General features: G+C 37.7%; 3 protein-coding genes across 6 annotated transcripts; all 3 read right to left on the bottom strand.

The window, feature by feature from the left end:
* Positions 1–45,491: 45,491 nt before the first annotated feature.
* LOC122023494 lies at positions 45,492–46,394 on the bottom strand. The gene has a single exon (XM_042581618.1). The coding sequence runs from the start codon at positions 46,021–46,023 to the stop codon at positions 45,715–45,717; it is 309 nt and encodes a 102-aa protein (XP_042437552.1). The 5' UTR covers positions 46,024–46,394; the 3' UTR covers positions 45,492–45,714.
* A 738-nt stretch (positions 46,395–47,132) lies between these two features.
* On the bottom strand, positions 47,133–52,302 carry LOC122023493 (casein kinase II subunit beta-1-like). 3 transcript variants are annotated; one of them, XM_042581616.1, is made up of 6 exons: positions 51,720–52,302; positions 49,050–49,124; positions 48,921–48,950; positions 48,676–48,782; positions 48,390–48,555; positions 47,133–47,504 (listed from the first exon to the last, which is right to left on the bottom strand). In XM_042581616.1, exons 1-6 carry the CDS (start codon positions 51,925–51,927, stop codon positions 47,368–47,370), a joined length of 723 nt encoding a protein of 240 aa, XP_042437550.1. In that variant the 5' UTR covers positions 51,928–52,302; the 3' UTR covers positions 47,133–47,367. The 3 variants fall into 3 exon arrangements, with proteins under 3 accessions (XP_042437550.1, XP_042437549.1, XP_042437551.1); XM_042581615.1 differs by having other exon boundaries at positions 48,921–49,124; positions 51,720–52,298; XM_042581617.1 differs by lacking the exon at positions 51,720–52,302 and adding an exon at positions 51,252–51,606 and having other exon boundaries at positions 48,921–49,124.
* A 447-nt stretch (positions 52,303–52,749) lies between these two features.
* Positions 52,750–63,902, bottom strand: LOC122025548 (FHA domain-containing protein FHA2-like). 2 transcript variants are annotated; one of them, XM_042584365.1, is made up of 3 exons: positions 63,140–63,902; positions 53,949–54,106; positions 52,750–53,307 (listed from the first exon to the last, which is right to left on the bottom strand). In XM_042584365.1, the coding sequence occupies exons 1-3, from the start codon at positions 63,858–63,860 to the stop codon at positions 53,299–53,301; spliced, it is 888 nt and encodes a 295-aa protein (XP_042440299.1). In that variant the 5' UTR covers positions 63,861–63,902; the 3' UTR covers positions 52,750–53,298. The 2 variants fall into 2 exon arrangements, with proteins under 2 accessions (XP_042440299.1, XP_042440298.1); XM_042584364.1 differs by having other exon boundaries at positions 52,752–53,256.
* Between the last annotated feature and the right edge of the window lie 8,187 nt (positions 63,903–72,089).

Below are 72,089 nucleotides of genomic sequence, written 5' to 3'. Positions count from 1 at the left end.
TACGAAGTGTACAGGAGAAGCCCAGACGGGTCGACGGACTAACCTGACGTCTGACACAAAGTTCAGCTAGGCCGATGGGCTGACTTGATAGCTGCCACGAAGCCAAGACGGGTCGATGGGCTGACCTGACATCTGGCACGAAGTCCAGCTAGGTCGATGGGGTGACCTGATAGCTGGCACGAAGTCCAGACGGGTCGAAGGGTTGACCGGACGTCTGGCAGGTAAGTTGAGGTAAGTCACTGGAGGGGAGTGACTGTGAGGATGCATTCCTGGGAAGGGAACATTAGGCGTCGATTCAACTTAGATCCATTTCAAAAATCTAAGTTGAGATCGTGACTAGATTCCGATCTCGAGGAGACGGAATCTAATTAATACTCTGCTTGTTAATTATAACTATGCTAACACTTTATTTTACAGGGTCATATAAATTGCACTTTGTCTCGGACTAACTATTTCTTGCAAGAGAAGGACTTCCTTGAGAAAAAGTAGTCCGGGCGCCCGGAAGGGATCCGGGCGCTCGGAGTGCAAAAATTATCCCTAAGCGACATCGCAACGTGGAGCGCTCTGATGGACGGGCTACGTCACACTCCAGGCGCATGGAAGGGATCCGGGCGCCCAGAGCCTCCTATATAAGGAGGATGAAGCCTGGAGCAAGACATAACGAACAACAAGATCTTCCAATGTTTACTATGTCGTGCTGTGCTCCTGCGACGCTGCAAAAACTCCTCCGACAACGCACCTTGTTTTATTTCCTTTTGTTGTCGGTATTCTTTCTTTAAAGCAACTGTACTTTTGTAACGACTACTCTTCTTACTATACTACTCTCTAAGAGTGACCGTTACTTAACTACTAACTCTACTTAACCAGTATGATCGAAACCACGAGGAGTCTCTACCGAAAAATTTCGGCAGCATCTCCTCTGTACCGGTGACCATAAACAGAGATACATATATAGTATACATTAGCCACAGGTGGATGAACATATATCAAACACCCACGCAGTTAAATAAGTGTCAAACACCAAAATATCTACTTATTAGACATACTCATCACAGCATGCAATCTAAAACACGAATGAACTCAAATGACATGGAGAATAAAATACAATCTCAAATGACATGAACTATAAAGTACAACTCAATTGTTTCTTATCCACTAAACACGAAAACTCAATAACTTCCCAAGTCTCTCCCATAGTCCTAGCATCACACACCATCCGCGCCACCTTGTCGCCTTCCTTTACTATATCTTTTCCTTTCCTTTATCTGTAGTAAGAGGAAATGCAAACTATAAGCAAAATGCTTAGTAAGCGCTATCTAACTCACAAAAATCTCGATATGCATGTACATATATCTATAACATGAACTAACTGAATGGTTACTGAAGACTACTCATGTTCATCCAATAGTAAAGGAATCAAACAGGCTGAAATGCTAAACATGTAAAGCTACTCATGCTCTTCTAATAGCAAAGAACAGTAAACTAATCTAAATAACATGCTAGCATAAAAGAAAACTAAACTTGCTGATTTAAAACAAAATGAAACATATTTCATTTGTTCTAAACTTATTCTTTTATTCCACTCGTTTAAAACTTATACTTTAATACTTTTGTACTTATGTGAAACTTATTTTACTTGTTCATAAGCTTATACTTATAATACTTCAAAATAACAATCAACTTTCTTCTTGGGTCCAGGCATAGTACCATCTTATGCGCGTTCCCTAATAGGTTGGGGTAGCGAGCCACCAATCCTAAAAGAGCAGACCTCGGTCTACCAGGGCCAAGACCTCGGAATTGGACACCTGGATTTATTTAACGACAACCTCGGAAATCGGGTACTAGCCTCTTCAAAGTAAAATATCTTAATTACTTCTTCTTTAAATGTCTTGACATTTTAATAAGCACCTTGTGTGCCAAAATCCCTAAAGTCTTGACTTTGATATCTACTTAAGGCCTTGGCCTTTTTCTTTCTTTTCTTTATCTTACTTATCCTTGTTAATACTTCTAATAAAAAGATGCCTCATACAAAACTGCACTAAAATGCTTATTAACATTGCACTGAAATGCTTAACAGAATTGCATGGAAATACTTAATAAAACTATACTGAAATGCTTAATAAAATCTACTCTAAGCTTGGAGTTCTGCATATAATACAGAATAAATCAAAGGAAAACAAACCTAACTTCTTTAAGCATGCTACAACAGAAATAAATCAAAGGAAAACTGAATCTGACTTCTTTAAGTATGCTACAACAGAATTAAATAAAGGAAACTACATCTGAATTCCTTAAGCATGCTATGTCAGAATTAAAACAAAGGGAAGCAAATCTAAATTCTTTAAGCATGCTTCAAAATAAGAAACAAAGAATCTACACTGCTAAAGGAGATAAACTGTAATGCTACAAAATGCAAAAATCTGCACTACTATAAAAGGTAAAAAACTGCACTGCTTCAAAATGCAAAAATCTGCACTTAATGGGTCTACACTTCTAAGCTGTTTCCAACAAGGCAAAGCATGAGGAAAAGATAATTACTGCTGCTATCAAAAGTTAACCCATGATATACTAAAGCATGCATTCAGTAGATCTACAGATTCTGAATCGTTTCCAGTAAAGCAAGGCATAAGGAAAGAATGCTAATACTATAAAAGGAATTGATACATAAAGATGATGGAATGCTTGAATCTGCTGGAATTTAAAACTTAGGTAAAGCTTATTTCATTTCTGCAGCTCCTACATTGGACCTGAAACTTCATGTATATAAATTTATCACACAACCGAATTGCTAAGCCATATGCTAATCTCATTAATTCTTTCATTTTACCAGTCTAACAAATTGAATTGTGATACACTGCAGCAAGGAAACTAATTACTGCTATTAAAACGTGTAAACCATTTCTGCCCTTAGCCCTAATCCATGAAACCTGTTGGGTTCTTCGAGCCGCGAAAACCGCTTTTTCGCGTCGCGGAAACCCCGAAGGACCCAAAGCCGTAGATCCGTGCAAAGATTCGTATACAAAATTCGAAAAACTATTTCTTGTACGAGTTCAAAAACTGATCTACTACTTAGATCTACGAGAAAAAAATGTTTACCCTTGTAGCGATGCCCTTCACGTTCCCGCTCGTCCAAATGATGCCGGATCTCAAGACCGTCAAGCGCCGGTCCTCTAGAAGTATCCACACGGACACACTAGATGGAGATGACCAAAAACCAAGGTGTGCTAGCACCTATGTGATTCGGCCAAGGGAGGAGGAGAGGGAGAGGGAGAGCTTGAGAGGAAGAACACAAGGAAGAAGAAGAAGTTACACCACTTGAATGGAAAAAAATGAAATTCACACACAAAAACCAAGTGGCCGGCCACTTTCAAAAATTCACATTAATTGCATTAATTGCAATTAATATGAAACCATTAAGAGAGTGACTTTGTAACTTCCATGAGGTGGCACCCATGATGATGTGGAACATCATTATTGGTCCACCTAATGCCAACTCACCAATGAGGTGGCAAAAGGTCAAGTCAAAATTGACCTTTGGTCTTCCTTCTCAAGTCAAGTCAAACTTGACTCAATCTCTACCATGGTGGATCTAATCCAACCATTTGATTCGAGCCAACTTAATATAATGAATCTAATTCATTAAATTAAATTGATTCAATGAGTCAAAATCTAAATTAGACTCATTTAACACATGAATCAACTTGAGTCGAACTCAAGTTAGCCCAATTAGGATTACTCTTAATCCAATTTGATTCAACAAATGAATCTAATCCTCTTGGTTCATCATTTGAACCTAATCTCCACCTAATTGTCCTAAGTGTGTGACCCTATAGGTTCTTGTAACGTTGGCAATGCCCTAAACTCATTTAGGAGCATAAGTAATGAGCGGTATCTAGCAACACATCATTACTACCCAAGTTACAAGAATGTCGAGATCCGACATCACCTTGTGACTACCAATTGTGACTACTCACAAAATAATGACAAGTGTCCTTCTATCCTAGACATCTAGATTGATCAATGTGAGGCATAGACCGTGTCATCCTCTAATCAATCTAAATCTTGAACTCCAAGTAGACTCACTCGATCAAATGAGCTCAACATCTAATGTTGACTCATTTGGGCATGGCCATGCACTTAGTGGTCTCACTCTATCAAGAATACCGATGTCGCTCCCGTCATATGGGAGGGATAGATCCCATCTACATCACTCACATCCCTCTACATAATTCGTTATATACCCAGTAATCGCCTTTATAGTCCACCCAGTTACGGGTGACGTTTGACGAAACTAAAGTACATAACTCCTTATGTAGGGATCCATGGTAACTTCAGGTCTAAGGACTAATAGTCATACTAATAGCCACATGAGAAAGTATATGACACTCATATAACGATCCATGATACTTTCTCATGGCGGGTCATTCAGTATACATTCTCTAATGCATACCCATGTGTCACGATATCTCTATATCCATGACTTGTGAGATCAAGTCATCGAGCTGACCTACATGCTAGTCTTATTGTATTAACATTGTCCCCGAATGTTATACTAGGAATGATTTAGAGTAGTGTTCCCTATATCATCTCACTATCGATTCAACTAATCGATTGATATAGGTATGAACCTTCTACTCAAGGACGCTATTATACTTAGTCTATTTGGCACTAATATAAATAAGTATAATAACCAAACAAAAGCCTTTATTAATATACAAGAATATGATATACATGAGTCCATACAATCATCAAATGATTGGCTCTAGGGCTCTAACTAACAATCTCCCACTAGCACTAGTGCCAATCAATATAGGCTCTAAGGCCTAAAGACCTAGTGTGACCATCATGCTTCCTCTGTGCCAAAGCCTTGGTCAAGGGATCTGCGATGTTAGCCTCAGAAATCTTCACATCTCCTCTATCGATAATCTCTCGAATGAGATGGAAGCGCCGTAGTATGTGCTGCGAGGTTCCTTCGCCTGGCTATAGCTCCATTGTTGTCACAATAGAGCTCAACTGGGTCACGATGTTAGGAACCACCCCAAGTTCGATGATGAACTTGCGGATCCAACGCCTCCTTCGCCTCGATGCGACAATGTACTCGGCTTGTAGAATCACCATCAGTATCCGCTTTGAACTCTTCGGTGGCACGCCACCATTAATGCAAAATACGAATCCCGATTGCGATCTATAGTCATCCTGGTGGAAGCTAGCATCACGTAACCCTTTACGGTTAGCTCATCATTGCCTCCATATATCAAGAAATATTCTTTAGTCCTTCTTAAGTACTTAAGAATATTCTTGACCGCTATCCAAAGACTTTCACCTGGATCTGACTGGTATCTGCTCGTCATGTTCAAAACATACGAGACATCAGGTCGAGTACATAGCATGGCGTACATGATCGATCCTATGGCTGAGGCATAAGGGATCTGATCCATGCGGTCTCTCTCCTCTCTAGAAGAGGGACCTTGAGTCTTCGAAAGACTCACGCCATGTGACATCGGCAGAAATCCCTTCTTGGAGTTCTGCATGGCAAACCGAAAGAGTACCTTGTCAATGTATGTACTCTGACTTAGGCCAAGCAATCTCTTAGATCTATCTCTATAGATCTGTATCCCTAGAATGCGGGATGCCTCACCTAAGTCCTTCATTGAGAAGCAACTCCCTAGCCAGGTCTTGACAGACTGAAGCATAGGGATGTCCTTCCCAATGAGTAGTATGTCATCCACATATAATATGAGGAAGACAACTATGTCCCCTACCACCTTCTTGTAGACACAAGGCTCATCTTCGTTCTTGATGAAACCAAACTGTTTGATCGCATCATCGAATCGAAGATTCCAGCTCCGAGAAGCTTGCTTTAGTCCATAAATGGACCTATGCAGCTTGCATACTCTGCTAGTATGCTGTGGATCTACAAAACCCTCAGGTTGTGTCATGTACACATCCTCGAGTAGGTTTCCATTCAGAAACGCGGTTTTGACATCCATCTGCCATATCTCATAGTCATGGTAGGCTGCAATAGCAAGCATGATCCGAATGGACTTAAACATCGCCACTGGAGAAAAGGTTTCATCATAGTCAATACCATGAATCTGCTTGAAACCTTTAGCTACCAAGCGACCCTTATAGATAAGTCCATCCATGTCAGTCTTTCTCTTAAAGACTCATTTGCACCCAATGGGTTTTACCCCTTCAGGTGGATCAACCAAAGTCCATACTTGGTTGGTGTACATGGATTCTATCTCGGATCTCATGGCTTCTAGCCATTTCTCAGAATCTGGTCTCATCACAGCTTCTTGATAGGTGGGGGCTCATCCTCTATGAGCACATTGTCATCATGGTCAGACAAGAGAAATGAGTATCTCTTAGGCTGACGACGTACCCTATCAGACCTGCGAAGAGGTATGTCTACTTGAACTGGTTGTTGTTCCTCAACTCTTTGTGGAACAACATCATCCACAACACTTTGTGGTTCCAGTTCAACTTCCATCGAGGCATCATATTGTTCGCATCTTGAACTTCTTCAAGATCGAACGCTCCCACTAGTCTTTCTAGAAACAAAGTCCCTTTCTAGAAAGACCCGAGTCTTTGCCACTGACTGCGAATGTAGAAGTAATATCCCTTAGTTTCCTTGGGATATCCGGTAAATAGCACTTGTCGGATTTAGGTCCTAATTTGTCCAGACTTGACGTCGACGTAAGCCTCACAACCCCAAATCCTCATAAAGACACCTGGTCATCTCCCACACCATATCCTATATGGTGTCTTTATCACGGCCTTTGATGGAACTCGGTTGAGTATGAAAGCTGCCGTGTCTAGAGCATATCCCCATAGATATGTCGGAAGATCTGTGTGACTCATCATAGATCGTACCATATCTAATAAGGTACGATTCCTCCTTTCGGATGCACCATTCCACTGTGGTGTTCCAGGAGGAGTGAGTTGAGATAAAATCCCACACTCAACTAAGTAGTCACGAAACTCATGTCTTAAGTATTCACCACCTCGATCTGATCGAAGTACCTTAATACTATTGCCAAGCTGGTTCTGTACTTCATTCTTGAATTCTTTGAACTTTTCAAAGGATTCAGATTTATGTGTCATCAGGTACACATAACCGTATCTACTGAAGTCATCTGATGAAGTACCTATAACCGCCTCTAGCAGCGACATTGAAAGGGCCACATACATCACTATGTATGAGTCCTAACAAATCAGTCGCTCTCTCGCCGTGCCCACTAAAGGGAGTCTTGGTCATCTTGCCTCGTAGGCATGACTCGCATATCTCATATGATTCAAAATCAAATGAGTCCAGCAAACCATCCTTATGGAGCTGGGATAAGCGCTTGTCATTTATATGACCTAAGCGACAGTGCTAGAGGTAAGTTTGGTTCAAGTCATCCGACTTGATCCTCTTGGTATTTATGTTATAGACAGGGCTCTCTAGGTCTAGAATGTAGAGTCCGTTTATCAGAGGTGCACTACAATAGAACATATCGTTTAAAAAGACGGAACAACATTTGTTCTTTATTATAAACGAGTATCCTCTCTTGTCCAAACAAGAAACTGATATTATGTTCTTTGTCAAGGCAGGCACATAACAACAATCGTCTAATTCTAGTACTAGCCCAGAGGGCAGAGATAGATGATAAGTTCCTACAGCAATAGCAGCAACTCGTGCTCCATTGCCTACTCGTAGGTCTATCTCACCCTTCGTCAATGCTCTGCTATTCCTCAGCGCTTGTACATTAGTACAAATGTGCGAAGCACATCCGATATCTAATACCCACGATGAAGAAATAGAGAGGTTGACTTCTATAACATTTATACCTGAAGTAGAAATCTTATTTCTCTTCTTCTTAAGATCTTCCGGGTATTCTTTGGAGTTCCTCTTCCAGTGCCTTGCTTGTCCTTGATATAGGTGACAAAGATGTTCAACCATATCGTAAGCGCTCATAAACTCATGTTGCTTCTGAAGCTCAAAGTTTATGGTTGCGAGCATAAGACAAGACACATCTAATGCGTCATCTCGATGCTTCTTGTAAGCATCTCGGTCTGCTCACGTGGCAGTGGAAGGAGGGGCCTCCGGAATGGGCTGCTCCAGAACGTACAGTTTACATTCTTGGGTGAGAACTATTCTCAGATTCCTGTACCAGTCCAGGAAATTTGCTCCGTTGAGCTTGTCCTTCTTAAGGACAGATCGTAGAGAGAAAATGTTCGTATTTGACGTCATGGTTATCTACAACAGAAAATTTGCAGAAATAAATATCATATTCTTTTAAAAATCATTTAATTAGGCCTTTAATTAAACGATGCTCCCATTGAATTCTATAATTCTTGTGGGACAAGATCCACATCATACTAACCCTTGAGTTAGCTTTGGCTAATACGCCCAAGGCTTAGTATGATCGGTAGGTAACGATTACCAATTACATCTCTATGCAACTCTTGTTTATAGAATCAATATCCGCATTTATATTAAAACTCGAGTTAGCTTTGGCTAATACGCCCGAGAGTTAATATAGATGTGATTTTGACCTATCTTTTCCAACCGTTGGAATAATGCCTATAGTTGACTCGATCCAACCGAGTAACTAGGAATACTCAATCTAATTGAGTTTGTATTCACCCATGCGTTGATAGGCGGGACCAAGATTGTCCCTCCGTACCCTACCAAGATAATATGTATTGCTCTGCTTTGGCAGATTCAACAATACATGTGATCGAGGTAGTGATAGGTATCACGGCAAGGTTAGGCATTTAGAGTTGGTTCGATCTAGATCTAATCTAATTGAGAAGGATGCATCTTGTGCACGACTTAGATCTAATCTAATCGCAAGGGTGCATCATGTGCACGACTTAGATCTAATCTAATCGTTAAGGCACTAATTAATTAATTAACTATTAAACATGCATCAGATACATAATAATTAATTAATTAATCTATTTATGATTTAGTCATGGCCCTACTACGATCTTCTCAAGCCAATGAGAAGATCGAATGGTCAACCTAGGGTCAACAGCTTCTCCAAGCTCCTCCCTTTGACCACCTTGTGTTGCTCATGCCCGCCTCGGAACTCCGTCTCGTGTGGACCCTCCACCGCTCCAATTTGTACATTACAATTTGAAACTCGAGTTACATTCGAGTCTAAATCTAATTTACAACAAGAATAAAAGACGAGGCACGACGTGCAGGTCGCGAATAATAAAATAAATACAACACGCGAAAATACATCATGGCACGCAGGCCGTATTATGAATTACAACACAACCAATCATATTGGGTTTTGGGCCATGACTATCACAAAATTAATATATAATTCAAAATTATATATTTTCTTATTTTCTGTAATTTTAAAAATAATTTTTTTTTACAATTTTACAAGTAAAATTTCCCGGCGGTCCCGTTTAGCGGTTTCGGGCGCAATCGCGGAACGGATCCCCTTGCGGGGCCCAGGGGCAGCGCCCCTACCCGCGATCTAACCATCGCGAGGGTTCCTTTGCGATCCAACAGCGCCTAAACCCGCTGTCCCAAAACGATTTGGGCCGAGACATTACCGTTTCGGAAAAATCTTCCCGACGGGTTCGTTTTTAGCGATTTCGGGTGCGATCGCGGAGCAAATCCCCTTGCGGGGTTAGGGGCAGCGCCCCTACCCACGATCTAACCATCGTGAGTTGCTCCGTTGCGATCTAAAGGCACCCGAGTCCGCTGTCCCAAAAGATTTTGGGTCAAAACGAAGCCGTTTGGGAAAATTCTTCCCGATAGCCGAAGCCTACTCGAGACACTTGTGCTTCGCCTATAAGGAAAAATTACCCATAAAAACATAAAATGAATTTTACAGAAAATCACAGAAGTTTTGTTTTCCAAAACCAAAAACTAACTCGTACAAGTCTTTGCACGTGGCTCGATACCACTGTTGGGTTCTTCGAGCCGAGAAAACCGCCGCGTCGCGGAAACCCGAAGGACCCAAAGCCGTAGATCCGTGCAAAGAATACATACAAAATTCGAAAAACTATTTCTTGTACGAGTTCAAAAATTGATCTACTACTTAGATCTACGAGAAAAAAATGTTTACCCTTGTAGCGATGCCCTTCGCGTTCCCGCTCGTCCAAATGATGTCGGATCTCAAGACCGTCAAGCGCCGGTCCTCTAGAAGTATCCACACGGACACACTAGATGGAGATGACCAAAAACCAAGGTGTGCTAGCACCTATGTGGTTCGGCCAAGGGAGGAGGAGAGGGAGAGGGAGAGCTTGAGAGGAAGAACACAAGGAAGAAGAAGAAGTTACACCACTTGAATGGGAAAAAATGAAATTCACACCCAAAAACCAAGTGGCCGGCCACTTTCAAAAATTCACATTAATTGCATTAATTGCAATTAATATGAAACCATAAAATCACATTAATTGCATTAATTACAATTAATATGAAACCATTAAGAGAGTGGCTTTGTTACTTCCATGAGGTGGCACCCATGATGATGTGGAACATCATTATTGGTCCACCTAATGCCAACTCACCAATGAGGTGGCAAAAGGTCAAGTCAAAATTGACCTTTGGTCTTTCTTCTCAAGTCAAGTCAAACTTGACTCAATCTCTACCATGGTGGATCTAATCCAACCATTTGATTCGAGCCAACTTAATATAATGAATCTAATTCATTAAATTAAATTGATTCAATGAGTCAAAATCTAAATTAGACTCATTTAACACATGAATCAACTTGAGTCGAACTCAAGTTAGCCCAATTAGGATTACTCTTAATCCAATTTGATTCAACAAATGAATCTAATCCTCTTGGTTCATCATATGAACCTAATCTCCACCTAATTGTCCTAAGTGTGTGACCCTATAGGTTCTTGTAACGTTGGCAATGCCCTAAACTCATTTAGGAGCATAAGTAATGAGCGGTATCTAGCAACACATCATTACTACCCAAGTTACAAGAATGTCGAGATCCGACATCACCTTGTGACTACCAATTGTGACTACTCACAAAATAATGACAAGTGTCCTTCTATCCTAGACATCTAGATTGATCAATGTGAGGCATAGACCGTGTCATCCTCTAATCAATCTAAATCTTGAACTCCAAGTAGACTCACTCGATCAAATGAGCTCAACATCTAATGTTGACTCATTTGGGCATGGCCATGCACTTAGTGGTCTCACTCTATCAAGAATACCGATGTCGCTCCCGTCATATGGGAGGGATAGATCCCATCTACATCACTCACATCCCTCTACATAATTCGTTATATACCCGAGAATCGCCTTTATAGTCCACCCAGTTACGGGTGACGTTTGACGAAACTAAAGTACATAACTCCTTATGTAGGGATCCATGGTGACTTCAGGTCTAAGGACTAATAGTCATACTAATAGTCACATGAGAAAGTATATGACACTCATATAACGATCCATGATACTTTCTCATGGTGGGTCATTCAGTATACATTCTCTAATGCATACCCATGTGTCAGCTTGATATCTCTATATCCATGACTTGTGAGATCAAGTCATCGAGCTGACCTACATGCTAGTCTTATTGTATTAACATTGTCTCTGAATGCTAATACTCGACCAGGAATGATTTAGAGTAGTGTTCCCTATATCATCTCACTATCGATTCAACTAATCGATTGATATAGGTATGAACCTTCTACTCAAGGACGCTATTATACTTAGTCTATTTGGCACTAATATAAATAAGTATAATAACCAAACAAAAGTCTTTATTAATATACAAGAATATGATATACATGAGTCCATACAATCATCAAATGATTGGCTCTAGGGCTCTAACTAACAACCAACATCATACAATTCCTTCCGAAATTGTGGCACGGCAGAAATTTCAAAACTAAAAATCTTACAACATGCTTCGAAATCTGACCCATCTCCTACACTTGGCCTGCCCTCAAAGCTAAAACCTATTCCGATCAAATCCCTTCCACCTTCTCTATGAAACTCACGACATACTAGAAAAGAAAACAAGGAAATTCCAAATCAAACTCGAAACAACTCTTACCGCAGGTGAGTAGCAACTTACACTAGGTTTTCTTGGACTTACAGTCGAAGGGGAAGGCTCTAGGGTTTTGGGTGAGCTCCAAATCTCGGCGATTTTGGCCCCCTCTTCGTGCTCCCGACTTCTCCTCGACGCAAGGATCACGACGGTGAAGAATCCTTCAGAGAACGCCCTCGCCGGCCGCCGGAAACGCCCCTTGATTGCTGCTGCGGTTTCGCCCGACGAGAAGCGCCGACGCGAGAGGGAAGAGAGGTTTCGGGAGAAATAATTAGGTTTTCGGGATAATACTTTAGTTCTCTTTTTTTATAACTAGGTATTCTATTAACTATTACCATATAAATATATTTCTCTCCTTCCTAGATTAGCATAGCCCGCTTGCACACTTGATTAGCTGGATCCGCTTAAAACTTGGTTCGGCCGGAGGTCGCGGGTTCGAATCTCGGCATGGATATTTTTTTTGTCAAAACCCCTTTCGTCTAGTAAAAATACCAAACGACCTCCAAAAATTGCATAAAAATACTCTAAAATTTTTTAAAAATCCCTAGAATATTTCTATAGCATTTTAAAATATTTTTAAATTACTTTTAGGACTCTAATTGAGGAAATTTGGGTTGTAACAATTCCTCATACCTTATAAAAAGTTCGTCCTCGAACTTAGAATAACTCTGGATATTTTTGTCTCATACTGTCTTCACGCTCCCGAGTAACTTCCTCATGCTTCTAGTTCTGCCAGATGACCTTCACTAGTGGCACCTCTTTGTTTCTTAGTCTCTTAACTTCTCTATCCACTATCCGTGCAGGTTTGCTCTCATAGCTAAGATCCTCCTGGATCTGTACTGACTGAGGCTGAATCACTTGGCTAAGGTCGTGGAGACACTTCTTTAGCATAGAGATATGAAATACGTTATGTATGGCCGACATGTCCTGTGGTAAGTCTAGCTTGTATACTACTTTCCCAATCCTTTCTGTGATCAGGTAAGGTCCTACGTAGGGAGGACTTAATTTGCCCTTCTTGCCAAATCTCATCACTCCCTTCATAGGAGCGACTTTGAGAAAAATCGAATCCCCTACTTGGAACTCAAGTGGCCTACGGCGTGTGTCAGCATAACTTTTTTGTCTACTCTGGGCAGTCTCAATCCTTTGTCTAATCTTCTGGATAACATGAGTGGTTTCTTCTATTATCTCTGTCTGGATGCCCAACTCTACTTCCATCTGCTTCTTGCCAGCAAATGGGTGATCTGCACTTCCTACCATACAACGCCTCATAAGGTGTCATCTTGATGGTGACCTGATAGCTATTATTGTAGGCAAACTCAGCTAAGCACAAATACTTGCACCAACTTCCCTTGAAATCTAGTGCACAAGCTCTGAGCATATCTTCTAAAATCTGATTTGCTCGCTCTGTCTGTCCATCAGTCTGAGGATGGAAGACTGTGCTGAACTTGAGTTTGGTGCCTAGTGCATTCTGAACACACTCCCAAAAGTGAGAGGTGAAACGCCCATCTCTATCAGAAACAATAGATTTAGGAACTTTGTGAAGTCTGATCACCTTCTTAACATATAGTTGTGCCAACTGCTCTATAGAGTGAGACAGCTTGATGGCTAGAAAATGGGCAGACTTGGTCAATCTGTCCACTATTACCCATATCACATCATACCCGTTTGTAGTTCTTGGAAGACCTGTTATAAAGTCCATGGATATGTCTTCCCACTTCCACTCTGGTATTGGGAGAGGCTGTAGAACTCCTCCTGGTTTCTGGTGTTCTGCTTTGACCCTTGGACATGTCAGGCAGGTACTGACATATTTAGCAACATCTCTTTTGAGTCCAGACCGCCAGAACCTCTGTTTCACGTCTTGATACATCTTGGTGGAACCAGGATGCATGGAGTAAGGTGTACTATGAGCTTCTTCTAAAATTTTCTTTCTCAACTCTTCATCATTGGGGACACAAAGTCGGTTCCCCTGATAGAGGATTCCACTATCTGATACTCGAAACTCTGAATTGTCTTCTTCTTATATCCCTTGCTTGATCCTTTGGATATTTGGATCTTCCCTTTGCTTTCTCTGTATATCCTCCAGTAGGGTTGACTCTAAGGTCAATGCAGAGAGTTGCCCATAAATAATTTCCATTCCAAAATCTGACAACTCCTTCTGCAGTGGTAGGGCTAATGATGACAAAGACATCAGGGATGCACTGGATTTTCTGCTTAGTGCATCTGCCACTTTGTTAGCTTTGCCTGGGTGGTAGAGGATTTCACAGTCATAGTCCTTGACCAACTCCAGCCACTTGCGCTGTCTCATGTTTAAGTCTTTATGGGTGAAGAAATACTTTAAACTCTGATGGTCTGTGAAGATTCTGCACTGGACTCCATACAAGTAGTGTCGCCAGAGTTTCAGTGCAAAGACCACAGCTGTCAGCTCAAGATCATGAGTGGGGTAGTTCTTCTCATAGTCTTTGAGTTGTCTTGAAGCATAAGCTATAACTTTTCCTTCTTGCATGAGTATAGCTCCTAAGCCCATCTTGGAAGCATCACTATAGATGTCAAAACTCCTGTCACTTTCTGGATCTGTCAGGATGGGAGCACTAGTCAGTCTCTTCTTTAGCTCTTGGAAACTCTGCTCATATTTGTCTGACCATTCAAACTTCTTGTTCTTCCTAATGAGGGCTGTTAGTGGAGAGGCTATCCTGGAAAAGTCCTCCACGAATTTCCTGTAGTACCCAGCTAAACCAAGGAAGCTTCTGATCTCCCTAGCGTTCTTGGGTCTACTCCAGTTGTTGACCGGTTCTATCTTGGCAAGATCCACTTGGATGCCTTCTTTAGAAATAATGTGACCTAGAAACGCCACCTGATTTAACCAGAACTCGCACTTCGAGAATTTGGCATAAAGTTGTTTCTGCTGTTCTGCAGGATTATTCTCAAGTGCATGTCATGCTCCTCTGGGGTTCTGGAATAAACTAAAATGTCGTCAATGAACACGATGACAAATTTTTCAAGGTATTCTCTGAACACTCTGTTCATTAAGTCCATGAAGACTACAGGTGCATTAGTCACACCAAATGGCATGACTACAAATTTGTAGTGTCCATATCTGGTCCTGGAAACTGTTCTAGGTATATCACTTTCTTTCACTTTCAGCTAATGGTACCCAGAGCGCAAGTCTATCTTGGAGAACACTGTTGCCCCTTTCAATTGATCAAATAAGTTATCGATTTTGGGCAGTGGGTACTTGTTCTTGATTGTCACTTGATTCAGAGCCCTATAATCTATGCACATGTGCATAGATCCATCCTTCTTCTTGACAAACAACATAGGAGCTCCCCATGGGGAATGACTAGGGCGGATGAAGCCTTTGTCAAGCAGCTCCTGAAGTTGTTCTTGTAACTCTTTCAGCTCTGCTGGAGACATGCAATATGGAGCTTTTGAAATTGGACTGGTGCCAGGGACCAACTCAATTTCAAACTCCGCTTCTCTGTTGGGAGGTAGTCCAGATAGCTCTTCTGGAAATACCTCTGGATACTCACAGACTACCCGAACATCTTCCTGCTTGGGTCCTTTTTGTCCTTCTGTTCTGCTTACTTGCCTAGGGTTTCTGACTCTCTGTTGTCTTGTCCTCTATCTTGACTGGCTTGAGTTGCGTTTGTTGTGCCTTGATGTTGTTCAGATAGTGCTCAGCGACTAATGCTCTACTGACCAACTCTTCGCCAGTCTGGGGCTGGTGAGTTCCACTACTCACATTAAGTGCTATCACTGGTCTCAGCATCCTGAGCATCAGTCTGACTCGTTCCTTCTCCATACTTACTAGCTCTGGGCAGAGACGAGCTAGCCTGTTGAATCTTTTAACTGCTTCTTCCACTGACAGATCACCTTGTCTGAATTCTATAAACTCTTCATAGTGTTTATTGGTGATCCGCTGGCGGAAGAATTCTTCGTAAAACTCTGACTTAAAATCAGCCCAGCTCATCTGGTTGACTGCTCTCTTGCTTTTAACTCTCTCTCCCACCACATACGAGCATTTCCTGATAGGCAGAAGGAGACACACTTGACCTTCTCGACTTCTGGTCAGTCAAGAAGCTCCATTGTGCTCTCTAGTGTCTTGAACCAAGCCTGGGCATCCCAGGGCTCAGTCGTGCCTGAGAAACTTTTTGGCTTCAGCTTCAGCCACTGTATCAGGTATGCTTCTTGTCTCCTAGGTGCTTTGACGACTTCCAAGGCAGCTGGTGGGACCTCAGTCACCACTGGAGTCTCCACGTTTTTAGTTGGGGGAGTGATAGGAACTGACTGCTGATTAGCCATCAGATTGACAATCACTTATTGCTACTCTGCTACTTGTCTCTGGAGTTGAGCGACAACTTCGGAAAGATTAGGCTCAGTTGTTCTGGGCTCTTCGTTCTCCTGAGCTCGGTTCTCAGTACGAGCGGTACGGGGACGCCCTCTTCTTGACATCTCGTCATGCAGAGGGAAAACTTGAAATCATTACTATACTTTCTAGATATATCTTACTTAAGCATGATTCTTGACTTTAAACACATATGAGCCGGTACTTCTAAACATTTCTCTATACTCCAAGCACTAAAGGAAAAGCATAAAAAAAAAGTATAAATACATTCTTACTTGAAGACGACAAGGTTGGTGCTGATGTGTGATGCTGGAGAATAGGAACTGCTCTAATACAAACTATAACGACCACTCTTCTTACTATACTACTCTTTAAGAGTGACCGTTACTTAACTACTAACTCTACTTAACCGGTATGATCGAAACCACGAGGAGTCTCTACCAAAAAATTTCGACAGCATCTCCCCTGTACCGGTGACCATAAACAGAGATACATATATAGTATACATCAGCCACAGGTGGCTGAAACATATATCAAACACTCACGCAGTTAAATAAGTGTCAAACACCAAAATATCTACTTATTAGACATACTCATCACAGCATGCAATCTAAAACACGAATGAACTCAAATGACATGGAGAATAAAATACAATCTCAAATGACATGAACTATAAAGTACAACTCAATTGTTTCTTATCCACTAAACACGAAAACTCAATAACTTCCCAAGTCTCTCCCATAGTCCTAGCATCACACACCATCCGCGCCACCTTGTCGCCTTCCTTTACTATATCTTTTGCTTTCCTTTATCTGCAATAAGAGGAAATGCAAACTATAAGCAAAATGCTTAGTAAGCGCTATCTAACTCACAAAAATCTCGATATGCATGTACATATATCTATAACATAAACTAACTAAATGTTTACTGAAGACTACTCATGTTCATCCAATAGTAAAGGAATCAAACAGGCTGAAATGCTAAACATGTAAAGCTACTCATGCTCTTCTAATAGCAAAGAACAGTAAGCTAATCTAAATAACATGCTAGCATAAAAGAAAACTAAGCTTGCTGATTTAAAACAAAATGAAACTTATTTCATTTGTTCTAAACTTATTCTTTTATTCCACTTGTTTAAAACTTATACTTTAATACTTTTGTACTTATGTGAAACTTATTTTACTTGTTCATAAGCTTATACTTATAATACTTCAAAATAATAATCAACTTTCTTCTTGGGCCCAGACATAGTACCATCTTATGCGAGTTCCCTAATAGGTTGGGGTAGCGAGACACCAATCCTAAAAGAGCATACCTCGGTCTACCAGGGCCAAGACCTCGGAATTGGACACCTGGATTTATTTAACGACAACCTCGGAAGTCGGGTACTAACCTCTTCAAAGTAAAATATCTTAATTACTTCTTCTTTAAATGTCTTGACATTTTAATAAGCATCTTGTGTGCCAAAATCTCTAAAGTCTTGACTTTGATATCTACTTAAGGCCTTGGCCTTTTTCTTTCTTTTCTTTATCTTACTTATCCTTGTTAATACTTCTAATAAAAAGATGCCTCATACAAAACTGCACTAAAATGCTTATTAACATTGCACTGAAATGCTTAACAGAATTGCATGGAAATACTTAATAAAACTGTACTGAAATGCTTAATAAAATCTACTCTAAGCTTGGAGTTCTGCATATAATACAGAATAAATCAAAGGAAAACAAACCTAACTTCTTTAAGCATGCTACAACAGATATAAATCAAAGGAAAACTGAATCTGACTTCTTTAAGTATGCTACAATAGAATTAAATAAAGTAAACCACATCTGAATTCCTTAAGCATGCTATGTCAGAATTAAAACGAAGGGAAGCAAATCTAAATTCTTTAAGCATGCTTCAAAATAAGAAACAAAGAATCTACACTGCTAAGGGAGATAAACTGCAATGCTACAAAAATGCAAAAATCTGCACTACTACAAAAGGTAAGAAACTGCACTGCTTCAAAATGCAAAAATCTGCACTTAATGGGTCTACACTTCTTAGTTGTTTCCAACAAGGCAAAGCATGAGGAAAAGATAATTACTGCTGCTATCAAAAGTTAACCCATGATATACTAAAGCATGCATTCAGTAGATCTACAGATTCTGAATCGTTTCCAGCAAAGTAAGGCATAAGGAAAGAATGCTAATACTATAAAAGAAATTGATACATAAAGATGATGGAATGCTTGAATCTACTAGAATTTAAAACTTAGGTAAAGCTTATTTCATTTCTGTAGCTCCTACATTGGACCTGAAACTTCATGTTTATAAATTTATCACACAACCGAATTGCTAAGCCACATGCTAATCTCATTAATTCTTTCATTTTCCCAGTCTAACAAATTGAATTGTGATACACTGCAGCAAGGAAACTAATTACTGCTATTAAAACGTGTAAACCATTTCTGCCATTAGCCCTAATCCATGAAACCAACAACATACAATTCCTTCCGAAATTGTGGCACGGCAGAAATTTCAAAACTAAAAATCTTACAACATGCTTCGAAATCTGACCCATCTACTACACATGGCCTGCCCTCAAAGCTAAAACCTAATCCGATCAAATCCCTTCCACCTTCTCTATGAAACTCACGGCATACTAGAAAAGAAAACAAGGAAATACCAAATCAAACTCGAAACAACTCTTACCGCAGGTGAGTAGCAACTTACACTAGGTTTTCTTGGACTTACAGCCGAAGGGGAAGGCTCTAGGGTTTCGGGTGAGCTCCAAATCTCGGCAATTTTGGCCCCCTCTTCGTGCTCCCGGCTTCTCCTCAACGTAAGGATCACGACGGTGAAGAAACCTTCGGAGAACGCCCTCGCCGGCCGCCAGAAACGCCCCTTGATTGCTGCTGCGGTTTCGCCCGACGAGAAGCGCCGACGCGAGAGGGAAGAGAGGTTTCGGGAGAAATAATTAGGTTTTCGGGATAATACTTTAGTTCTCTTTTTTTATAACTAGGTATTCTATTAACTATTACCATATAAATATATTTCTCTCCTTCCTAGATTAGCATAGCCCGCTTGCACACTTGGTTAGCCGGATCCGCTTAAAACTTGGTTCGGCCGGAGGTCGCGGGTTCGAATCTCGGCTTGGACATTCTTTTGTCAAAACTTCTTTCGTCTAGTAAAAATATCAAACGACCTCCAAAAATTACATAAAAATACTCTAAAAATTTCTAAAAATCCCTAGAATATTTCTATAGCATTTTTAAATATTTTAAAATTACTTTTAGGACTCTAATTTAGGAAATTTGGGTTGTTACAACTTTCATTTTGTAATTATTCGAATTACTAGTGGATTTCCCAACGAAAGCACTCGACGAGTGCAGGCCTTGGAGTATGAGTCGACTAAGACTTCGAACCAAGTAAAAGGTTCGTGTTAGCATTGTACTTTTTCGTTGTCTACTTTTCCGCTGCTTACTCTACGATAACTCTCTCCGATCGATATTCACCCCCCTATCGATTTTCACGATCCAATAAGTGGTATCAGAGCAGGTACCGCTCTGATTTGGTATAACCACCAATCAGACAGGGGTGAAATTTATTTTATTTGTTTGATTTTTAGTGTTGCACTATAAATCCAAGCTGATATTGTTGCCATTTTGGGGGGGGGGGGGGGGGGGGGAATTTCGTAGTAATTAACCTGATTTGGTGCAACACCAATTCGATTTTTCTTTAACTTTATTCCGCACTGCTAATCCAAGACCAAGTCTTAGGATTTTTTTTCTCTTTGTTTAATTGTGTGCAGGACAAATATATCTCAAATTGAAGGCTTCAACAAAGTACATCCCCCCTATTCAACAGGGATGATTTTCCGTATTGGAAGAAGCGGATGGAGGTCTACATGAATACTGATTTTGATCAATGGTTCAATGTCACCAGAGGCTACAAGGTGTCGGTCAACAACTCCGGAAACCCACTAGACCCGGAACAGTGGACTCCGGACATGAGAAATAAGTCCTCGATGGACTACAAAGCTCTTAACTAGCTGCAATGCAAGCTGATGAAGGAAGAGATGAACCGAGTGGGACCGCACCAAAACACGAAAGAGTTGTGGGACAAGTTGATCGAACTACACGAAGAAACAAGCGACGCAAAGGTAACTAAGCGTGATCTTTTATTAAATAAATTATTTAATATTAAAATGTAGGAAGGAGAAACAACGAGTCAAGTCCATACGAGGATCAAAGACATCCTCAACGGAATCCATGCGATAGGCCACCAAATGGAGAATCGCGATCTAATCAGGTACGCATTGAATGCTTTTCCACGTAATACCTTGTGGGCATCTATTATGGATGCCTACAAAATTTTAAAAAAATTATCTAAATTAAAACTCGCCGAATTATTTTGCGAATTAGAATTACCCGAGCAGACTAACGACATATCCGAGAAAGGTATTGCCTTGTTTGTAGGTCCCTCCAAGGAAAAGAAAAAGACCAAGCTTGAACCTGAAGATGAGTCCGACCAAGATTCTGAAGACGAAGAGTACTTGGTAAACATGGTAAGGAAGATGTTCACCAGGAGGAAGGCAAAAAGGACCTGTAGGAGATCAATTCTCCATTCTAACCAAGGAACGTGACTTGCTTCGGGTGCAACAAGAAAGGCCACTATAAGAATGAGTATCCGAGATTGAAGAGCAACAAATCGAAGACATCCAAAAATTATTTAAAAAAAAAACTTTTGAAATTATTTTTAAAAATACTTTTAAAATTATTTTAAAAATTCTTTGAAAAATTATTTTAAAAAAACTTTTAAAATTACTTTAAAAATTCTTTTAAAAATTCTTTTAAAAACTTTAAAAAACTCTTTTAAAAATTCTTTTAAAAACTTTAAAAATTCTTTTAAAAGCTTTAAAAATTATTTTAAAATGTCTTTTAAAAAATTATTTTAAAAACTTTAAAAAGTATTTGAAAAAAATTAAAACAAAACAAAAAAATAAATAACTAAAGAATCATTTTTAAGTAAAGATTAAACTCAGACTAACCCTAATTTATACCTATTGTAGGAAACCAAGTGGATCTTGGACAGTGGTTGCTCCAAACATATGACTGGAGATCACACCAAATTCATCCAACTTACTTACAAAAGCTTAGGAACAGTTGCCTTTGGAAACAATGGCAAACTCAAGGTAATCGGTATAGGTAACATTAAGCTTAAAATTGACTTCATTATTACAAATGTTTTCCTTGTTAAAAATTTCAAGTATAATCTTCTTAGTATAAGTCAATTGTGTGACACTAGATATAAGGTTAGGTTTTTATCTTCGAAATGCTTAATCAAACACCTATATAACCCTACGATAAGTCTAAAAGGATTTAGAAAAGATAACATCTATGCAATTAACTTAACCACTTCTTCAATTAAGTGTTATTTAACACAAAAAGAAGAAACTTGGTTATGACATAGAAGAATGTCACACACAAATTTCAGAAATATAAGCAAATTAAATAGATTAGTTAGAAGATTACCAAAATTATCTAACTTAGGCTCAACAATATGTAATGTTTATCAACAAGGTAAGAAAACAAAATCTACTCACAAACCAACTAATCAATCTCAAACTAACTCAATACTAGAATTTCTACATTTAGACTTATTTGACTCTCATGGGGTCAAATCAATAAATAGAAGTTTATATTGCCTAGTAATAATAGACGACTATTCTAGGTTCACTTGGGTAAAATTTCTAAAAAATAAGAATGAAACATTTGAAATCTTTACAAACTTCTGCAAATAAGTTGAAAATGAAAAAGACCTTAAAATTAAAAGAATTAGAAGTGACAATGGGGGAGAATTTAAAAATCATAACTTTAATAAATTTTATCTTGAAAACGGATATCATCACGAATTTTCATGTCCTAAAATTCCCCAACAAAATGGACTAATAGAAAGAAAAAATAGAACTTTACTTGAAGCCGCTACAACTATGTTGAATGAATACAATTTACCTAAGTACTTTTGGTCAAAAGCTGTTAATACAGTCTGCTATGTGCAAAATAGAACAACACTAAATAAAACACATAACAAAACCTTTTTTGAAATTTATTACAATAAAGAACCCAATATAAAATACTTTAAAGTATTTGGGTGCCCAGCCTTCATCCTAAACACAAGAGAACACCTAGGAAAATTCACTTCTAAAATAGAAAATGAAATTTTTTTAGGATATTCACTAAACAGTAGGGGTTATAAAATATACTGTAGGACCGTTGTGTCGGTTAGAAAGGGGGTTGAATAGCCCTGAATAAAACACAACCCTTTCTCGAACGATTAAGCTAACACTTGAAAAATAGATTAAGCAGAAAATAAAGCATAAAAATGAGGTACCGGATTTGACTTAGTTACAACCGGGGAGGTTGTTAATCTAAGAAAGATGGTCGCACTAAGAACTCCTTCAGGCGGAGAAGCCTCGTTTATAGTAGTGTAGGCACAGAAAGAGAGAAGCTAATCTAAACAGTGGAAGCACACAAGTGTTGTAACAATTTCTGAACTGATGAAAAGCTTCTGGACCAAGGCTATATTTATAGCCTTAGTCGGGGCGCCTGGAAGGGGTTCCGGGCGTCCTGGGGGGATAAAACTTTATCCCCAACGTTCAGATCACGTTTGGCGCGATCTGGTCAAAAAACCAGGTCCGGGCGCCCGGAAGGGTTCCGGGCGCCCAGGAGCCTAAAAGTCAATAGCGGTTGACTTTTTCGTCCGGGACCTCTGCTCCGGTTCAGTTCGGCTCAGTCTGGGTCTTCTACTCCGGATCCGTTCGCTTGGGTGATCTCTGCCATCCAGAAAAGGGCTCACCCGAACCCAATTTCCGGTCTTATCGAGCGCGCTTCCCTCCTGCTTCTCGTCCCTCGGAATCGCCGCGTGTTTCTTTCTCGTCCGCCGGCGTACTCATCCGCAGTCTTCGTCCGTCGGACGCACCGCGTGCCGTCCTTCTCGCTAGCTACGTCTCTTGCTCCCCGAGCAATCTTCCGCTCCGGCTTTCGTCCCTCAGAACCACTGCGCGCTTCCTTCTCGTCTGTCGGTGTACTCTTCCGCAGCCCCTCGTCCCTCGGACGCGCCGCGTGCCGTCCTTCTCGCTGGCTGCATTTTCCAGTCGACTACCTGTGCTCCTAAGCTCCTACACACTTAGACACAAGGTTAGAAATACACAGGACCTAACTTAACTTGTTGATCACGCCAAAATAATCTTGGGGTTCTAACAATCTCCCCCTTTTTGGTGTGATCAACCCAAGTTAAGCTAGGGTTAAAATAGACATTAAATAAAATTAAGTAAATTAACTTAATTTGTAATTTAAGTACAAAAAGATAGAAAAAATTAAATCTATCTACCTCGCCCTAGACTTATACTTTCCCTTCTCCCCCTTTGATCACAAAAAAATGGGGTTCCAAGAAAAAAAATCTAAGGGTTAAAAATTTAGTAAATTTGAAAAAAATATTTAAAAGAAATTCTAAGTTAAAAGCAATTCTAAGTAAAGTTTCTAAGTAAAGTTTTAAAAATCTGACTTAGGCAAATTTTTAAAAAATTTCTAAGTAATTTGAGCATAAATTTCTAATTTCAAAAAATCTTTTAACTTAAGAAAAACATTAAAAAAAATTCTAAGTAAAGATTATTTTTGAAAGAAATTTTTATAACTTAATCATTTGAGAATTTTTAAGAAAAAATTTTTCTAAGTAAAAAAAAATGACTTAGTCAATTTAAAAAAAATTTAAGTAAGTAAATTTCTAAATTGAAAAAAATGTTTTGAATAACCTTTTTAAAGCATTAATTAATTCTTGCATTAATGCTTTATTAGTAAGTTAATTAAACATTTATTTCAATATTTTGGCTTCCAAGTCGTGGCGAGGCACTAGGCCTTCTTAGTTATTGGAGCAACAATCACTTCCTTGACAAAGCCTCATAAAGAAATTCTTTGTTTAATTTTCTCACTTAAAGTGCTAATTTTAATTTTAAAATTAATTTAAGCATGACTTCGGAACCCAATATAGGTTCCAGCCTACTGGATTAATCAAAAAATTTTTAGGGACATATTTTCTTGAAATGTTCTTAATTTGTCCCGGGTGATATTTAAAGTATCAATTTAAATTATTAAATATTCTAAAATTGGTTTTAGATGAACATGCATAGTTTTTCAAGTTATCTACTTGAATTTTCAAATCATCATTTTCAAGTTTCAATTTTTCATTTGCTAGTTTTAATTTATCTAATTCTTCTAAGGGATAAGACTTAGCTAGAATTACTTTTAAATTTTTATTTTCACTTTCTAATTTGCAGCAATCTTTTGTTAAAATTTTAACGAACTTAAACATTTTATCGGGAGGAAGAGATCGTACCTGACTTACCTTGTCGATCTCGTTATCCGTTTCTCCCCATGAGCTGCTGCTTTCTTCCGACGTGTCTCCCCCTTCATCAATGTTCTCGATGCTTATTTCGGAAGAGCTTGAATCGTAGTCGTCATCTTGATGACTTGCCATTAGTGCGAGTCCGAAGAATGCTTCAACTTCCGATTTGGACGACGTATCGTCCCACGTCGCCTTCAGGGCCTTTCGTTTTTGGATAGGCTTCTTACCCTTCTCCTTGTCTTTGTTCTTCAGCTTGGGGCAGTTGTCCTTGACATGCCCTTCTTTGTTGCAGTGGTAGTAGCGGATTTTCCTTTTCTTTTTCCCCTGCAGATGGTTAGTAGATCCAGATTTACAAAGTTTCTTGAATCTTCTTACCATCATTACCATTTCCTCGTCGTCGAGAGAAGATTCCGACTCAGGTTCGTCTCTCGAAGCTTTGAGGGCGACGTTGTTCTTGGGCTCCTTTATTCCTGCACATCTTGACTCATGCACTTCAAATGTAGAAAAAATTCTTCTAATGAAATTTTTTATAAGTCCTTCGAAATGTAAAAAGCATCAACTAGTGATGCCCATTTTGAATTTCTCGAAAATGAATTTAACGCGTACCTGAGCGAATCTCGGTTACTTACCTTTTCTCCGAGATTCGTGAGTCCGGTGATGATTTCTTTTATTCTGGAGTACAGATGTGCGACTGTCTCGTCTTCCCCAAGTCGCAGGCTAGTGAGCTGATTGCGAAGCATATCTCGTCTAGCGAGCTTGGCTTCGGATGTTCCTTCATGCAGCTCGAGGAACTTCTCCCAAAGTTCCTTTGCGGAGTTATAGTTCCCGATCCGGTTGACTTCTTAAGGCGGAAGAACGCTTAGCAGATGATATTCTGCCTTACCGTTCGCCACGAAGTCGACCTGCTCCTTTTTTGTCCATTGATATATTTCCTTGTTCTCTAGAGCTTCAAAGCCAAGTTTCATTATTAAAGTTAATTCAATATCGGTGGTAAAGAATACCTGCATATGCTTTTTCCAAGTGGTGAAATCCCCTTCGAATTTCGGTGGGTGGATGCTTGGTCCGACCATCTCTTTGTTGCTTCTGTCACGCCCCAGAGGAGTCCCTGTCCGAAGAAATTTCGGCAGCATCTCCCCTGTACAGCGGACAATCTGAAACTTCTACATAACCCATATACCTCAGCCACAGGCGGCTGGAATAATAACAAATAATAAAAACAATCACCACGCAGTTTATATAGATATTCAGCCTCTGGCTGTCACAACCACGCAGTTAATAATAGTAATCACAATACTACACTGACTCGAAATCCACCCTACTCCACTACACTCGTAAAACTCAAATCCGACGAAACTCACCTCTTCTGCCGTCCAGACAGGCATGTAGTAAAAACATATCGAATAGAACATCCATCAATATCAAAGAAAAACATACGATGTCCAAGTATCCAAATAACCAAGTACACACATAAGCAAATAAAAACCAAACCAAATGGTAAATAAATCCTCGAGGTCTGCAGGGATCTAGCACTACGTGCAGTGAGGACTAGCGACTGGAACTCCCTTCGGACAGTATCAACCTGAAAATAACAACAATGGAGGCGGGGTGAGTCCAACACTCGGCAGTACAATTGATATACAAAGTAGGAAACAACACCTAGCACTAATCATGCGTGCATCCTGATAAGAAAGATAAAAAATACATCTGAAGTAAGCAGGAGAATACTGCCATAACCTAGTGTAAGGATAATCAACCGAGAAGGATAGGAAATCACGTATGCATGTCAAACATAGGTATCCAAACAATATGTAGCATATAAATGCAACAAACAAACACAGCAATAAATGCATCATGCATATGATGCCAATGATGCGTCCTCACCCCTGACGCGATCGATCATCTCACACAATAGTGAGGCCGAGTGGGTAGGGTGTGACAACCGTGCACTCTGTCGTCACTACTCGATGAGTGACCGAGTGGACGGGATCTTGTCGAGTACACCTATCCTCCTACCCCAAATCATAAATGGGGGCGAATGCTATCAACTCCCGGTACGTGATGACGGGATCCCTGCCGGATAACACGTTATGTCTCACTACCCATGAGTGGACCAACGGTGCTTGACAGAGTCCACACACACTGCCAGAATCGACCACTAACCCATGAGTGGTGGTGTGTGCGAATCCATGTAATCGGCGATGTGCTCAACAATAATGGGCGGACTATCGACGATGCAATCATGCAAATGGTGCATGGCAATAACCATAAAACATCGACCTAATTCATATATATAGAAAAGTGCACCCTAGGTCAGCGGATCATATCGAATCAAAGGTACACGGAAGGTATAAAAACCTAGGTCCCGAACATGGTGAAGCATGGTATATCACTACCCCTATAAGCATGTATAAACAAATAAAGTATACATGGGATGCAAATCAAGCAATCAATCAATCATGTATCAGATAATGGGTAGTGACTAACCGAAAGAAATAAAGGACATAATTAATGCAACTTGTTAAATTCACTACTATGTATATCAAATGACATAAGTCAAAAGTACCCGCCTCCGACAAAAGAAATGTCCAATCCGACGTCGAGATACCGTCTCGAATCAAGGTCCTGTGTCACCAAAGCACATATATTTTATTTAGCTACATTCATAAAAATAGCTAAATAAAATCCCCAAAACTAATTTAGGGTAAAACCCTAATCACATAACCTCAATTACCTATTTAAATCTAATAGTTAACTAGGGTTAGTAACTTAATCCCCAATCAACTCATTAGATTAGAAATCCAAACTTAAATCCACTACACAATTAGATTTAAAGTTAAACCTAAAACTAATTCTAGTAACAAATTCTTTCTTTTCTTCACAGTACACATTCTTACCTTTGCTCTTGATCCAAAACCCCTGACAATGCTTGTTTGAGTGCTGCCGGCAAGAAACACCACTAGAACCAAGATCACTTCCAACAAATCCTCACTGGTTGGGACCAAAAGAAGAGATCAAGCAGTGACGATTACAAATCAAAGAATATACCTCGATCCTACCTTACTCCAAGACCCCCACAGCTTTAAGAAAGAATAAAGCAGTGATCCTTCTTCAGTGGTAGGCAACAGGAAGAATCCACAGACTATGCCAGGCGCGGGAGGCAGCCGACTGATGCGGCACCACCCTTTGATCTGCTCCAACAAAAGGGGCGACTGAGATCTCCACGGTAAGGCGAAGGGTGCGGCGGTGCTACTCGGGTCGGCAGTGGCTCTGTGCAGAGCTCGGCGTGGAGAAGGCCGGCGGTGCTGAGTGAGTCCAGGCAGAGGATGAGTCGCTGGCACTGCTCGGCTTCGGCGGAGATGCTAGGTCTCGGCGGCGGGCCGGCGCTAGGGCAAGGAATCGCTCGGCTGAGAAGAGGGAGAAGAGAAATGCCAGCACCTCTTGGTCTCGGCCTTTTGCACGTGAGGGAGATGAGGAAAACCGCAGCGGCCGACGGTTAGAACTCCGGCGGTTAGGGCTCGGAGGAGTCGGGCGCGCGGCAAGGCTCGGGCACGGGTCGGCGTCGAGAGAGGAATAAGAATAAAAGAAAACGAAAACAAATAAAGAAAATAAAAGAAAAAGGAAATGTAATTATAAACATTTCCTCGCTTAAATGGGGTAGCCTAAACAGGCTTTTCCGGGCCCCGTATTCATCCCCGTTAACTCGTCCATACGAGCTCCGAAAAATTCCCGAAAAATTTCCAAAAATTCCTGAAAATTCCCTTATTAATATTCGCCTATTTTCGGTATTTTACAGCTTCAGACGGCGATTAGTCCTTCTGAGGCGTCTCGGCTCTGATACCACCTGTAGGATCGTTGGGCCGGCTAGAAGGGGGGTTGAATAGCCCTGAATAAAACACAACCCTTTCTCGAACGATTAAGCTAACACTTGAAAAATAGATTAAGCAGAAAATAAAGTATAAAAACGAGGCACCGGATTTGACTTGGTTACAACCGGGGAGGTTGTTAATCCAAGGAAGATGGTAACACTAAGAACTTCTTCAGGCGGAGAAGCCTCGTTTACAGTAGTGTAGGCACAGAAAGAAAGAAGCTAATCTAAGCAGTGGAAGCACACAAGTGTTGTAACAATTTCTGAACTGATGAAAAGCTTCTGGACCAAGGCTATATTTATAGCCTTGGTCGGGTCGCTTGGAAGAGGTTCCGGGCGCCTTGGGGGGATAAGACTTTATCCCTAACGTTCAGATCGCGTTTGACACGATCTGGTCAAAAAACCAGGTCCGGGCGCCCGGAAGGGTTCCGGCGCCCGAGCTGTTCCGGGCGCCCCGAAGCCTAAAAGTCAATAGCGGTTGACTTTTTCATCCGAGACCTCTTCTCCGATTTGGTTCGGCTCGGTCCGGGTCTTCTACTCTGGATCCGTTCGCTTGGGTGATCTCTGCCATCCGGAAAAGGGCTCACCCGAACCCAACTTCCAGTCTTCTCGAGCGGGCTTCCCTCCGGCTTCTCGTCCCTCGGAATCGCTGCGTGTTTCCTTCTCGTCCATCGGCGTACTCATCCACAGTCTTCGTCCCTCGGACGCACCGCATGCCGTCCTTCTCGCTAGCTACGTCTCTTGCTCCCCGAGCAATCTTCCGCTTCGGCTTTCATTCCTCAGAACCACTGCGCGCTTCCTTCTCGTCCGTCGGTGTACTCTTTCGCAGTGCCTCGTCCCTCAGGCGCACCACGTGCCGTCCTTCTCGCTGGCTGCATCTTCCGCTCGACTACCTGTGCTCCTAAGCTCCTGCACACTTAGACACAAGGTTAGAAATACAGAGGACTTAACTTAACTTGTTGATCACGCCAAAACAATCTTGGGGTTCCAACATATACAATAAAGTTACATTAAGAATTGAAGAACCCACAAATGTAGAATTTGAAGAAGCTAAACAAAACCTAGAACAAACTCAACTTCAGCCAATTGAGTTTGTTCAAGGCAACAGTAATCTTGAAGGAACCAATCAAAATTTAAATCATGAAGAAGAACAAGAAACTCAAGAAAATCAACCTTCTAGAACCATAAGAGTCAACCCAAGTCATCCTATTGACCAAATAATTAGTGATCCAGATCTCAGGGTTCAAACTAGGTCATCCTTTTGAAATCTAAATCAAATCTCTCTAATTTTAAAAATTGAACCCAAAACCATAGCTGAATCTTTACTTGACCCAGGCTGGGTCATAGCTATGCAAGAGGAACTAGCTCAATTTGAGCGAAATAAAGGAGATTTAGTATCACCACCCAAAAATAAGAAAATAATAGAAACAAAATGGGTGTTTAGAAATAAATTAAGCGAAACTGGGGAAATTGCTAGAAACAAAGCTAGGCTATTTGCTAAAGGGTTTAGTCAAGTAGAGAGACTTGACTATGATGAAACTTATGCCCCAGTAGCTAGATTAGAGTCTATTAGAATATTACTCAGTTATGCAGCCCATAAAGGGTTCAGATTATATCAAATGAACGTTAAATCTGCCTTTCTCAATGGACTGATAAAAGAAGAAGTCTATGTAGGACAACCACCTGGGTTTGAAAGTCTAGAACACCCTGACTATGTCTTTAAACTAAAGAAAGTCATATACGGACTTAAGCAAACACCCAGGGCATAGTATGAAAGATTAACCTCTTACCTAATGTCCAAAGGGTTCAACTAAGGTCAAATTGACCCAACCCTATTCGTTAAGTTAATAAAAGAGGATATCTTCATTGCTCAAATCTACGTAAATGATATAATTTTTTGTTCAACTAACTCAGAATTCTTAGAATAATTTACTAATCTAATAGAACAAGAGTTTGAAATGAGTCTAGTTGGAAAATTAACCTACTTTTTAGGCTTACAAATCAAACAAACAAATGAGGGAAATTATATTTATCAACAAAAATACACCAAAGAATTACTTAAAAAATCCGGCATTGAAAACACTAAAGAAACAAAAACACCTATGGCAGTTAACACAATTCTAGATGATGATCCCAATGGAAAATCAGTTGACTTAAAATACTATAGGAGTGTCATAGGTAGCCTACTATACTTAACTGCAAATCGACCCGATATTTTATTTGCAGTTAGTATGTGTGCTAGAAATCAAACTTGTGTTAAAGAATCTCATTTGACTCAAGTCAAAAGAATCTTTAGATATCTTAAAGAAACATCAAATGTAGGAATTTGGTATCCTAGAACTAATAATTTTGAGTTACTAGGCTATTTTGACTCAGATTACGCTGAGTAGAAGTTAGACCGCAAAAGCACAAGTGGTGAATGTCAATTACTAGGTACATCACTTGTCAGCTGGTTTAGTAGAAAGCAACATTGTGTTGCTTTATCTACAACTGAGTCAAAATATATAGCCATAGGAGAGTGTGTCGTACAACTACTATGGATGATGCATAGCTTAAAAGATTTTAATTTAAACCTCACAAATGTAAAACTATTAATTGATAATATTAGCTCAATTAATTTAACAAAAAATCCTGTGCATCATTCAAGAACTAAACATATAGAAATTAGACACCACTTTATCAGGGATCATGTCACTAAAGGAGATATTGAACTCAAATACATTGAGTCCAAGTCTAATTTAGCTGATATATTTACCAAACCCCTCCCTGAAAGTGAGTTTAGCAATCTACGTCGAAAGCTTGGAATGTGTTTAATAGACTAGGATTCTAAAAATTATTTTTAAAAACAGTTGCTTTTAACTTTTAGGATAAAACTTGTATATTTTCAAAATTTCCCATTGTTAGAATTTCAAAATTAGTTTTAACCTTAGAATAGGTGAATCCCTTAGAAAGCATGTTCCTATAGGACTAGAATTTAAGCATCTCACCAACACACTAGGACTACCTTGTTTGTGATTGTTGAACATAGAAAGGGGTGAGATGCATAGACACATTGCTTGGACTTAAGATGCTTATTTTAGTGCATCGATATAAGTCTAGGCGTTAAATACAAAATAAACATCAATCAGGTTAAGTAATTCAGCTTGGTCAAACACTAACTGATTACAATTGACTTAACCTGACTAACCAAGTAAAAGTTGTTGTCCTCTGATAGTAACTAAGTAACTAAATAGTTAGACAGTTTTTGTTATGTCAGGTTCAGGGGGAGGATTACCTATTTTCATACTTATTTTGAAAAATATTTTAAATCTATTTTTTTTAAATTAGGTTTTACAAACTTATTTTGAAAAATAGATTTTCACTTAGTTTTGAAAGTTAAACTTAATCTCAAAAATTAATTTTATTCACTAAGTTGAAATTTGGAGTGTACAATCTCAGTTTTGAAAAATATTTTCTTAATTTGATTTTAAACTAACATTTATAAAATTAAGTTTTTATTGGATCCAATTGTTTTAAAAAAATTGGTTTTGATAACATATTTTTGAAAATTGATTTTGAAAATTGGATTTTACAAACTTGATTTTGAAAACAAATTTTACTTAGTTTTAAAAATTGATTTTGAAAGTTCGATTTTCTAAACATAACTTTGAAAATTGATTTAAAAAGTTGGATTTTACAAACTTAGTTTTGAAAAATAAAACATTACTTAGTTTTGAAAGTTTGATTTGAAAATTGGACTTAGCCTTAATAATCTCCCTTTTGTAAAAAAAATGCTATATTTGAAAATTATGTTTTAAATTTGCAAAGCTTATTTTGAAAATTAGGTTAAATTTGAAAATTTTATCTTTAAAAAGTTATCTTTCTAAAGTTTAAAACTTAGTTATTTTTTTTTTTAGAAAGTTAAAAGCTAAGGTTTTAAGTAATATATTCTATGTTTTCTACTTTAGACTCCCCCAAGTTAATCTGACTTTACTTCTTTGATTTTCTTTTACTTCCCTAAATCACTTATTTTTCTGTGTTATTTCTTTTAATGAATGTCAAGGGGAGGGTTAGGTGGCTTAAGTTAGTTAAAACAAATCAATGAAATACCAAATAAGACTAACTTAAAAACCTTATCATTGCTTGTTTTACTTGCATATTTTTTTTACTAACTTAACACAGATTGTCATTGCATCAAAAAGGGGGAGATTGTTAGTGCGGTTAGCACTAACGGTCTAACTCAAGTTTTGATGAATGAAAAAGTAGGTTAAGTTAGTTTCATATTGGTCTAATACTTCTACAAAGTGTACAGGAGAAGCCCAGACGGTCGACGGGCTGACCTGACGTCTGGCACGAAGTCCAGCTAGGTCGATGGGCTGACCTGATAGTTGCCACGAAGCTCAGACGGGTCGACGGGCTGACCTGACATCTGGCACGAAGTCCAGCTAGGTCGATAGGCTGACCTGATAGCTGGCACGAAGTCCAGATGGGTCGAAGGGTTGATCGGACATCTGGCAGGTAAGTTGAGGTAAGTCACTGGAGGGGAGTGACTGTGAGGATGCATTCCCGAGAAGGGAACATTAGTCATCGATTCAACTTAGATCTATTTCGGAAATCTAGGTTGAGATCGTGACTAGATTCCGGTCTCTAGAAGACGAAATCTAATTAATACTCTGCTTGTTAATTATAACTGTGCTAACACTTTGTTTTGTAGGGTAATATAAATTGCACTTTGTCTCGAACTAACTATTTCTTGCAGGAGATGGACTTCCTGGAGAAAAGTGGTCCGGGCGCCCGGAAGGGATCCAAGCGCCCGGAGTGCAAAAATTATCCCCAAGCGATGACGTAACGTGGAGCATTCTGGTTGGACGGGCTACGTCACATTTCAAGCGCCTGGAAGGGTTATGGGCACCCCGAGCCTCCTATATAATGTAACACCCACGAAATTATAAGATAAGTATATGAGTGTTATTTGCTTTAGAGTATAAAAGTAAGAAGAATCAAAAGAAAAAGAAATAAGAGAAATAAAAAGAGAGGTGAAGGTTTGAACCTTGGACCTCTCACAAATGATAGAAATAAAATTCTATGATAACCACCAGGATAATGAATAACATATGAATGGAAAATGATGGGAATTGTAGTTAAAAGTGAGGATATAATTAAGTAAGGGAACAAGAGAAAATCAAATAGCTTTCTTCCTCTTGTTTACCTCTTGGTTAAGAAAAGGAATAAGCAAAAGACAAGTTGTCTTTTCTTTTTTTTCCTCTTTTCTCTCTATTTTTCGTGGGAATTAAGAGAGTGAGGATGAGAAGAATTAAGGGAGATGAATGGGGACATATTCTCATTAGGAAAGGATATAAATGAATTAAAGAGAAAGGGAAGTAAAGTTCATCTTTGTTCCTTCCACCTACGTAGCATAAAAAGGAAAGAGAGGAAAGGATTTCATTTTCTTCCTTCTTCCTCAACATTGCCGAAACTAGAGCTCTCCTCCCTCATCTCCAAAAGACAAGTTTAGGTTTTCTCTCTAAGAGAAAACTAAATTTCAAGAAGGAGCCTTCAAGGTGTACCCTTCCAAGCAAGAGAAATCAAAAGGAGTGCTAGAAGAAGAAGCTCTCTTCTTCCTCTTCACCAAGGGTACCATTTCCTTAAGGACCAACAAGTGAACACTAGGTAAGCTTCCCCTCACCTGTGGTACAATAGCTCATATGGTTTTCATGAAGATAGATTGCTTAAAAACCTAGGGTTGCCTCATGGAAATTTCGGCCAAGACAAAAGGAAAAGTCTAAGAAATTTTAAACTAGATATGCTTATTATATTTCTTGTGACATGTATCTTATGTAGGAGGTTAATCTAATGTTTCCATGCTAGAATGATTAATGAGAACTTAGATCCATGAACCTTAGACTCTCGGCCAAGCATGAACAAGAGGACTAGGTAAGCTTAAGACTCAAACTAAACATGCTCCCTTGTTCTTGTGTTATGTACCCTATGATAATGGTGTTGTTAACTTTTTCTCTTACTTGTATGTTGATTGAAACTCCATTTTCATGCTCATGAATATTCGGCCATGGAAGAACTAAAGGCCTAGGAGAGCTTTAAACCTAAAACTAAGCATGCTATGATTTTTCCTAAGACAATATATGAAGCTAAAATGTTATGCCCATGATTGTATGTTGGTTTGAACTCTATTTCATGCTTATGAAGATTCGGCCATGTTGAGATTTGAGGCCTAGGAAAGTTTAAAAACAAGTCTAAGATGCTCATGACCTTCTTGATGAAATGATATGAAACTAGTTTGATGTTCTTATGTTTGCTTGTTACATAGAAATTTGGTTACATATGACTTTCGGCCACACAAAGTTTTAAGGCTAGGATACTTAGATTTTAAACTAAGTTTACTCATGTTGTTTCTTGTAATGATGCCATGAAAATTGTGTAGGGTTTCCATGCTTTGAGGCCACATGAAAAACAAATCTATGCCTCACATGTTTCAGCCACTATTGGTCTAAAGGCCTAGGGAAACTTAGAACCCAACTTAGATATGCTCATGATGTTTCTTGTAATAAATGCTATGAAATGTGTTTGTAGTTTCCATGCTCTTATGCCACTAGAAACCTAGTTTCCATGCTTAACATGTTTCGGCCACCTTAAATTAATGGGCTTAGGAAGTTTGGAACTTAAACCAAATGTGCTTATGATGTTCCTCAAGAAATGTGTAGGATATTGGCTTAAGGTTCAACCCTTTCATGCTACTTGTAACCTAGAATGAGGCTTGCTAGGGTTCGGCCATGATAAGGTTAGAAGCTTAGGGAACTTAGAACCCAAACTAAACATGCTCAAGTTGTTCCTTATGAAATATGATATGATATGAGTTTAGGGTTTACATGTTTGCATGTTGCTTAGAACTTGTTTCTCTTCATGAAGGTTTCGGCCATGAAAGAATTAGAAACCTAGGAGGGCTTAAAAATTTAGGTTAACATGCTTATGATCTTTCTTATGATAGGATGCCAAGTTATCATGAGATTATTATGTTTGTATGTTGTCTAGAGTTCATGTCCCTACTCTTGAACTTTTGGCCATAATAGGTTTAGTGACCTAGATGTGCCTCACATGCTATGTTATGAATTAAGAGTTGTTATTTAATGATTTCATGTATGATTATGACTTTCTATGATAAGTGATATGTTCATTATGTATGCTTATGATCCATGCATGTGCTATGTGCCCAATTATGCATGCTTTATGATATGATAAATGACATGTTCATTATGTATGCTTATGATCCATGTATGTGCTGTGTGCCCAAATATGCATGCTTTATGATATGATAAATGACATGTTCATTATGTATGCTTATGATCCATGCATGTGATGTGTGCCCAAATATGCATGTTTTATGATATGTTAAGAAATATGATATGCATGAAATGATAAGAACTATGATATGTATGACATGCTACTTTACTTTATGTATGACGTGTACCAAGGGTGGGCTCCATAAGCGCCCCGGGGTCGATGGACTAAGAAATGGGCCTTGTTAGGGATGGGCTCCTAAGTGCCCCTAAGTAGATGAACTAAGAAACGGGCCTAGTATGTATGCCTTGTAGGGTTCAAGACTTGCTACCTTGGACCTACATAGGACGCGCGCATTTATGTATGTGGTACAAGCCGGGGCCCTAATCATGTTGAGATTATGTTTAAGTATGTATATTATAAGTTTTCAAAAGACATGTTGCATATGTTTCATGATACATGTTTAGGAATTCACCTTGCATATACTTTATGATTATGTCATGATATTTATGATGATGTTATGCTATGTCAGGATACATTTGATGTTCATGTTAGAATATGCCATGGTACTTTATGATGATTATGTTACGATATGCCATGATATGCTGCTTGATATGATAAATTTGTCTCCATGCATTTTGACTTGTGATTTTGATATGCTATACGATTTTTGTGAGTAGGAAAGGAACTTACTGAGCCATGAGTGCTCACAGCTTACTTTCTTGTACCACAGATAAAGGCAAGGAATGGATGAACTAGGGGAGCAGCAGGATGGGCTAGAAGGATGTGTGTGGTAGTGGATTGGCAAAAGGGAAAGACCTGCTTTTGTTTAATAAGAAATATGCCATGTTTATGTTATTACTTTATGACTCCATGACATTAAGTATGTGTTTGGGTATTATGACTCAAAAATCATGTTAAGTATGCTATGTGGTTTCTTTTATGTCCATGGTGATTTTAAAGTAAGGAAAAGTTTTTAAATTCTCTAAGTAAGACTTCCGCTGTAGTAAGTAGGTATGTATGTCTAAGTAACCCCCGTCCCCTTAGCAGGAGGGGCGGGGCGTTACATATAAGGAGGGTGAAGCATGGAGCAAGACACAACGAACAACAAGATCTTCCAACGTTTGCTTTGCCGTGCTGTGCTCCTGCGATGCTGCGAAAGCTCCTCCAACAACGCGCCTTGTTTTTATTTCCTTTTGTTGTCAGTATTCTTTCTTTAAATCAACTGTACTTTCATTTTGTAATTATTCCAATTACTAGTGGATTGTCCAACGAAAGCACTCGACGAGTGTGGACCTTGGAGTAGGAGTTGACCAAGGCTCCGAACCAAGCAAAAGGTTCGTGTTAGCATTGTACTTTTTCGTTGTCTACTTTTCCACGGCTTACTCTTCAATAATTCTCTCCGATCGATATTCGCCCCCCCCCCCCCCTCTATCGATTTTCATGATCCAACAATTACATCCAAATAGTTTCAAATATTTTATGTTTAGAATTTTATTAAAATAAATTTCATAAGATGTTTTATTCGGAAATATGTTAATTATAATTCTATTTTCGACATAACAAGTTGTATTAATAGTTTCAGCCCAAAAGTATTTAGGTAAATTATATTCATTTAACATTGTTCTTGCAACTTCCTGTAAAGTTCTATTTTTATATTCTACTAGACCATTTTATTGTGGAATTTTTGGACATGAAAATTCATGATGATAACCATTTTCTAAGCAAAAGTTTGTAAAATTTTGATTCTTGAATTCTCCTCCATTATCACTTCTAATTTTTTTTTTTTATTTCTTTTTTATTTTCTATCTATTTGTAGAAATTACTAAATATTTCAAAATTTTCATATTTATGAGTTAAAAATTTCACCCAAGTGTATTTAGAGTAGTCATCTATTATTACTAAGCAGTAAAGACTTCCATTTAGTGATTTTATTCCGTGAGAGTCGAATAAGTCTAAATGTAATAATTCAAGTATTTTATTAGTTCTTTTTTGATTAGTTAATTTATGAAATGATTTAATTTTTTTCTTTGTTGACAAGGGTTACATATTTTATTTTCAGAATTTCTTAATTTTGGTAGACCATTAACTAATCCATTTTTATTTAATTTTAGTAAATTCCTAATATGGGTGTGAGCTAATCTCTTATGCCACAACCATGTTTCTTCATGATGTGTTAAAAGGCACTTGAGTAATGTTTTTAGTAGAATAATTGAGTAAATATTTTTATCTTTAGATCCTTTTAGCAATGTATTGGTTGATTCAGTGCAACTTGTTAGACATTCAGAAGATAAAAATTTGACTTTAAATTCAGAATCGCATAATTGACTTATACTAAGCAAGTTATAATCAAAATGTTCAACAAGCAAAACCTTTTTAATTGATAAATTTGATTGTAATTGAATTTCACTTGCACTGATTATCTTTAGCTTGCCATTGTTTCCAAAGGCAACTAATCCTAGATTTTTGAACTTAATATTGGTGAATTTGTGTTGGTCTCCAGTCATATATCTGGAGCAACCGCTATTCAAGATCCATTTATCCAGAGCTTTAGATTCCTACACATAACGTAGGAGTTAAACTAAAATTTGGTTAAAGGATTTTCAAATGTTGTGAGTTTAGTTATTAGGTTGTATTTTAAAATTTTATATTTAAGTTATAATGTTGATTTAATTTTAAGTTTGAATATTAAAGTTAAGTTTATTAATTTAATACTAAATCTATTTAGGAATTAAATTAAGTTTGTATTAAGTTTAACTTATGCTCGTTTAAATAAGATTTATTAATAATTTTAATAAATAAGTTTTTAAAATAATTTTTAATTAAGTTTTTAAAATAATTTTAATTAAGTTTTTAAAATTATTTTTACTTAATTTTTTAAACGAATTTTAATTAAGTTTTTAAAATAATTTTTAATTAAGTTTTTAAAATAATTTTGATTAAGTTTTTAAAATAATTTTTAATTAAGATTTTAAACTAATTTTAATTAAGTTTTTAAAATTATTTTTAATTAAGTTTTTAAAATAATTTTAATTAAGTTTTAAAAATAATTTTTAATTAAGTTTTAAAATTATTTTTAATTAAGTTTTAAAACTAATTTTAATTAAGGTTTTTAAATAATTTTAATTAAGGTTTTTTAAAATAATTTTAATTAAGTTTTTTTTTTGTATTAATTAATTATTTTGAAAATGATTGTTGAACCCATGTTAGATTCAAACTTAGCTTTGGATTAATCAAGTAAACTTCTAAGAATAAGTTTTCGGTTTAGTGGCGAGGCATATGACCTTCTTGTGTATCAACGGTGAACACTTACTGAATACTTTCCAAAATAGTTTTGCCCAAAAAACTTAATACTAAGTTTTGGTCTAACTAGCCCATGTTTGATTAGGGTAGTTTCAACCAAATCCATTAAGTCTAGTGCATCAGGTGGAATACACAAGATTCAGCCTAGACATGCTTTCGACAAAGCTTCCTTGACGTACTATCATCCCAAACCATTCTGATGCTATGTAATAGGGTTTGGTAAATCTTTTTATCTAACCGTTCTAAGCAGAAAAAAAACCTAAACCTAACATTTAAAGTTGGTTGAACAGTTTTTCTAATTGCTCCCCCTGAGTCATAGCTTAGATATGATCTATCTATGTAGTGAATCTGACTTTTAGGGATCAAATAGAGATTTGGTTTAATTGGTTTGGTTAAACATTTTATTTGAACTAATGCTTGGACTTGACTTCTAACATTTTGACTAATTAAAGACAAATATGGTTTGTTTGTTTTATTTGATTTATAGTTAAGTCCTGATTTGTTGTACATGACTCGTTGTGATCCAAGTACCATATTTAGACACTTAGATCCTAGCTCGAACTTTTCCAACATTTTCTTGAGTTGCTCGACTTGACCTTTCAAATTAAAATTTTCTTCCTCAAGTTTTGCAACTTGAGTTGAAGTTCCAATTTGAACTTGGTTAACCGAATTACTCAAGTTAACTTGCTCCTTAAAGTGGTCAATTTCCTTAAGAAGTAAATTATTTTGATTTTCGGACTTTGTTAATTTTCTAAACAAGTATTTAACTATTTTAAATAAATTTGACTCGAAATAAATTGCTACCATATTGAGATCTTTGGAAACAGATATAGATCCGTGGCTTCTCTCAGACTCGGTGTTTGTCTCGGACTCAACGTCAGTCTCCGACTCGTACTCAAAATCTTCATTTCATGCCATAAGGGCAAGATGGCTCGAGTGCTTCGGTTTTTCTGTGTCAGATTCGTCGGAGGATGACTCGTCCCATGTTTCTTGGAGGGCTTTCTTTCTTCTTATCGACTTGGACCTTTCTTCCTTCCGATTTGGGCATTTGTTTTTGAAATACCCCTTCTTGTTGCATCAACAACAAATCAACTTTGATTTGTTTTACGCCTGGTTGTTTGGTGTCTTCTTGGTGCTCCTTTTGAACTTCCTCTTTGTTAATAGTTTTCGGACCATGTTGACCAGCTTCTCTTCATTGGTTGAGTTTGAGTCTGACTCACTTTCGGATTCATTTTTTGCTCTGGTCTTGGTTTCTTTGCTTGATCATGCATACAAAGCAATACCTTGCTCGACTTGACTTACGTTAGATTGTTCGTGTAATTCTAATTCATAAAATAGTTCATCTAGTTTAAAAATTGAAAGATCCTTAGAAACTTTGTAAGCATTTACTATTGATGCCCACAAAGTATTTTGTGGAAAAGCATTTAGTGTGTATCTTATTGTGTCACGATTCTCCAGGTGGTGTCCAATTAGATGGAGGTCGTTGAGGATGTCCTTTAATCGAGCGTGTAGTTGCGAAGTCGTCTTTCCGAGAAGCATTTTAATATTAAATAAATTATTTAAAAGTATATATCTTTTATTTACCTTGGACTCATCGATTCCTTCGTGTAGCTTTATCAGATGGTCCCACAGTTCTTTAGCGTTGTCGTAGGGCCTAACTCAGTTCAACTCTTCCATTGTAAAGCTGCACCGGATGGTGTTGATCGCCTTGTAGTTTAGTTGTGCCTTCTTGATCATTGGGGGAGTCCAGTCTTCTGGTTCTAGTGGCATTCCATCTTTCATTGAAGGTGTGTAGTTTTTCAGTATTCTGAACCAAATCTCGATGTCAGACTTAAGGTAGCACTCCATTCTGTTCTTCCAATAACTGAAGTTTTCCCCTTTGAATAGTGGACGTCGGAAGGTGCTATATCCTTCTTGATAGGAATTTGTCATACTTGCAGTCACAAAGATAATAAGAGAAATTTCTAAGACTTTCGTCTTGGGATTAGCAGTGTGAGATAAAGGAAATAATATTACAAGAAAAAGAATTTTTTTTAAAGAAAATAAAAAGTTTAGAAAATTTGCTCAAAATATTGTTAAGTAATTTCAAAACTACCAGGCTCTGATATCAATTGTAGGATCGTAATGAATCCATAGGGGGGGGAGGGGGGTGAATATCGCTCTTTTTAAAAGTATTTTCTTTTTTTAAAACAAAGTAACACAGCGAAATATAGAGACTCGTTTTGATTACTTGGTTCGGAACCTATGTCGACTCTGACTCCAAGACTCGCGATCCTTGATCGCACCATTAGACAATTCACTAAAACTCTTCTTTCTAAAAACCTCATAAAAAAGCAGTATGCACAATAAAATGAGTAAGATAGTAACAGACTACTATCTTACTAAAAATTAAGTACAATGCAAGCTTTAAAGTAAATGTATACCGACACTATATGGGAGATGAAGCTTGGTCGGCACTTGAATGAAGTAGACGCTTGCTTGAAGACGAGTTGCAAAGCAGTAGCACGAACAGAGAGTTTCCACAGCAATGAACAGACAACTTCGTTATTTTCTTCAGACCTTGAGCTCAACTTTTATAAGAATCGGTACTGTTCGATCAACCGATCCTTGGGTTCGGTCGACTGAACCCGCTCTCTGCCTTCTTTGCTGAGATTTGATCCTCGGATATTAATTATGTTTAATGGTTTGGTCGACCGACCTCTCTGTTCAATCGACTGAATGGTGAGCTTTCCCCGTTCGTTGAGATTCTTCATTAATGCGCCATTGATGTCTTTTATTGTTCGGTCGACCGATCCCCTGGTTCGGTCGACCAATTAGGCAATCTTCCTTCTTTGCTTCGTCTCGAACTGATCTGTGTCACACCATCAATGTGCGGTCAACCGATCCTTTTGTTTGATCGACCGATCATGGCTTGATCGAACTTTGTTCTGCTTTGGTCTGAACTTGTATTTGCTCTGAGTTAGCCTTGTTTGGTCGATCGATCTCTGTTAGGTCGACCGATCAGGCCGAACCTGCAAAACAGTATTAGACAATATACTCCTGCAAAAATAGAGATTAGCACAGTAATAATATATATGATGCATGAGTAGTATTAGACAATACAAATGTCTTGATCTTAACTTGGAAACCTTCCCAGTTTCTTCAGTTGGATCAACGACCTTAGGTTGTTCTTATCAGGAACACAACCTCACTCTCACCCTTCCAGTTGTTTACCTCAACCTACCTATCAAATATGGTCCTCCAGACATGTTTAGACTTTACCGCTTAGTATTGGATCGGCCACCTAGGACTTTGCCTCGATGTACGATCCTCCAAACCTATCGAGCTTCTCCACCAAGTGTCAGTCTTTCCTGCCTAGCCTCCAACTAGGACTTTCCTGGTTGAGTAAACAATCTGCACACTTGGTCAACTTGTTAGATCACAACAAGACTTAACTTGAATTTTTGACAACATCAAAACATAGGTTTGACTCTGGTGCAACCTGCATCAACAGGAAGTGCAACAATACTTGTCTCCAAGAAGCTTCAAGAACTGGTGGAAGGCTGTTAGCTCGGTGGGAGATGAGAAGTCGAGAGTGATGCCTGAAACAGTGCACTGAAACCCTTTTATCAGGCGCACAATGGCTAGATTTTTAAGCTTAATTGACTAGCCTAGTAAATTAAGATATGCTGAATTGATTAGCCATATCGATTCAGCAACATTCTGTTCGATCATGAGAAATGGCTTAAGCGATCAACTTGATCGCTTAAGCTTCGAACAGAAACATTCTGTTTGAAGCAAAAATGGGCTGCATGCAATTAACCTAGTCATTTACGATGTCTAATCAATTACACCAATCGATTAGGAAATCTTCCTCGTGATTTTGAACTTAAGCGACTGATCTAATCGATTAAGCTATGGTAATCGACTAGGCTAATCAATTACCACACCCTAACTTCCAAAACCTAAGTCTAGGGTTTCTTGCCCAACATCCGGTCAACCATGACCTGTTTGGACTTCACATTGCCTAGTATCTGGTTAACCTTAACTTGCTGGGACTTCTTCACCAAATTTCAAAAGTAGAATAAGCTTTAAATGGGATGCACAATAGAAAAGTCGTTGAACTATATGATATTCTGACAGAAGTATGAAAGTACCTAGGGAAATAAGTTATTGAATGACTTACAAAATTATTTAACATAATATTAAAAGTGAAAAAATATCTGATCAATGGAGAGTAAGTACTCTAGTTTCCTCATATAATAATAAGAGAGACTTACAAAATTGTGCAAACTATAGGGGTATTAAACTAATGAATCATACCATAAAACTTTGGGGAAAAATAATAAAAAATGATTAAGGAAGGAGATCACGGTGATCAAAAATTAATTTGGGTTCATGCCTGGAAGGTTGACAATAAAAACTATATATCTTCTTAGACAACTAATTGAAAAATATCGAGAGCAAAAATAAGATCTACACATGGTATTTATTGACTTAGAAAAAGCTTACGATATAGTTTCAAGGAAAATTATATAAAGAATTTTAGAAAAGAAAGATGTTAGCGTAATATATATTGAACTAATTAAGAATATGTACGAGTATATAACGACCAAAGTAACGACTTCAGACGTAGTAACTAAAGCATTTCTAATAAATATATGGTACTTCATGGATCGACTCTAAGTCTCTATCTTTTTACACTAGTTATGGACGAACTCACTACACATTCAAGACACAATACCATAGTGCATGTTGTTTACAGATGATATTATTTTGATATATGAAATATGTGAAAAAGTAAATGTCAAACTAGAATTTTGATAAGAAACACTAGAAGGGAAAGGTTTTAGACTTAATAAAATAAAGACGGAATATATAAAATTTAAGTTTAGTAATATTAGAGGTAATGAGATAATTGTTAAAATAAGAGGGAATGAGTTGCCCAGAATTGAGAATTTTAAATATATAAAATCATTTTTACAAAACAATGGAGGGATTGAGAGAGATATCCTACATAAAACTCAAGTAGGATTGTTAAAATGAAGGAAAGCTTCGGATGTTTTATGTGGCCGTAAAGTACATCTAAAATTTAAAGGAAGATTCTTCAATACCAGAATGAAACCTGTTATGTTATATGTAGCTGAACGTTGGGCTATAACTCGAGCACATGAGCAGAAGATGAGAGTTGCAGAGATAAGGATATTAAGGTAGATGTGTAGACATATAAGAATGAACAGAATAAGAAATTAGAATATTAGAGAGAAAGTCAGAATTATATCTATTGAAGGAAAACTCTGAGAAACATATTTAAAATAGTACAGACATGTACTTAGACGATCAATAAATGTTTCAGTTAGACAATGTGAAACTATGACATACACACATATCAAATGAGGAAGAGAAAAATTAAAAAAAGACTTGGTTAGCAAAAATAAACCAAGATAAAAAAAAATTAAGTATAGATAATGATATAGTAAGAGATAGAGTTTAATGACATAAAAGGATCCATATAGTCATCCCCACATAGTGGGATAAAGTTTGATTGTTGTTGTTGATTCATTTATATTTTTTTTATTAAGATAAGATTATCATTACTTGATCCAATGTGTGGCACAAGGTGATAATTGTCACCCAAATGGCCTTCCACGATCTACCCAGGGCTTATAGAAGGATAGTAAATCACGATACCAACTAGCTTAATTTCTAGGTGGAAGAAACTTATTCTTAAGGAAATAAATTTCAAGGGATTTAAACTTTAGTAATTTTACCATCCGAATATCAGTCAAAAAAATGAAAATGATAAACCTAGTTAGCATATCTTTGGAGTGGCCGATCCAGTCTCACGGAAATCTTCCATCGGCCAACAAAGTCAATCAGAAAGTCTGTGCAACGATCAGCAGAGAAATCCAACATCCTTTATTTACATGCTCTATTTAAAAAAAAATTCTACAAATATATCATAACTGAAAATTAAATCATAAATATTTAAATAATAATTTGAACATCTTACAATGACACCGAGACCCAGGACATCCGAGTATCAACCTGGCACGCTTGTGAGGGCAACCATTATTTGATCCAAGGCCACCATCTTACTAACAGCTGTCTAAAGCAAACTTGATCGTCAGCATCACTGAACGGGCTTGATGAAAGAACACATTTCAGCAAGTTTGATGAGAAGACACACGACTACTTTAGTCAACCGCTCACAAACCTAAGGAATACAAATCACCCAATGAGTCAAGTATGATTATCCAAATAAAATAAGACAAAGATCACATCAAGATGTTTTTTTCAATAAAAAAAATAAAAAAAATGGAAAAATAAAATAGGATCATATTTACAAGAACAGATTCAACAGGAAGTAGATCTCACAAGCAAGTAGTAACATGGGGATTTCACACCACTTTTTAACACTTAGCCTTCTGATCCCCCCAATCAGACATAAAGAAGGGGAATCAGCGGGGATAAGGATAGGGTGAGCATTGGCGGAACACATCGGGAATCGCTAGATCCATGCATGGACGGAGTGAGTCACTAAGCCTCCACGGCGGGGGCGGCGGCGGCGGCTCCTGAGAGCCGTGGCGCGGGGATCGTGGTGGGGGAGAGCGGTTTGTAGGCCTGGGGGTTGGTCCTGTGGAGACGACACTTGAAGGAACCAGCGTGGGTGGCCGGAGCGCACACGCATTTCGGCGCCGCGAAGCCGGCGACGCCCTGGCTGCAGCAGGAGGAGGAGCTCGAGGACGAGCTCCGCCGCACTACTCCCCGCGGCGACGGCGCCTGGTGCTGGTGGTGTTTGGGGTGATAATCGTAACTCTCCTCCTTGATCACATAGTTCGACGACATTTCTTCCGCTTGATTCTTGGAGCTCTCCTTCAGATCTGGAATAGCAAACACATCAATGATCGGAACAAAATAACATTTTAAAAAATGTAAAAGAGAGAGAGAGAGAGAGAGAGAGAGAGAAAGAGTTAGAATCCGAAACAAATAAGAGATTATCAGATCGACATCCACAGATCAAAAAAACAAAAATCTAAACAAAATATGACAGAAACGATAATGTGGGTGGGAGAGATAATGCATAGATCCATTGATAATTTGAGAGATCAGCGCTAACACTCTGTCGATTGCATATTAATTCAATTCATATTTTTATTAAGGAAAAAAACAAAGCAAAAGAAGAGGAAAAAAACCCTTAATGAGCCAGAGCAGCAAACTGTGTTATCCAACGCAACGCGCCAATTTATAGAACCGAGGCTCCAACCAATCCAGGGAGTCCGGGCAGCCTGCACACTGCGGCGCTGCCCGTCACTCATCGTACCCTTCTGTTTAAAATATACCACAGCCGTTGGCGCAGCCACCTAGATGTTCTGTCTCAAAAAAAAAAAAAAAAAAAAAAATTGCCCTGGATTGACACGATTACCCTTGAAACGAAAATGGGACTCAAGGGGACAGCCTCGTCCAGGTGCGTCCCGCGTAGGAGTACGGTGGTGACCAACCCAACCAAACCCAACGGACTTCCTTCCAGTCCGGCCTCGTAGGCACGACATAGTAGTTGATGAGGATGGAATTCAAATATTTTTAAAACAACATAAACAACTAGCTTCGAGTAGAACTTCAATGAGTTATTTTTTTTAAAATGTATAGGAACTTGTTACGTACTGCATGGTGTAATCGTGACTACAGACAAAAATTCAGAGATAAATAAAAAAGATGATGAATTGTGATAACAATTGGAGACATCGATCAGGAAATGAAAGGAACAGGTGAGTAAAAGTTGTGCCAATGTATGCAATGATAATAATCATGCTACCCATATCTCACTCGATGCATATCAAAATGTAAGTGCCGTAGATAAGTAGAACAGACAGAAATTAGCACAGAGAAAACACGAGTAATTCTTTCAACGAACCAACAAACAGCACAACTATGGCAAGGTGAGTCTGAGACACTCGTAGGGTAAGAGACAGCACCGTTAAAAATTTAGTGTTTGCGAGGAAGCCATAAAAAGAGAGCATTCATGAACGCCCTTCCTACACACAATGAATCCAACGAACTCGCCGATGAAAAGCAAATCCTGCTAGGTTACATCAATATTCGTCAAAGACAGTTATCATGAGACACTACCCTCTTCTCTGCCAATGCAAACGTGCTTGAAATCTCTACTACCAAGATTAGGAAGTGGGAGGATCATGTAGAATCCTTGTGCAATTTAAAACCAAAAACCTTTGGCACGTATTGCTGAACTGCAGCTGATGGTTTTGCTGAAGGGAATGTCATCAGAAACAGGTGAGGAAAAGTTGTGCCAATGCATGCACCGTCAATGTCTTTTCAGAATTAAAGAAATATGCAATAATTTGATAAATGAGCACTCTCTTATGTATAAAACCAGAATCTAATGTAGCTTGGAAAACAAGACAGGTATATGTATTAAAAATATAAGAAGATGCAAAAAAAAAAATGCAGCTTAATATGCTAAGTAATTTTCTCCTAGTACATGAAAATTGGAATATGCTATTGTACCAATTCTTGATTCAGTGTAGAGTACCAAAATGCAAATTCTACCAGATGCCACAATACACATGCAATACAATACAGTTTGCAAACAAAATATTTGGTAGCTTCACCATCTATATTATCTATCATCCAACAAAATAACTTTTTCAAAATAATCTCCCTACCGGATAAATCTACAAAAATAAAAAGAAATTACAGAATGCAACTATATAAAGTAGCCTATACAAAAATATATCTTATGGACCAACTTTAAGTCTTATGTCTGGTACATCCAATTCATAACCAACTTCATCATGCTAGCTTGCCCTAACTTAGTACAAAAAGTGTGAGGAGTATTTTCAGTCATGTATTGTTCGATGTTTCTAGAAGCACACTGTAAGCAGTTCTTTTCTCAATCAAACAATTCTGGATTTTTTTTTATTTTTTTTTAAGTCCTTAAATATTTAACATAAGGAAAACATAATGTACACTTTTATGCACTTCCTCAAATTAACTATTTCAAGTGCATCACAAACTTGTTGAAGGAAAGCTCACAGTAATTAAGGATGCAACAATATGGCAATTTGCTTGTGGATAGTTTTTGAAAGCCTAAATGTTAATTCTCTCATAATAGGTGGGTCAATGAATACAGAGCAGTTTTCTGTAAATTCTACCAGAAAAAAGACAAATGAAATGGAATATAAGATGAAGGATACTACTCTGGTATTTGCATCTTGGAAGGTATATATCTTCACATTTAGGGCAGTAGATCTTTACAGATCCATTGTGAGGAATATCAGATGTACCCACTGGTAAACATGGTTGTCCCTCACAAAAAAATCGAGGACAACACCCAAAATCTGCTTTTTTGTACTTCTCATGCTGCAAAATCAGATGATATTAGCACTTCCATAACAAGATTATCTATTTCACCATTGCAATTGTTAATATTCACTTCTACAAGCTTTCACAAATAGATAAGAGCAAAAAAATCTATTTCACCATTGCATTTAGTCCTCTGCTGGTTACAATATAACGAGCATGTATGAGACCATAGAGTTGTTCAGCAGCAGATTCAATCTCACTATGCTCTTCACTATCAATATCACCTGAAAAATATAATAGGGACAAGGAGAACTAAATCAATTGAAGTTACCACAGCATTTACGGCGAAAAAGTATATCAATTTAAGAAGATCAATTGCAAATGGCCATATGAAAGTAACAAAACTTTGTGAAAGATCATACCACTTAGTGAGTCATTGTCCAATATCATGTCTAAGGCATAATCATAAAACGGAATTAGTCCTTGAAGGCCGCATAAGTTGAAATCATCTTGTATGTAGTCCTCATCAACTTCACAGAGTAACTCATTACCTCTCAACCCACAAAACCAGGTAATCCATGATGAATCTTCTCCTTCTGAAGTGCTAAGATCAGTTTCTTCACTCCCTGTTTCAGAGAGTTCAACACAATTACATTTGAAAACTTAAAATAGCTAATAGACGAGGACATGCTGAACTAAGAATTCAAAGTTTGAGCTAACAAGAAATAAAGAGAAGCATCTAACCCATAATTTTTTAGAAATTATAAAAATGAAAAAAGAGAAGCACTTCATTAAGAATATTTTTGGTTTGAAAATTTCTTAGTATTCCCACATGAATCTGAAACAAGGCATCCCTTGCATTTGTTGTAAAATTCTTGTGCATCCCCTTCGGATTTTGAGATCATATAGCATCTCAAGACATGAATAATTAAAATAAAAAAACAAATTTAAAATGTGGTAACTTGGAACTATATAAATAACAATGAATGAAGATACAGGGAAAAAAATCAGGTATTTGGTAAAGTGGATGGCAAAAAAAAGCTTGAGTTGGACAACAGAAGTTGCTATAACACAGCCTGCAGAATTATTGACTGCACCAAACAGAAGCAATGAGGAAAAATCAAGAGCTTGGCCAAGTTTTTCTGACACTAGTGTGACTCTTAAATTATAAACAATTAGTTCGCTACAACAATGAAATGAAAAATCAAGTTATTTTTGTACTTGGATAAGTTTTCAGGTCAGAATGAGGAAATCTGGTCCTCAGGTTGACTTTGGATTCCAAACAAAATGAGCAAACTATGAGCACACTTCTATATAATATAATAAAATACATAAATATAAGGCTTAGTTGTGGTTATTGTTATAGTATATAACACACGTTCCAAGTGCCACCAACTTTGGTCAATTGTCAATCTTATAGCCCGCTTGATTGATTTGGTTATTATATAAGATATCCTCCCAACTGTTACTTATAAGAGTTCTTCTCTTGGCAGATTTAATGGTGCCGATATTAAATAAAAAATTAGTTAAACCACGTTAAAGATTTATCAATAATATTTTAGCCATCCCGTGACTTGCTTTTTGTTATTATTTCACTTTTAAAGTATCTTTTTGGATGAATCAAAGGAACAGAAAATTAGATGCTTTAATTTGAGTTCAAACAGTCTCTACTTGAGAGGCCTGATACCCAACTAGATAGAGGCAGCTTGAAATTTGAGTGGTGAGGTTACTTCTTGATTATGGGGTGAGTAATAAATCAGTCAAATATTGACCACAATTCATTGCTACCCATGTTCCAACAAAGGGATCTACTCTATATGGCAATAAAATATGCAAGCTCCTAGACATAATTTGAAATCTTGTACTGTCCCATGGAAAATGATCGAAACATATCATTCTGATAAATTTCCGAAACTTGATATCACTCAGCACAGTCAATGTCTCCTTTTGCTTTATCTTTTTCCTCCTTCAACCTCCTATCTCACTGGTACCATGCATCAGAATGATGGCAAATCCCGAAGTTCCAGACAAAGATTTTAAATCTTGCTCCTAAATTCTTTAAAGCTTGAAAAATGTTACATTAACTTGATTGTTAAGCGTAATTGCATGAAAATACAACTAAATCACCCATCTCATAAGCCAAGCTCATGTTCTTGAAATTGTTCTAATTATACAAATGGTCATATACCCATTAGTGTGTAAACCATATGCATGCACTTAGGCATATCTAGAAACCATAATAGTAATACTATGTGCTTAGGATATGGCATCAATATGTGAGAGGATATTAAACAATGGCTAATACTTAAAACGTGAATTGGCTTTAAAAAATTGACATCTTGATAGCATTAGGAAGAAAATGTGAATGGGTAGCAATCACATAGTTATGTGGAGCAGATATGAATCTGTGAATTATTTATATGTTCATCCACGTGTGCATATGAAGACCACAGAAATTGTTGCATAGACATTTGCAACATCAAAAACAGGCTCACAGAGCCCTATGGCTTTGTTACTCATCCAAACAAGTCAACATATTCTGCCATACAAAAGCCTGATAGTCAACTTTACATCCAGAAAAGAAGAGGATAAAAAAATGGATTTAGGACTAACCTTGAGAAGTTGTAAATTCCCAGTAGTACTGAGTTGTAGCTCTACTTATCGAATATTGCATTATATATAATTAACATTAACTAGTAGCTCTACTTGATCTCATACACTGCACTGGATAAATCACATTTAAAAGAATCTACCATGTTTATAAACCATCAGATGGAGCCATCAATTTCTGCAGGAACTGTCTCAGTTCCCATATTCTTTTTGTGCCATTACTATACACTATTATCAGAATGTTGTCTCCAGCTTCACATTTTGATTTATTCAGCAATCTAAGAGAAAGGAAAATACATGAAACAATAAGTTCTTGATAAATCTAAATTCATGGCTAACAGGTACCAACGGAATCATTTAGGATTTCATACACAGGTAAATTGATTGTCATAGGTTACCAAACCGGACCTGATGTAATAGAAATTTGGTAGGTCATTTAGGACCTTTTCTATCGGATGCTAATCAAGCTAAATAACCATCGAAGACAGAATGTAATAAGAACTAATTTCAGACTTTTTCCCAATGAAATATAGTTCCCAAATCAAGAATTTTCTATTGACAAAATCTACAACCAAGAATTGGACAGAAAAAGAAGAGCAAACTAAATGCACCTAGAGTAGGCTTGTCGTTAAAATGAGCCTCCTTGCTAGGAAGCGCCGAGGTCGAGGTGCTATCCAACCTCTTTTTGCTGCCAGAGATTGGCAAAGGAATCTTGGAAGAAGCCTTCGAGTTAGGCTCAAACGCTGCACTCGTTTTAGGGTTAGGGTTAGCGTTCGCTGCCCCACTTCTATCGCGAGCATTAGAACCGGTCTTCAACATCTCTAACCACCGGCGACCCTCCGCCAGCTCTTCACCGCCAATTTATCGACTTTCCCGTGTCTAATACCATCCCCATCACCAAATCTCGCGCCGGCTTAAAGTCGCGAATCCTTCCGGAACTGATCTACGATAGTGGTTATAGGAGAGCTAGGGAGGACGGTAGGAGAAGCGACCTCGCCGCCGGGATCAGCTTCTTCCGCCCGAAACCTAGGCGCGACGGGAAGGCAAAGCAGAGACGCCGCATGGGTTCGGGGGGATTATGAATGCAAAGGGAAAGGAGATGATCTAAAAATGAACGGCGGCGGATTTCACGAGGTCGAGGGGTGACCTGCAATCGAGCGCGATCAGAGAGAGTTCAGTGTGCGACCGATATAAATCCAAGAGCGTGTTCGATGAGACAGTGGTGCGCAACAAAACGCGGTTCTCGCACTGTCGCAGTGGATGCGGACTATGAAAAGCTCCATAACGAATAATATCCTTCCGGTAATTATAGTTCCAAATTAAAATCTTAAATTGATTTTTTTTTTCTTATCTAAATGGGATTGACCTGAGAAAAATAAACAAATTCTTTTAATTATTTCATCAATGGCCTCTTGATTCAACAATGGCACAAACACTTCCTCCAGCTAAAAGCAATTATCGATTCTCTGACGAAAATAATCTCTCATGTAATAGTCTGTTCAATTTTCTATTTTATCAGATAGTTATAGAACCGACCAGATAAAGAAACCGACCATGTAAAATATCATGTGAAATTCAAAGACAATATAAATGTTAGGCAAACAATAGGAGAAATAGAATATGCTTCATCTATTTGGTCATTGACGAATTAACTAAACTGAGTCAGTTCTAGTCTGCATAGAGAAATAAAGCTTTCTACAAAGAGTTAACTGTTTGCCTCATCTTGCATCACTATAAATAAAATGTCCTTATAATGTCAAAAACTATTACTGAAAAAAAAATGGAATGGTAAAAACAACATAAAAGGCTGTAAAATGTTTTAAAGAATCCCCATCACTTGGGTCCCAAGAGCCATGTACAAAAAGAGATCCATGCGCCATTATGTTTTTGTTTTGGGATGCATTCGTTGAGTTGTGTCTATATGAAAATGGATGGAGTGGATCAGGAGATCAAAGAAACTAGAGAAATGAACTCTAATGCAGATCTTCCCTTGGACTTGTTGATAACAAAGTGCTGTGGATATTTTCGCAGAAGCAACAGAAGGCCATGCCAGGGTTTTCCATTGGTTTCAGTGGTTGGCCATTCCTCGGATGTGAGATATCTTCTTACCCTGCTGTGATGCCACAAATTGCCAAACTCTTCCAGCAGCTGCGATCATGTCATAAAACGACATCAAAAAGATGTGACAGGTTACGATATCTGGCAAGAAGAGATGAGTGTTCAGATGGTATACAAACATATTTTCATCAAAACAGTTAGAAGAAGGCAAGTGATCTCTATATCAAAGACAAGAGAGGATATCTTTAAGAATCCTTTTCTTTTTATAGCAGATCATTTTTCCTATTTAGCACTTTCTGACATGGGTCACAACATGTATACTATGTAAAGATTTGATGACAGCGCTCCAACTCTTCCTATTTAGCAGACCATTTGTTCTGTGAAGTATTGTTAACGCATTATATACTTTCATCTAGCGCTGCAAATAATGGACCAAAACAAAGAGTCACTGAGATCAAGTTAAGTGTATAGAATAGTAGAATTGTAGGGTGCTTGATTGCAACTTCCAAGTGGCAGACTTCTTTAAATTTGCTTCATTGGTAAATGGTAACCCAAGAAAATACAAAGCATGCCTTATCTATGGCTTTATTATATTAAAGAATTAACGAGGAGGACGGCAGCAATGATTAAATTCACTTTTTCTCTGCTATTCAGTGGATCAGCAATTAGATAACAGAAACTTGTGCATGCTAGAGTCTCTTCACACAGAAGAAGAATACTTTAATAATTCAAATCAAAACTTCAGAAACCAATGAATTTGATGGAAGATTCAAATATCAAACCTCCGTGTGAAGTTTCTCCACGGACACCCATTCACCAGGCCCACAAAGATCAGAGAGCACTGTTGTTACAGAAGTTATGACCTCTTTTTCTTCCAATACAAGGAGTCGCTGATTATCTGCTTCCCTATCAGCTCTTGATCTTCTCTCAGCCTTTGTATCTGATTATAATATAAGGTGATGAGATCACTGTTGTCAAAAAATAAAAAGGGACGAACGAATTATATAATTGTCTGATGCTTTATTGATAATCACCCTTTTCAAGAAAAAACTTATCTAATAAATTAATACTATTTAACTTTAGTATGAATTCATTTATTTTATTAAAATGCTACATGTTTAGCAATTCAAAATCATTCAAAAATTTTGTGCTTTTAATGCCATCCTTAAGCTGTGTTTTAGGCAACAACCATATAAAATTACCAATGGACTGGTCATCCAATCTTATATTCTAATGACCTCCTCTATAAATAAAATCAGAGTATTATGAGAACAAATTCATACTATATTTAAAACATTGCTCTCTTCTACAGAAGTTTTTCACAATCTTGTTCATTATGTTGGGCAAAAAGTAAAGAGTTGATCAAGATTTCTTAGCAGCATACTAGCTTGTCAAACATTATTGCCGGTTGCACCTCTAAGTACAAAGGCAGCAAACTCAAAAATTGGAGTGCCTCTTACTCTTAGGGTGCGTTTGGTTCATGTTATTGTGCATAACCTTGGTTATGGGAAATAAAACATAACCTATTAGATGTTTGGTTCAACTTAGGTTATGCAACCACTTAGTTTTACATTTACTAATTTACCCATTGACCTTTTGAATTAATTTAATTGAATAAAAACCCTTTTCTCTCTTTTCTCCCGTGACTTCTCTTCTCCCCCTCTTCGTTGCCACCGCTGAACAGAGCAAGGAAAAGGGGCTTCCCCTTTTTCTTCTTGTCGCCACCGACCAGCCACGCCAGCCGTGGTTGTCATCGCAACCCAACACCAGGGAAAGGAAGGGGCTGCCCTCTTCTAGCCGCCGGCCAAAGAAGAGCTTTCTAAAGAAGCTACTGCTCCTCCTCGACTCCGCCGGGCAACTTATCAAGTTGTTGATCTCACCGGCCAACGAAGAGGGCTACTGCTCCACCATGTGTAGACGACCAGCAGAGCTTGCTGCTCCGGCCAAAGAAGGTTGTCGGCCAGCCTTGATTGCCGTCCAAGCCTGCTGCTCCCATCAAGGACTATTCCGACCATAGGAGGCAGCAACCTTGTTGTTGTTCCCTGTTCCCTCCGGCCGAAGAGTTGCTCTAGCCGACCTGCTGCTCCCTTGCATCAATGAGAACAACAAAGGTTGCTATTCCAGCCATGGCAGCTATTTTCATTGCTCTGTTCAGTGCTGGGTCAGACGGCTGACGGGCAGCGTCGGCCAACGAGGAAGGTGGTTCTGGCAGCAGCGTCAAAGACGAATGAAAACAGAATTAATCATGTTCTCTTTCGGTGGCTTCGGGCAAAAAGGAGAGAGGGGAGAGGATTGTGGAGGGTAATTTTGGAAAAAAAAATTGATAACCTCGGAATTGTCCAAAACCTTATATTTCGGAGGTAATGCAATTCCAGGTTGCATGCCAACTTTGCTGACATGGCGGGAATCACTTATTACCAGGAATCACTCATTACCTAAACCAAACAAGGTTTTTATTGATAACCTACCAGAGTTATCAACGATAACCCCCAACCAAACACCCCCTTAAGGGTTTTCCAGGAACTTTTACAGAATATTATTTGTTTCATCATTTGATTACATAGTAGAATATTGCCATCATTAATATTAAAGCCAACATTATAAAAGCATGGAATATTAGTATTATATTAGATTTTTTGCTATAGTTGTTTGTAAAAAAATTGTTAGATATTGTCATTGTTTTAAATATAGCATAACTTTTAACATTTTTATTAAATCTAGTACACCCTTCATATTTCTCTAATTTAGCACAACGTCTTAGGTTTTGCGTTACAATCTAGCATCCAACATCATTCCTTTCAGTTTCAACTAAAATGTTGCTCTAGCATCGATGTAGCACATTGTCAACCCAAAAGTTGCACGCTAGGTTGCTTAAGCAAGATCTGTTTAAGCAAGATTTGTCTATATGTAAATTTTATTACATCTAGCACAACCAATATAAGTTCTATTAAATCTAGCACAATTGATATAAAGTCCTAAAAATATAATACATAGTACATGGTTGAGGTTATATAAGGTGGGAGAGCTAAAAAAGAAGAGAAGCTAGTTGTTTTAGTGTTTTTCACATTGTGTGAAATTTTGTCATTCCTACATTGCTTGATTTGATATGTTTTTATTATAATCTTAAACATTGCGTTAAGTCAACTGAAACTCCATGGCTATCTTATTGTCACTTACCTCTAGCCATCAAAGCTTTGGAGATGGTTTCTATGGTGTCCATAAGATATGATCGTACTACTTCAACTAGATTGACGAGATGCCATGTGTGAATGGACACTAGAGGTGATATGCAGTATGCATCAAAACTTGAGACTAAAATCTGACTGATAAAACTTAAAAGACTAAAGTAGTCAAAAGGTAGAAATTAAAAGACTAAGTGTCTATTCACATAGTGTCAATCTGGCTAAGAGATGATCTTAACAATTAGTCTCATTTGTTCATCATTGATCATGAAACTTATTGTGCACATGATCTGTGGAAGATATAAAATGTATTTGTAGTGTTTTGTTTCTTTTTTGTCTAATGTGTTTTGATCATGACATCTTAAATCACATTAGCTATTGTGTAATAGAGTTCTATGTTGCTCTTAAATATATGAGTTTGTATTTGAAATATTGTGCTACATTTTTTTCAGAAACTTAAACTAATTGTGTTAATTTTAAAAACAAAGTGGCAATCTGGATCAAACTAGACCAATGCATATAGGAAGTCTAATGTGCAACTTAGTGGTTAGGAAAGTGCTATGTGGATGTCAAATATGCATTTTCACAAAATCTAGATCGGTAGATGCTAGATGTTAACATAAACCCTAAATATTATGCAAAATTAGAAGAAGAAAAAATGAAAAGTTGTGCTAGATTTTTTAAAAGAAATAAGGGTTGTGCTAAATTTATGTATTAAACTTTTTTTAATTATTTAAATATAATTTGAATTTTATAACATTATGGTTTATGATATAATTGTTAAATATCTTAGGATATGTGGTCTATGTTACCCTAAATTTGATAATCCAAAAAGTATACAATTGTTAGATAATGATGAATTGTACATTGATATTATTTGATAAGTTATGTCAAAAAAAAATCATCCTTTATTTGAAAAAAGACATTAACCTTAATTATATTATCATCATCAATAACAAGACATATTTATAACAAGGGATTAGCTACATGCATCTTATTTCACTATTAGCATTATGCAATGTCATATCATTAAAATATATTCAAATTAAAATATTTTTATATTGACCAATGTTACTTTGGTCGACCCCACTTAGTGAGATAAAAGTTTGTTGTATTGACTAATGTACTTTAATCTCGTTGTACCCCTACAATTTTCACTCTAAGAGATTTTAACTCTTCTCACTATCAAATAAATTAGTCATCTTTTAATATGTCCATACCATCTCATACTACCTCTTGCTTTATCTTCTAAAAGAGCTACACACCTAAATACACTTACAAATTAGTATTTTGTTTATCATGTATTAACTCCACACAAACATTTTATCATTCTCATCTTTGTTACATTAACTTTTTATAAGTCCTAGCATCCCATGCATAAAGCATGGGTTCTTGTTAATTTTTGATTAAATTTATATTCTTGAATTTGTTTCAAAATCAAAAAAAGGACAGCCCGGTGCACGAAGCTCCCGCCGTACGGGGTCTTGGGGAAGGATCCATTGTACGCAGCTTTACCCTGCTTTTTTGTAAGAGACTGTTTCCAGGATTCGAACTCATGACCTTTTGGTCACGTGGCAACAACTTTACCGTTGCGCCAAGGCTCCCCTTCAATTTGCTTCAAACTGCTGCAGAAAAATAACTCTTTTTTCTTCTTATGTTCATGGGGCCTTTAAACACCATAGAGATGAACCTCTCTTATGTCTAAACATAAGGCTGTTGTCAGCTTCATGTATTGGTAAATTCCAAATAATATTTCCACTTGCCACCCTAGATCGCAAACTCCTTCCAAATCATTTGCTCCTGATGAGAATCCTATTGAAATGTTCAATGAAACCTCTACATGAAAAGTATTCAGAAACTAGCCATCCTATTTATAAAACTTCCAAAAGATTGACTTTCAATGCAAGCATCACATTTGTATCAATGATATTTTCTTTAATACAATGGCATTGAAAAGTTTAATGCTTCGTTTCTTAAGTGTTGCATGGGAGATGATAAACCATTACCTATCTATCAATGACCAATTTCATGAATTCTAAGAAATTACTAGAGAAGTCCAAATAAATGACACTAATTTTCCAAAAAAAAATAAATTGCAATGTCATAGATACACTATTCCTTCTCAGGCTGGTGTGGTTTAAGGTTTCCTTCATAAACAAGAAATAACATTTTCCCAAGGCCTCAAGTCCTCAACTCGATAAGAACACACAAGCAACATAAAGGCAAAAAAGTGCTAGAAATCTGGTAAAGGTTGACCTAGTACAAAAACAAAAAAAATCCAAAACCAACAACAACAAAAACCAGAAAGTCTCATCAAAACAATAATCCTAATACCAAGTCCTAAAGGCAAAAAAATTCAAGCTCAAGTCTGATGTAAATACAAGAAACAGACATCCTTCTGTGACAATTTCAGGAAAACAAATCATCTCAGTAGGAATTTTCCATAAGACAATAAAGCCTTGAAAGAACGATGAAGCAACTCCCCAACCTCAACCTTATCTCCACCTAACCACCCCTTCCAGTTGAGAATGGTGGTTGGAAAGAGGAAATTATAATTCAAGCATGTTTAAGTCATCCTGTTTTTCAATGTTGCAGCATATTTATGAAAAAACAAAATAGAGATCAACCTAGCCAAGCTCTAGGTCACTAGTCCACTAATTGAATTAGTGGATCAATTAGCTAAACCACATGTCAATACAAGAATTGATCAAGTCAAGTTCACTGGTCAGACCAACCAAGATTAATTGATCGATTGCATATTTACTATGCAGGAACTTTTACATATATACTTATAAAGTTTAGAAAATTAAATATTTCTCATAGTAAAAATGAAAATTTTCTATATTGCTATATATTTTGACTTATCATAAATACTATTCAAATATTTTGGATAACTATGGTAATGATAAATAATAATATGGAAAAAATATTATCACAATAATTCAACTAAAATTAAAAATATTAAAATAAATATCAATTACAATAAATATGCCACTGTCAGATTATCAAGAATGACAAACTAAAAAAAGATGCATACCATTTATAAGTCTAAAATTTATCCAAGGAAAAGGATAAATTGCTCATTTACATCTTCCTTAAAAAAAGAGCATTTTGAACCTTCAGCTAATCTCTGTCGAAAATGAGCTAGTTTTTAAAGACTTGGTCTGTTCAATCAACTCTTCACAAAAGTAACAAAGCCAATGGATTCAACCTATTTGTTTCATTCCCAGTCAGTGAGTAAACTGGAACTGACGAGAGGTTCCAATTCAAACTATTTTGTTCCAAATGGATGGACTTAGTCAATTTTCATGATTATGGTCTCACGACACAAGTGATGTGTAATTCTAGATGATGGCACTACAAAGCAAGATAAGATATGGGAAAATCTTTACTTTAAATGATACATCTTATGTGTCAAGAAATCCTAAAATATTAGTTACAGAGTCTCTCTCAGTTCAAAAGGATATTAAAAATTTAAGTGTGTCATAGGATCCAATGAAGGTAGTTATAATCAAAGGAAAGTAGTGTAATGAATCAAATGATACTATAACTGTTGTTTTACTTCCATAAATGTGTTGCAATTGTGGCATGAGCGGCTATGACATGTAATGACAGAATTAGACAAATGATAAAATTAAATTTGATACCTCAGTTAAATTCAAGTTTGTTATCTGAATGTGAAGTTTGTGTTGAAGCAAAATATTAAAATTTCATGTAATCTGTGGTGAGAAACTCTAAGTTTGTATATAGTCCAAAAACATGTCTGTGACTCTATAAAATTCTATAAACAAATGGTAATCGTTACTTTGTCACTGTTTTTGCTTATTGATAGTTGTACTAAATTCCGTTATTCAGATCTTCTAGCATCTTCTTAAGATGAAGTTTTAGATCAATTCGTTGTTTATAAAGTTCGGACAAAAAATCAATTAGATTGAAAAGTAAAAAATTCTCTACTTTATTATCAGTTTTTGTCAAAATTATGGTATTGTACATGCGGTTACGGCACCATACTCTCAATCCAAAATGTGGAATAAAGTAAAATAGAACTCACAAACATGGTAATGTCATGCTACTTTGTTGCCTTATTCAAAGCTTGTGGAATGGAAGTATTCCTTCATGTTTCAGTCTCAATCATGCAACTTTTAAAAGTAGCAACCAGACCCCTTACGAATTGTCAAAAGCTAGATCCCCTAAGTTCATTTCTTTCTGAAGGCATACTTTTGTGTGGTATTTTATCCATTCAAAGTCTAAAAGATACTCAACTTCATGATGGTTTGTCGCAAGGCATACGATTCAAGGTTTTAAAGCTACCATTAGAACCCCATCAAATAAAATAGTAATTTTTCACAGTCCATATCAGGTGCCTGGACTTCTCAAATATGCTATTCTGTCTATCTCACTCAAGACTGATTAATCTTCAACCAGAAGGAGCTTTTCTTTATAGCTTCTCGGATCTGCTATAATTCAAGCCTCTCTACATCTTCATTGTGAAGGCCTTGTGATCAGAGTTTCCCAATGCATTCCACTTATAGTTTGATGTCTTCTGGTAGAATGGGCCCTATTTGCCAACTTGATATGATTTATCATGATCCTAAAAATGTCCACATAATGTCATGGCTCGTATGGAGCTCTCCAATGCCCCCGGGGCATGATTGAGTTGGTTAGTGCGGGGCAGAGTTGCTACTATAGAGTTGCTATTATAGGGCAAGGGTTCGAATCTCAGCAAAGCCGAGGAAAAAAACCCCTCCCTGCACTGGCCAACTACAACTTCCCGATTTACCTCCTCACAAATGGTCGTGGAGCCGGCCATATTGTTGGTCCCTTGGAGGCCGGCAAAAGGGGGGTGAATTGCTTGTATAACAATTACAAATCTTTCTCGACTTCCAACTCTAATTAGTAGCACAGTTATAACAACAAATTAACTGAACAACTTTAAAAAGAAAGAGACAAAAGAGTTACTTGGTTACAACTTAGATGGTTGTTAATCCAAGGCAAAAGAAAGCACTAAAAATCTCCTTCGTCCTCTTACATTCTTTGAATGTTCGGGAATAAGCTAGGAAATGAATACTTGAGTTATTGAATATTTCCTAGGTCCAGGGGTCCTTTTATAACCCCTGGATATCCAAGGCTAGAAGGCACCTCCAACAAGGTGGAAGGCGCCTCCAGCGAGGCAAGCGAATATAAGACTTTATTTTTGCTAACGATTACATTTTGTCCAGTCTAAGGCGCCTTCCCTGGGTGGTTGAAAGCGCCTTCAACCCTGTTGAAGGCGCCTTCCCACAGAAAGGCGCAGAGGCGCCTCCAACCACATTGAGGGCGCCTCCAGCAGTTCCGCAGCTCCCTGTTGGCTCTTCCGCTGCTCCGATCACCTGGGTGATTTCGTCCATCCGGAATTGGACTCACCCGGACCCATCTTCCGGCCTTCTCCTCGAGCAAGGCTTCTCGTCCCTCAAATGTCGCATACGTCCTTCTCGTCCACCGGTGTACTCTTTTGCAGCATCTCGTCCCTTGGATGCAGCGAGCCGCTCTTTCCCGTGTCATCCTTCTCACTAGCTACGTCTTTCACTCGACTTCTTGTGTTCCTAAGTTTATACACACTTAAACACAAGGATCAAATACAACAGGACCTAACTGAACTTGGTTGACCACATCAAAACAACCACGGAGTACTAACACATATGGGGCCACTGGGGTGGCGGATTCCAACTTTTGCTACCATCGTATGGAGCTCTCCAAACCAGGATTACTACCAAAGATCTGCTTTGCAAAGGGTTTGAGAGATTTGAACTCAACTCGAATTATATCTTGTGCCACCTAGTTGAGGAGTCGAACTTACTGCTCTTCTTCAATTATGTGTTTGCTGGTTGACTTCAGATCCTTTCCATTTGACAAGGAGATGGTAGTGGAGGCCTCATTGAAGAAATGGAGAAGTGTTGCTAGTCTCCTAGACTGAGAGCCATTAAGGGTATTCAATACTTCTTGTGCAAGCATGGCTTTATACCATCTGGACAGCTAGAAATGACTCCCTGTTTCATTTAAAACAACCAGGCTATTTTGAATTGTGCCAATGCTAGCTCCATCAGTTGCACCTATCTGTTTCTTGGATTCCTCCAGGATTCTTCAAGCAGTTCTCTTGAGCCTTTAAGTAGCTGAATAACTGGGTTGCTTGTCAATTGAACCGACATCGTGTTCAGTTTTGCACTGCTGCAGTTTTCTCGCAGAGTGTGCATGTTACGGCATTGCAACTTCAGTGTGCACTCTTGGGCTGGGTTCTGTGGTTCTACAGCACTGTCACGTTTTCCTGGAGCCCCCGAGCTCTTGAAAGTAGATCTCAAAACGCCATTTAGCTGGTCATCTCCTGCCCAGGCAACGTGCATTAACTTCCAAGCTTCTAAGCTAGATTTCAGACTTGTGCTCACTCTTCTACATTTTCACTCGGTGTTCTGCGAGCTTACTTATTTACTTGCTACTATTACTTAATGCTTTTCCCCGGTGAACAATTTGGTTCTCTCTCCTTCGTTTCCAAAAAAAGAAAGAAACGAAATGTACGAATTAACATGCATTAATCTTAAGATTTCATAATGCCAAAATACAGAAAACAAGTCAATGCTCCACAAGTTAAAAATGCACTTCCTACAATATACAGGTCTAAAAAAAACTTACATTTTTTTTTCAATTTTCTAAGGGAAAATTCAACCTCAATTTAATATAGACCTTCATAGTCGTTACTGATGCAAGAAAATAACTGACATAAAATAAGCGTTTTGTTGGAGGATGTGTAAAAGAAGTACCTGGACGACGCGATGGCTTTTCGTTGCTTGTCCTACGATGAGCTTCCTCCGGTTCATCCTCTGAAAATCCTCTCAGTCGCTTTCCATCATTGCGAACAATCGATTCCCGAACATCATCCTCCTCTTCCGCTTCCTCTTCCTCTTCCTCTTCCTCCTCCTCCTCCTCCTCATTTGCATCGTCGTCATCGTAGCTGCCATCTTCATCGTTAAGCACGGGAATCCCACCTCCACGAGGATCCACGAGGTCCGCGCACCCCGCGAGAGCGGCCCCTGACAGCTGGCGAGTAACGGGAGCAGTTTCACCGCCAAATAGGGATCGGGTAGGAAGGAGAAAGTAAAACTGTTTTTCCCCCATCTGGAGGAGATCTTGGGAATCGAGCTTGACGGGCGGCGTGCCGGGGATGTAGAGGACGCCCTCGACCAAGCACCCATTCTTACCCAGGACCTCGAGGGCGAAGCGGCGGCGGATAAAGTCGTAGAAAATGCGGGCATGGTGGCGGGATATGTTCATGCCGCCGCCGAGTGAGGCGAGATCGACGTCCACCTCCGACGTCTTGCTGTTGCGACCCAGAATGATGGAGTAGGTCTGCATGTAGTACTCGAAGTCCTCGCCCTGGAGCTTGGCGAATCCCACCTCCGCGTTCACCGACTGGGAAGAGGCGGCTCCTCCGTCGTCATCCACGCCGCGGACGGCGGCGTCCTTCTTCCGGCCCTTCGCCATGGCTATTGGTCGGTTCGGTGGTTTTGCGCGAGAACGGGTGCGGGGCCCGAGGGTACGGATCGGTGCCGCCTTTACTTAAATAGCCTGGATTGACAGATTGGGCCTAATTATTAAATTGGGCCTTTGAGAAAGCCGGCCTCGCATCTATACTTCATTGATGTTTCTTTTTTTTTTAATTCAGGAATTATGTTCTCAGAACCCCGCAAAAAATTTTAACCAATCACTAGGTACAAATAAATCGTGATGGATATCCCAACATCGTGAATGTTTCGAACACCACAAATGTACGAGATGTAGCATCTAAAAAGTATGAATCATAAAATAAATATATAAACAACTCATAGTGATCTTTTCATCCATAGTCTCATCTTCCTTTTATAACTTGAACAAAACAATAAAACAACGACAAGATTTAATCGTCTATGTTATAGTACGCAGCAATAATGCAATAGTAATGGGATTACGTTACTGTAAGCAGCAGTAATGTCAGTAACGTTAACATCTCCTACTCGTTTAAGTTAAATCACAAAAGTAAATCATCACAAAGATCATGAAGAATAGAGACCGTCAGTCACCAAGACCAGAGCATAATATTGATTAGCATTCAATTTATACTTTAGGGAAAATGATTCGTGCGACAGCAAGCATACTAAGTAATTATTGCTAAGAAAATTATTACACTTTACATAACTGCTCTATAGAATAAATCAGAGACATCAATAACTTATCTTTATCCCAGATTAAATTATTTATATCAATATGAACATATCTCTAATCTCTCATTATGATTATCATGTCAAGAGCATGTTCAACATCTCCAATCAACACAATTATTTATAATTACATTTTATGTATTGAACAAAAATATAATTAGTACTAGTGAATAATTGCCAAAGATGTAAATTAATCTTAATCTTTCTTTTTAGCTAGAATCTATTCATTTTAATCAGTCACTTTTCTAGTTATGCTCTATAGACCGAATCACCTATAGCCAATAGGAAACATGCTAAAATAGCAGATACTGATTAGAACTTCAAGTAAACAGCCAAATATAGGATCAAAAAGGAATTTAGATATCTCCATAATGGTATGATATTATCCACTTTAGATCTAAGCCCTCGTGATTTTGCTCTTGGGCTTTGCCCAAAAGGCATCATACAAATGGAGATATCTTTCCCTTATAAATGTATGATCTTTCCGATATACTTTTAATATGGGACTTTATTTGCAACCTTTCAGCCCAACAATCCCTCCCTCAAACGAATGATCATAGGCTTCCCACATCCGATCCTCGACCCACCAAGTCTTCTTGTCTCTCAGTTCATCCAACCTATTAGGACTTCCTTGCCTAGCCGTAATTAGGACTTCCTACATGTTATTTAGTCCTCTTGATTCTAACATGAGAGCCTCCACTTCCTTTATTCGAGGTCAATATTCTATTTACATGACTCAATTAGATCATAGCTCTTATGCACATTGACGGTTAAACCTTTTAGTAGTCCGGGCTCTAATACCAATTGTAGGATCAAAAAAAAAATTAGATATCTCCACAATGATATGATATTGTCCACTTTGGGCCTAAGCCCTCATGGTTTTGCTCTTGGACTTTACCCAAAAGACCTCATACCAATAGAGATATCTTTCCCTTATAAATTTATTATCTTTCCCATGTATTTTCAATGTGGGACTTTGTTTGCAACCTTGCAACCCAACACTAAATAGTCACTTAAGATAAGTTTGAGATTAACTTATAATCTCAAGGATCTCACATAGTAGAGAAGCAGGGATTCATTCTCCTACTACCCTTCTTGTCGTCATAGTACATGTGGTATGAATCAGATGCTATGATGTTATTCTTTTTACTAAAAAGAGCATATATTTTTCATAAAAATTTAACATCGTATAGATTTCAATCTTGACATACCTAATATCTAATCCTGAATTCAACATATGAATTCTAATCTGGCTCTAAGCATATTCAATAAATGGTGGGTTCATTTACTCCAATCATTACATAAATGATCTCATCTTAACACAATTATCAAGACAACTTTAACTTATGAGTATATCTCTATTCATAACTACATAAGTTGTCTCATAAGCAATGGTCTTACCTCTATTTATACTTAACAAATAGATATGATTATCCATGTGAGTAGACCAATCTCAATTTGCTAACATACTTATCGAGACTTTATTCAAATGTAACAAAGACATATACACTGAATAGATTATGACATTTTTATTTATCTGAATGTCTTTATAATAAGTTAATTCTTCGAAGTCCCAAAGACTTCACATATCCTTGAAATGACTCTTTCATCAATGACTTAGTAAAAGGATCGACAAGCATATTATGTGTACGGATGTAATCAAGAACTATCTTTTTCTTATCAACAATATCTCTTACAAAATTATATTTAATTTCTAAATGTTTATATTTGTTGTGATATTTGGGATCTTTAGAAAAAGCAATAGCAATTTGACTGTCACAATTGACTATAACAAGACTCTCACTGTCCTAAGCAATCTTCAAATGCTTCAAGAACCTTCTTAACCAGATAACCTCTTGCACAACTACTACACAAGCCACATACTTAGCTTCCATTGTCAACAGGACTACACAAGTCTGCTTCTTGTTGTTCCATGAGATGGCGCTACCATTCAGCAAGAAGGTATAGCAGATATGGATTTTCTGTCATCAAGGTCCCCTACCCAATTTGCATTTGTGTAGCCACTCAGGCTCATATCTGATCCTTGAAAATAGAAACAATAATTCATTATCCCCTTGAGACATTTGAATATCCTCTTCACCGCTTTCCAGTTTCTCGATCCTAGGTTTGACTGGAAATTACTAACTAAGCCAACAACATAGCTTGTATCAGGAATGAATACACAACATAGTGTGCATTAAACTACCAATTGCACTGGCATATAGTTTTTTTTTCATTTCAGCTATTTTCTCAGGAGTCTTGAGATACATATTTTTGCTCAGAATAGTACCTCTCGTTACAGGTGTTTGTTCAATATTGTAATCTGACATATTAAAATGTTGTAACATCTTAGTTGATATCAGCTTCTTGAGACAAACCCAAAGGCCTTTTCAATCGATCTCTAATGATCTTCACTACTAAAATATACTTAACTTCTCCCATATCTATTATGTCAAATTGTGATAAAAGTCATGATTTGGCTTCTATCACACATTTATGTCACTTACAACTATTAGCACATCATCAACATATAATGATAAAATGATAAACTTTTATTTTTTCCTTTCTTAGGTAAACATAATAATCCTCATTGATCATTTCAAAATTATAAGATAAAATAACTTCATTAAATCTTATATTCCATTGTCTTAATGCTTGTTTTAGCTCATATATAAACTTCTTAAGTCTACATACTCTATTCTCTTAGCTTTCAGTAATGTAACATTCTGACCGTGGTATATAGATTTCTTCGTCAAGATTACCATTAAGAAAATCTATTTTTACATCTATCTGATTTAATTCCATGTCAAATTGTACTACTATAGCTAGGATAACACGTATTAATGCAAACTTCATTACTGGAGAGAATGTTTCTTCAAAATCAATACCCTTTATTTGAGTTTATTCTTTTACAACTAAATGAGGTTTGTATCAATTAATCGATCTATCTGTTTTCCTCTTTAATTTAAGAATCTACTTATTCCCAATAACCCTTCGGTCGGGAGGAAGATCGACTAAATCCCAAACTTGAGTTTTTCTCATTGACTCCATTTCCTTATCCATTGTAACTTTCTATTCTTTTCTAACTGAGTATCTTAAAGTTTTCTCAATTGTTCGAGATTACTCATCGTTAACTGGGAGAATCATCAATGCCTCATTCTCAATGTCAAATTATTTGTGTAATTTGCACTAATGATCTAACTCAGGTTTTGATGAATGATAAATGGATTAATGTTAGAGTGTTTGTGATCTAATTGCTTAACCAAGTGTGCAGGAGTTGACGGATCTGGAGGACCTAACACTAGGCTAAAATTCAACTAGGTCCGTGGGATCCAATAATTGGTGTGAAGTCTAAATAGGTCCCCGGGATCGGACTGTTGGAGTGTATACTAAAAGCCTAGCTTTTGTAAACATTTATTTGTTAAAATAAAAGAATCACATTGGTCAATATCTACATTTATTTATTAAATGTAATTGTTCAATTAATTTATATAGTAGACAACATGGAGTGTGGTGTCACACTCAGAAGATCATGTTGTCGGTTCTCTATAAATTATAAACAGTTGCTCGCGACTAAGATAGAAAGAAACAAACTATCAGTATAGTCGTAGTGTAATTAAGTATTAGTTTATCTTGACTAATAAATTACACTAATACACTTTAAGTATATTGAGTAGGATCATTTAGGTATGTTCTTTTGTACTGACTTAGTAAAAGAATTAAACCTTAGTTATTATGGAAGTGTGTGCTCTTAATCCTAATATAATAACAAGCACATATATTTAATATTTATTTCTTTGATTTATCAAAGGGTGAGGTTTAGCTCGATAAATCAATATGCCCGATAAGTTGGGAAATGATATTACTTATAGTGTATGTTGTTGATTATAGAAGGAATATGTGTCTTAGTTATTTAGGTTAAGAATGTCCCCAAGAGGAGCTCATAAGGATTGCCATGTTAAACCCTGCAGGTGGACCTAGTCCGACATGATAATAAAGTTGAGTGGTACTACTCTTGGAGCTAGATATTAATTAAGTGAGTTGTCAGTAACTTACTTAATTAGTGGGCATTCATAATCTTAAACACAGGGAGACTAACACACTCAAAATAAGAAGGAGCCCATAATGTAATTTGGGATTGGTGTGGTAGTGCGGTAATAACTCTCTAGTGGAATGAGTTATTATCGATGAACTTGAGTTGTGTGTTCGGGGCGAACACGGGATACTCAAGCTCATTGGAAGGCCAAAACCAATTTCTCCTCTAGGTCCCTGTCGTAGCCTCATTATAGCCTCAAGTCCATCCAAATGTAAGGCTCTTCTTGGTGTCCAAGAAGGGGGTCGGACCATTGCTTGGTGACCAAGCAATGGCCGGCCACATCCTCTTGAAGGGGCCGGCCCTATAGCTTGGTGACCAAGCTTGTAGGGGCCGGCCATAATAATTCAAAAAGGGAGGGTTGTTTTGAATTTTTAAAATCTTCTCTTTGTAGAAAACTATAAGTTTTAAAAGAGATATTTTAATTTTTTAAAACTTTCCTTATTTGAATTAGGCAACATGTTTAAATAGAGAGTTTAAAAGATTTTAAAACTTTCCTTTTTTAACCATCCTTATGGTTTAGAAAAAAAAAGGAAAAGAAGTTTTAAAATTTAAATTTTCTATTACCATGTTAAAAAAGGAAATTTTATAAGAGAGTTTTTAAATTTTAAAACATGGTTTTAATTTTTAGAAACTTTCCTTTTTTTAACTCATACTTTAGGAAAGAGAGTTTGTAAATTTTATAAGAGGTTTTCTTCTTGTAAAATTTTTAAAAAATTATTTTTCCTTTCCTTTTAATTGTGGCCGGCCACCTTGCTTGGTGCCCAAGTAAGGGCCGGCCAATAGGATTAAACCAAATTCAATCCTAAACCAAATAGTATTGATCTCAACCATTGATTGATGATTGATTCAATCAAGAGGAAAGAAAAGGAAAAATAAAAAAGAAAAAGAAAAAACTCTTGGATGATTTTATTTTTTGTAAAAGGTTTTTCCTTATTTACCTTGGGCAAGTAATATAAAAGAAGGGGTTAGGGGGCTTCATGAGACACAACTCTTATTCTTTTGCTTGGGTGATCTCTTGGTGGCCGGCCCTCTCCCTTCTTTCTCTCCCTTTGCTCTCTTCTCCTTGGTGGTGGTGGTGGCCGGATTTTAGAAGAAGAAGGAAGAAGCTTTTGGGTGGTATTCATCTTGGAGGATCGTCGCCCACACGACGTCCAAGGCGAGGCGAGGAATACGGCAGAAGATCTCGAGGTCATTAGCTTACAAAGAGAAGGTATAACTAGTATTTTTCTTCCGCATCATACTAGTTATTTTTCTTTGTATGAATTCTAAATACAAGAGGCAATTAGATCTAGTTTATCGAATTTATTTTTCGATTTTGTGTTTTTTTTCTTTTTCGAATTTGTGATTCGATTGTTCCTTTTGGTTAACCTAGAGTTATTTAAGGAAATAAATATTAGCTTTCCTTAAAAGGTTTTGCCTAGGCGGTGGTGGTTGCTCCCATATCCAAGAAGGTCATGTGCCTCGCCATGCAGTCCTGGAAGCCAATTTTGGAAATTAATATTTATGGAATTAATAACCTAGGTAGATTTGAATCAATTGTGTTAAGTTCCGCTTGCGATTCAAATATAAATCATTAAGAACAGATAAGTTAAATTTGGAATCAATGATGTTAAGTTCCGTCTGCGATTCCTTATTTAACTTCTAAAGAACACAGTAGGTTATTTAAGGAAAGGTTCGACACTTGTACAAAAATTTTTGTACAGTGGAACCGGTACGTTTTCCTAGGTTTAACTAACAATTAGTATCAGAGCTAGGGTTTGCCTCTGTGTATTTTTAGAATTCAAATAGGTTATGCACATGTCATACAAAATTTAGGCAGGAAAATAGTAGGATGTGCTAACTCTTTGGTTGCAGGCTCCAACTATTATAGCTTATTGATATTGTGTGTGATTGGACCCTTGGACATGTCAAGGGCATTATTTGTGTGCATGATTGTATGTATAAAATACAGCAGGAGCTGTATTATTTTTTAGAATTTTATTTTCAATCTAGAATACATGTACATTCCCTTGTGGAATATAAGATCGATATATGTAAAATTCTATTTTTGTCGCGGATCAGATTCTTGCGAGGCGAGGTACTTTTGGAGCACCAGATGCGCAGCGGAATAAGAAGCAAGAAGGATGCGACAACTCGACCCGATGGCGGTGGCTAAAGATGGCAGTAGCTAGGGTTGGAGCATACTGAAGACAGTGATGGAAAAGGTCATAATAGTTGGAAAATTAATTTCTAAATTTATTGCTTTTATTTACTGTGATGTTTATATGCATGTGATGTATGCTAGCATAGGTTAAAATCCTCATTTCTAAATAACTAAGTGGGAGAGGGATTTTAATAAATCCCATGGTCTCCATTACTGGTTTGTAAGTGATGCAACAAGCTTGCGTGTTGGCTCTGAGTGTCTCCCTCCACAACGGATGGGTTTGTTGCGGATCACTAGATCAAACTTCCTTTTATGGATGGTTAAAGGAAATTATTTAGGAGCGTGTGATCTTCTCCAACTGAAGGGGCACAATCCTATTTAATGGACTTAGTATCAAGTAATGGTATACACTTAGATGCATTCAATAGTATCCTCCCCAACGGAGTCACTGCTATTATATTGTGTGACCAAAGTGAAACCAACTATTAATTTTATTTGTCATAAAGTTAGAATGACAAGATAATAAAATTAATTGGTCACACCCTCCTCTTACAAATGATAAATTTGTATACGTCCACACTAACGTGGCATGCAATATTCACGGTGATTTGAGGTGCTGATTAATTTAAAATAGTATTGTTTGAGGAATCAATAGTATTCTAAATTTAGAGTCTTGACCAAAGTTTACTTTTGTGATTCTTAAGATGACTTTCAACCTACTAGCCATTATACTGAAAGAGAACAAACTTACTGGTCCCAACTATATTGATTGAAAACTGAGGCTTGCCCTGATGCACCTGACGGTGACTCTACCCCAGAGGAGATTGAGTATCATAAGAAATGGGTAAAAGCTGATGAGATGGCGCGGTGTTACATTTTGGCATCAATGTCAAATGTATTGCAACATCAGCATCAAGATTTACCAACAACTTATGATATAATGAACAATCTCAAAGAACTCTTTGGGCACCAGAGTCGGACTGCTAGGCAAGAGGCAATGAGGAAGTTAATGACAGTCACCATGTCTGAGGGGACACTCGTAAGGGATCATATCCTCAAAATGATGGCTTATCTAAGCTGAGACATTGACATTGACTAGATCCATTTGAACTGTAGGCTTCAATATAGCTTAGGTCCATTTGGGAAATCTAAGCTGAGACATTGACTAGATCCTGGTATCGAGAAGACAGGATCTAATTACTGCTACTCTTATCGTATTTATGCTAACTTTATTTTGTAGAATAAACATATTTTTATTTTCTTGGACTAACCCTTTT

The sequence above is a fragment of the Zingiber officinale genome, chromosome 9B, assembly GCF_018446385.1.
Source record: "Zingiber officinale cultivar Zhangliang chromosome 9B, Zo_v1.1, whole genome shotgun sequence".
Classification (NCBI taxonomy): domain Eukaryota; kingdom Viridiplantae; phylum Streptophyta; class Magnoliopsida; order Zingiberales; family Zingiberaceae; genus Zingiber; species Zingiber officinale.
This window is presented reverse-complemented; position numbering and strand designations above follow the sequence as displayed.

Coding starts and splice junctions, on each gene's coding strand:
- LOC122023494 (XM_042581618.1), bottom strand. CDS start 46,023: ATGTCGTCGAACTATGTGATCAAGGAGGAGAGTTACGATTATCACCCC.
- LOC122023493 (XM_042581615.1), bottom strand. CDS start 51,927: ATGTTGAAGACCGGTTCTAATGCTCGCGATAGAAGTGGGGCAGCGAAC. Junction 49,125..51,719: donor TAACGACAAGCCTACTCTAG/GTGCATTTAGTT, acceptor TCTCTGAAACAG/GGAGTGAAGAAACTGATCTT. Junction 47,505..48,389: donor AAGATGCAAATACCAGAGTA/GTATCCTTCATC, acceptor AATTCTGAAAAG/ACATTGACGGTGCATGCATT.
- LOC122025548 (XM_042584364.1), bottom strand. CDS start 63,860: ATGGCGAAGGGCCGGAAGAAGGACGCCGCCGTCCGCGGCGTGGATGAC. Junction 54,107..63,139: donor AAAGCCATCGCGTCGTCCAG/GTACTTCTTTTA, acceptor TATTATAATCAG/ATACAAAGGCTGAGAGAAGA. Junction 53,257..53,948: donor TGGAGAAACTTCACACGGAG/GTTTGATATTTG, acceptor ACATGATCGCAG/CTGCTGGAAGAGTTTGGCAA.